General features: G+C 48.8%; 4 protein-coding genes across 8 annotated transcripts in view; 3 read left to right on the plus strand and 1 right to left on the minus strand.

Annotated features, from left to right (window-relative positions):
• Window positions 1-15,324: 15,324 nt before the first annotated feature.
• On the plus strand, window positions 15,325-40,989 carry USP28 (ubiquitin specific peptidase 28). Of its 4 annotated transcripts, none has more exons than XM_058194414.1 (26): window positions 15,325-15,454; window positions 18,541-18,618; window positions 19,285-19,399; window positions 19,873-19,978; window positions 20,380-20,542; window positions 20,965-21,051; window positions 21,686-21,823; window positions 22,149-22,222; window positions 23,324-23,400; window positions 23,560-23,708; window positions 26,046-26,173; window positions 26,300-26,395; window positions 27,154-27,315; window positions 27,581-27,699; window positions 28,292-28,362; window positions 29,394-29,622; window positions 30,308-30,499; window positions 31,829-31,968; window positions 32,130-32,315; window positions 33,627-33,722; window positions 35,117-35,295; window positions 35,581-35,659; window positions 35,992-36,071; window positions 36,974-37,097; window positions 38,029-38,224; window positions 39,725-40,989. In XM_058194414.1, exons 1-26 carry the CDS (start codon window positions 15,392-15,394, stop codon window positions 39,898-39,900), a joined length of 3,303 nt encoding a protein of 1,100 aa, XP_058050397.1. In that variant the 5' UTR covers window positions 15,325-15,391; the 3' UTR covers window positions 39,901-40,989. The 4 variants fall into 4 exon arrangements, with proteins under 4 accessions (XP_058050397.1, XP_058050400.1, XP_058050398.1 ...); XM_058194415.1 differs by lacking the exon at window positions 15,325-15,454 and adding an exon at window positions 15,475-15,497; XM_058194416.1 differs by lacking the exon at window positions 15,325-15,454 and having other exon boundaries at window positions 18,535-18,618; window positions 20,355-20,542.
• Window positions 40,990-41,098: 109 nt separating this feature from the next.
• CLDN25 (claudin 25) lies at window positions 41,099-43,879 on the minus strand. The gene has a single exon (XM_058194418.1). The coding sequence runs from the start codon at window positions 42,625-42,627 to the stop codon at window positions 41,959-41,961; it is 669 nt and encodes a 222-aa protein (XP_058050401.1). The 5' UTR covers window positions 42,628-43,879; the 3' UTR covers window positions 41,099-41,958.
• A 7,148-nt stretch (window positions 43,880-51,027) lies between these two features.
• LOC131204043 (G protein-activated inward rectifier potassium channel 4-like) lies at window positions 51,028-59,526 on the plus strand. Of its 2 annotated transcripts, XM_058194849.1 has the most exons (4): window positions 51,028-51,542; window positions 54,037-54,313; window positions 55,795-57,046; window positions 58,382-59,526. In XM_058194849.1, exons 2-4 carry the CDS (start codon window positions 54,098-54,100, stop codon window positions 58,738-58,740), a joined length of 1,827 nt encoding a protein of 608 aa, XP_058050832.1. In that variant the 5' UTR covers window positions 51,028-51,542; window positions 54,037-54,097; the 3' UTR covers window positions 58,741-59,526. The 2 variants fall into 2 exon arrangements, with proteins under 2 accessions (XP_058050832.1, XP_058050833.1); XM_058194850.1 differs by lacking the exon at window positions 51,028-51,542 and having other exon boundaries at window positions 53,723-54,313.
• Window positions 59,527-61,854: 2,328 nt separating this feature from the next.
• Window positions 61,855-68,676, plus strand: part of ZW10 (zw10 kinetochore protein) — a 15,303-nt gene continuing 8,481 nt past the window's right edge. Inside the window, exons 1-9 of the mRNA XM_058194566.1 lie at window positions 61,855-62,046; window positions 63,534-63,668; window positions 64,064-64,165; window positions 64,273-64,350; window positions 64,866-65,025; window positions 65,557-65,700; window positions 66,721-66,912; window positions 67,515-67,687; window positions 68,399-68,581. Of these exons, the coding sequence (XP_058050549.1) occupies window positions 61,930-62,046; window positions 63,534-63,668; window positions 64,064-64,165; window positions 64,273-64,350; window positions 64,866-65,025; window positions 65,557-65,700; window positions 66,721-66,912; window positions 67,515-67,687; window positions 68,399-68,581 (1,284 nt within the window). The 5' untranslated portion in view covers window positions 61,855-61,929. The remainder of the gene's footprint in view (window positions 62,047-63,533; window positions 63,669-64,063; window positions 64,166-64,272; window positions 64,351-64,865; window positions 65,026-65,556; window positions 65,701-66,720; window positions 66,913-67,514; window positions 67,688-68,398; window positions 68,582-68,676) is intronic.

Genomic DNA, 68,676 nt, shown 5'->3' on the forward strand with positions numbered 1-68,676 from the left:
AAAATTTCCAAGCCAAGAGAGGCATTTTGGGGAGTGGGAGGTGCTTGGCCAGGGGTTTCCTTTCCTGGTTACCACTTAGGAGATCCCTGTTCTTGGGTGCGGCTTGGTCAAGGACAGAAGGTGAACCTATGACTTGCTTTGAATTTCATTCCAAGAATCACCTTTCTGAATTTCCCTGCTTTCGAAACTGCTAGGTTGGTAGAAGCTGGGACAAGTAATGGGAGCTCACCCCGTTACACGGCAGTACTGGGGATTCGAACCGCTGAGCTGCCTACCTTTCGATAGACAAACTCAACGTCCTAGCCCCTGAGCCCCATACTATCACCAACCTTGGTCCAATTCGGCAAACTGCCAAAGGCCTTTCTTGGCAAATGTTCAGAAGACACTGATACAAATGCAACAAGACAAAGATATCAACGTTGTTTTCCAGCAAAGAGCCCAAGCGCCGTTGCTGGTCTTTTAAGCCTTATTGGAGGGGCCAATCATCTCTTGGCCCTACTCCCAAGTTGTCCTCTTTGCTTGAGCTGCTCTTGCCTTCTGGCAGCTCTTCTCATGTGTGTATTAGGAACAGGCTCCTCCTGTTCCTCTGCCTCACTACTGTCAGCCTCTGGAATCTCCGGAGTCCGCACCTCACTCCCCGATGGTCCTGGCCTCACCTCTGCCTCCAATGCAGAGCCCTCATCTGGGCCTTCCCCAGCCTCCAGGACTGGCCCATGTTCTTCCTCAGCTTCATTGCTGTCCGACTTCATTGCCAGCTCTGCAGGCTGCTGGTGGACCACAACTTGAGCTGACCTTCTTACCTTCTTTGGAGTTGCTAATAAATTTAATAAAACAAAATAAACGGAACGGCTCGTCAAATTATTCATTATTCTAAGCTGGGACACAGAGAAACTTTCAAGACCGAGTTTCTGTGTCCCATCTAATTAGCTTGCTAGCCTGGCATTTGGTATTCCTCTCCCACCTCCCTGCCTTTGCCCCATCCATCTCCAACGGCTCACAGGATGCCAGGCACGAAGGGAGGGCTGCATTGTGAGCCATCAAAGATAAACTGGCAGCATCCGATCAGATTTATTTTCTGAAAATGGTATAATGGGACTTTATTAGTGCTCTAATCTGCTGTTCAGTAATTGGTTTTCCAGGAAATCAAAGACTCTCAGCGTCTAGAGACTGCCAAGTGGAGGGGAGAAGGAAGGAGCTCTCCTTGGGCCGTAACAAACTTTGCGGTCTCCGAACAAATCAGTCCGTGGCTGAACCTGATGGGCCAGCCGAGGCCTTCACCCTTCAGTGGCTCAGGCTGTGTAAGCCGAGGAGCAGTTTTGCTTTCCGCCCACTTTGGCCACCAAACCGGGGAGAGTGGATCAAAAGTGGGTAGGAAGATAGTTATGGAGAAAAGTGATCAAGACACAATGGCATCCTTCCTCCTAAGTTATGTTGAACTCCTCTTTCTCTTGTTACTCTTAGGAGAAGCAAGTCAAGGTGACTTCAGGGCCTGGTTAACCATCTGGGAGAGGACTAAGCAACTGACACTCACTCCAGGAACAACTCAGCCAAGGGATCCATGTGCTGCTTGTGTTTGTCACATACAAGAAGACGTTGGAAGAACAGAGCCTTCTACCTTTGCCTCAAGAGGCACCATTTACCAGCCTAGAATGGTGACCCAATGCATTCCTTCCAGAAGTCGGGTCATTCGGCTTCAATCCAGGGGTGAAATGCTCCTGGTTCGGGCCAGATCGCCCAATCCAGTAGCGATGGTGGTGGGTGGTTCAGAGAACCGGTAGCAAAAATCCCATCCCCTCCCCATGCCCAGCTGAGCCGTGCGATCTTCAGAGGTTTTTTTCTTTTCTTTTAAAAGCATTTTTTCTTTGGCCGAAAAAATGCTTTTAAAAGTTAAAAAAAAAAGCCTCTGATGATAGCGTGGCTCAGCTATCACAGGCTTTTAAAAAAAAATTCCCAAGCCAAGAGAGGCATTTTGGGGAGTGGGAGGTGCTTGGCCAGGGGTTTCCTTTCCTGGTTACCACTTAGGAGGTCCCTGTTCTTGGGTGCGGCTTGGTCAAGGACAGAAGGTGAACCTATGACTTGCTTTGAATTTCATTCCAAGAATCACCTTTCTGAATTTCCCCTGCTTTTTGAAATTCACAGTCCCATTAGATTGGGGGGGGGGAGGGAGAGAGGGAGGGGGTGGTGGTAATGGGGATAAGAAAGTCTTCATAAATGCTTGTCTCATTCGGCTGACTTCATCCCATTCCACTCACTGAATTTCTTTCCAATTACTTTCTGAGAAAGGGGGAGGGGGGAAGGAATAGAACTGGACCCCGGTTTCTTTCTCCTCCCCCTCCTCCCCTCCCAGCCCCCGTTTCCCCACAGTTAACAAAGATCCTTGAAGCTGCGGTGAAGAGACCCCTCCCCAAGGCAGAGCCCCTGCCCCCTGCCTGAGATGGAGAGCATGGTGAGCCATCCCTTTCCTTGATGGAGACAAGCTCCCCATAAAAGCTAATGGGTTTTTGAAGGATATCGGGCAGGTGACGATATGTTGAGCTGCGCGGGCCTTCCATTTTGTAGAAATTGACACAGCCTTGGGGCGCCATGCCACCAGCCGCGCCGATTCAGCCAGGTCTGCGCACGCCACCTGAGATGGAGAAATGGGAAGGGGGCTAGCACGGACCAAACACACTGAGGCACTGGATGTCTCCTTGCAAATGAAAAAATACCCAGGCTAGGCAGGAACCGAAGGCCATTAAGCACTCAAGAGGTCTGCAGAGGGAGCCCAGCTGGCCAAAACCAGGTAGACTTCGGTTAAGGTGTGCTTCTTCCTTGTTCTCACAAGCTGCAGATGTCCCCACCTTCTCCTGCAGGGCCTCCACGGCCAGTAGCAGTGCCATAAATTCTCCATCACTCCAGGGGAAGCTTCCTAATGGGGAAGAGCTGAAGAAGCTTCTTGGATGAGGAGAGAAACCTCTTCAAAGAAAAACCTGAAAGTCCAAATGCGTCTTTAAAAAGCACCTTTGGGACTTCCTAACGGTGAGGACAATGGACCAGTGGAACGGAAGTTGCCTTCAGAAGCTGGGGGCGCTCCACCCCTGGAGGTTTTTAAGAAGAGACTGGATAGCCACCTGTCTGAAATGCCATATAGGCAGGGGTCCTCCATATCCAGCAGGTCCTGGAGAACCGGTAGTGGAAATTTTGAGTAGTTTGGAGAACCGGCAAATGCCACATCTGGTTGGCCCCAGAATGGGGAGGGAATGGGGATTTTGCAGTATTCTTCCCCTGCCACACCCACCAAGCCAAACCACACCCACCGAGCCACACCCATAGAATGGAATATCACTGTTTTTCCTTGGCAGCCCTGAGAAAGCAACTTTTTGCTGGGTTACTTATCAGCTTGGGATCCCCACACGGGTTTAGCAACTCAGGGACCCCTTGAGGAGTGAGTAACCCCCCTCGTCATTGTAAGGGGAGGTTCCGCCATCAACTCCACCAAGATTCCTGGAAAGGAAGCCCTCGGCAGGCCTTTTCCATGCTCCTTAATTCTTTCCGGCTTTTTTCCCCACTGCGGCCTCTGCTATAACATCTCCCATTTGGGAGGGGGAGCCAATTCTCAGTGTGCTGGAAATGTGGCCCCCACATCACTTCAAACGCTGTAGACTCTCGCTTGTCCCGAAGGCTGAGTAGGGGGTGGTTGTAATTCAGTTCAGCGAAACCAAAGCTGAAATGTAAGTACTACGGGACCTTCCCCTGCAGCTCCGGGATCTATCTGCTCCGTTGGAAAGCTTGGAGTATTTTGTGAGGAGCGAGGTGGCGGCGCTACACCCCCGTGCTAATTTAATCGCTGTCATGGGTCATTTCCGACACTGATGGGTTTTGCTCCCATAGGAAGAAGCTGCTCATCACCAGCATTTGGGGGAGGGGGTGGTGGAAACGGGGTCTGTGTGCTGTCTTGCTAATTACGAAGTCGTAAATGTCTCTTTAGGTAAATAACTCAACCTAAAAAGAGGCGGCCTGGGACCCGAAGGTGGCCGTGGCCGACCGCTGAGCAGTTGAAGACACTCGCGCTAAGAATTTTCAGGTGTTGCAAAGAATTGGGTGGGGTTGGTTTAAGGAGGGGGAAGAACTTTATCCTCACTGGCAATTTGTCTAGCCACAGATCCTCTTGGGGACAAAATACCCCCATGGACCCCCAAATAGGATCCCTCAGATTTCATCCCAAACTTGAATCTTTGGAATGAAAGGATTGTTGGATGGAACCAGTGGTGGAATTCAAATTTTTTTACCACTGATTTTGTGGGTGTGGCTTGCTGGACGTGGTGTGGCTTGGTGGGCATGGCAGGGGGAGGATACTGCAAAATACCCATTCCCACCCCACTCTGGGGCCAGCCAGAGATGGTATTTGCCAGTTCTCCAAACTGCTCAAAATTTCCACTACCGGTTCTCCAGAACCTGTCAGAACCTGCTGGATTTCACCCCTGGATGTAACCATGATGGGACCACCAGAAGGCTGGAAGCAGGCATGATCTGAGGAGAGGAACAGCCAAGGCCCCTTGGTGAAGATTGTCATGCTGTCAAAATAGTGACATTGAGGTCATTGTTCTCCTTTTATTTTTTACTTGCAGGACTAAACCAATGCAACCTCTGAGTCTGATCAGCCACAGTCTGTTGTAGTCCGTCAGCAGCCTGCGGAGCTGGCAACGGAGTCGGACAGTGATGAGGCTGAGGAAGAGCATGGGCCAGTCCTGGAGGCTGGGGAAGGCCCGGATGAGGGCTCTGTGTCAGAGGCAGAGGTGGGGCCAGGGCCATCTGGGAGTGATGTGCAGAGTCCAGAGCCTCCAGAGGCTGACAGTAGTGAGTCAGAGGAACAGGAGGAGCCTGTTCCTAATGCACGCATGAGAAGAGCTGCCCGAAGACAAGAGCAGCTCAAGCAAAGAGGACAACTCGGGAGTAGGGCTAAGAGATGATTGGCCCCTCCAATAAGGCTTAAAAGACCAGCAATGGCATTTGTGCTCTTTGCCAGAAAACAACCTTGATAGCTTCATCTTGTTGCATTTATTTTTGTATCAGTGTCTTCTGAACTGATTGCCAAGAAAGGCCTTTGGCAGTTTGCCTAACTGGACCAAGGTTGGTGATAGGACTGAAGAATTGTGTTGGGAGGAATTTACTTTAATTTAGTTTGGACTACGCTGAGAATGAGTTAATCTCAGCTGTTCAAATAAAGTTAGTTTGTTTTTACACTGACTGAATTTCCTACTACCTACTTGGGCCTGGGTCACAACACAGTCTGGCCTGTGTCTTCGTTCTCTCTTTCTCTTAGAATCGCCCTCGAGATACTTTTGGGGCGATGAAAAGGCCCCCTCAACACTTCTTGGTCCCTTTATGTTTTCTCTGTGGCTGCAGAAATGGTGACGGACTCTTGGACTTGCATTTTCCAGCAGACGCGGAAGGGCGGGAGTCAAGCATTAAGGAGGCAGGTAACTTTTTAAATCTAATTACCTGAAAGGGATGGAATGGCTGGATCCAAATCAATGGTATTTCGTTGCTCGTCAGCTGCCTTGCTGATTTCAAGGGGTTGTTAGCACTTAGTTGCCGGGGGTGGGTGGGGAGGGGAGAGCAGGGGGGGTGGAATATAAGGGGGAGAAGAAGGTTAGGAAGGAAATTAGAGCCTTTGGCTGGGACTTTTTCCGAAACCACTTAAAACATTTTTATTTCACTCTGCTGCCCTTAATTGCTGTCGGTGTATCAGCTGCTGTGCTCAGACCATAATATGATCTTAATACGAATGCGCCTTTATTAAATTTTATGACAATCAGGATGGTATTTTTGGAAATCTTCTGAAGCATCTTGAAGGGGGCGGTTGGAGCGCTAAAAGGTGCAGCTGTGTTTGTGTGTGTGTGTGTGTGTTTGTGTGTGTGTGTGCAAGAGTGTAAAGAGGATTGCTAATTATCAAGGTACTCGACTTACAGCAGTTTGTGTAGCCACCATTCCAAGTTACAACGGCACTGAAAAAGTGACTTACGACCGTGTTTCACACTTATGACCGTTGCAACATCCCTATGGTCACGTGATCAAAATTCTGATGGTTGGCCGCTGATTGTATTTGTGACCGTCAGTGTCTCGGGGTCACGTGATCCCCCCCGCAGCTGTAACTTTCTGGCAAGCAAAGTCAATGGGGAAACCTGTTTCACTTAACAACCAAGTTGCTAACTTAACAACTGCAGTATTTCACTTAACAACTGTGGCAAGAGAGGTCATAAAATGAGGCTGCCTCAGACTAGTTCCCATGAGAGTTTATGAAGAGACCAATGCAGGGGTGAAATCTACATTTCTTTCCTACCGGTTCTGTGGGCGTAGCTTGGTGGGGTCATGTGACTGGGTGGGCGTGGCTATGTAACCATGTGACTGGGGGATCAAAAGACAGAAACTCACTAACAATGTCCTGCCGGAGCAGGGTTGGGCTAGATGACCTCCAGGTGCCTTCCAGCCCTGGATTATCCTCTGAAGCTGCGTTTAGTGCCAGGTTTGTAGTCCTTCCTTCCTCTCCTTTTTCCTTCCTTCCTTCCTTCCTTCCTTCCTTCCTTCCTTCCTTCCTTCCTTCCTTCCTTCCTTCCTTCCCTCCCTCCCTCCCTCCCTCCCTCCCTCCCTCTTTCTTTCTTTCTTTCTTTCTTTCTTTCTTTCTTTCTCTTTCTCTCTCTCTCTCTCTTCTCTCTTTCTCAAAAACAACCCCCCACTCCCCACCCCTTCAAGGAAGCCTGCTGGGAACAAAAAGGGACTTCCCCCCACCCCCATAAAAAAGGCTCTGATGATCGCATGCCACAGCTGTGGTCGTTGGAGCCTTTTTTTACCTTTTAAAAGCATTTTCTCTACAACCTATTCAGGCAATAAAAAGCCACTTTTAGGGAATATGGGAAAGTCCTTCTCAATCCACCGATCCATGCAGAGGCATTGGATCCCCCCAGTTTGATTAGACTTTTTGATTCAACAGGAAAGTTGGATTCGGTTCACAGAGTTGATCTGATGGATTTGATGGACAGTTGGATCCGCCTGGCCCACTTCCCTGCGAACTGTCCATGGTCCTGAGCTTCCTGCTCCTCAGCTCAGCTTTCCTGTCCCTCTTCTTCCAAGTCAGCCCTTTCATTGCCTTCAAATTCCCCAGCAAAGGAACGGAAGCAAAAGAAGAAGTCGTGGCTTCGATTTAGCCACATCGACCATTAGACACCCTTCAGGTGTTAGCGATATTATGCCATTTCATTATCCATTACCGCCCGGTAATAATAAGTACACAAAAGGTATTTGCAGCCCATTGGCGCTAATGAATGGAATCAATCTCATTCCATGCCCGTTCAACACTTCCATGCATGAACTAGAATCTTACTCAAGGTTAGATGCCAACTGTCTCATCGACAGAGGCCCCCACTGGCATTCAGTCTTGCATAGCTGCCTTGTGACCCCAACAGAGGCTGACTTTCAGCTACGAGACTGTAGATTGGAAAGTCCTGTCCCACCCTTTTCATTTCTCCAGCAAAAAAGCCTCAGAGAATGTGGAACCTATACAGAAAAAAGAGGAGGAGGAGGAGGAGGAGGAGGAGGAGGAGGAGGAGGAGGAGGAGGAGGAGGAGGAAGAAAAAGAAGAGGAGGTGGGAGGAAGCCTGACATCCAACCCCTCTGCTCCCAGTTATTTGAATATGTGAGCAATATTTCTGCAGCCTCAATCAATGTGAATATGTACAAATGCAAAAAATGTCATCTTTCAGTACGAGGTAGCTGAAGTTTACCCTTCCTCCTCCCCACCCCCATTTTACAGTCTGTCTGCATCTGTGTCTGAAGCACAGGTTTCTACAGGAAATCATCTTACACAGGGTTGGGTTCCGCTTAACCTTTACTACGGATTCACAACGGGAGCGCATGCGCAGATCGTCAGTGATGATGTCAGGGCGGGTGGGCGGAGCCTCCCACTGCCAATTACTACCGGTTCACAAGAACCGGATGGAACTGGGAGCAACCCGCCACTGATCCTACATGTCCAAGGGAAATTTTGGAGAGAAACGAGAGCTGTCCTGCTGGATTCACCATCTGTGCCGAGCACGTGAAGGGCCTGGTGAACGCAACTCACGAGTTCTCAGAGATTCCTAACCTATGAGTCCACTAGACACCTGCTCGCCATCCTTCCATGCTTCCCACTTTGTATGGTCGGAAATCCTGAGATACGGTTCCTTGGGCTTGTTTGCCGGACAATCGTTCCATCCTTGCAAACGGGGGAAGGAAGCAACCGCCGGGAAACCTTGTCCTTGTCCAGCTGCCCAAAGAAGCAGTCCGAAATGCTCAGAATCGGCCACGTGGACATCTGGGGGTTGTTTTCTCCAGAGAGAGAGAGAGCACGTATCTGCTTCCTCTGCCACCTTCCTATGGAGGATTCTTGGGGCGTGATTCTATTTAAACCCTTTCCTTTATTCGCTCCCACATTAATAATAATTGCAGGCTGCTCCCTTTAAAATTAATGAAGTGTTTGCTCCCAGTTGAGAAGCTCATCTAAACGAAGAGGATATTTCCTTTTCCCCTCATCCCTGCTCCTGGGAACGGCAAGAAAAAACCGGCTCCCTCCTTCCTTGCAGAGCTCAAGGAGAGCCTGCGAAAGCTCCGAGGCAGGGATCTTTTGCAACTTTTAAGACTTGCGGACTTCAACTCCCAGAATTCCCCAGCCAGCTTTGGCCACCTTTGAGGAAGCTCCCCTCCCGTGAACTCGTCCTCCAACACGCAAAGAGGGAGAAAGTTAGGAAGAAGGCAGAAGTGAAACTTGACTCCTTTCTGATGTTCTCGCCGGATAATTGCTTCTTTGTGCTGCGTTGTTCCCAACTCTTCTCACAACAGCCCTTCCCTGCCTGGGCCTGCACAGCGCCTTTCCATCTTGCTTGTTAAAAGCAAACGGTATTTGAGAGGATTGGAATTCATTAGTCTTCCTATCACAGGGAGCTTACTTAGCCTTAAATGGGTGGTTAGCAAGCATCCCCGGTAATTCCTCCATCTTCTGATTCGTCTTCCGCCGGTTTGCCATCCTGCTGGAACAGATGTTTGGCGTCTGTGTGGGAGGCTCTACTCGTTGGAGTGGAATGGGAAGGTACCCAGAATTCGGCATCGAAGACGAAACTCAATCTAAACAAATTGGGCCTTTTTCTTTGTCGACTAGATTGTCTGTCTAATCAGATTTCCCCAAGGCCCTCCTAGGAACGGGGGAGCGTCAGATGGATCCCCCCTTTTATGGGTACGAAACAGGAGGCGAAAGATCAGCCAAGAAAGCCGCCGAGAGGCAGCGCGAGAGCTCCAACAATGGCTGCCCAAGGCTGCCTCGATTAGCGGCTGCACCTGCTGTGTCCTCGGCTGCCTCGTCTTCGGAGGCTTCTCAAGGAAAACACCGGGAATACTTACGAAGAAAGAGGAGCAAAGCCCGTCCCTCCTGCCTGTGATAGTCCCACATTGCAACTGTTGCACATGGGCGTTGAGCGATTGGGGGCAAAGGATCAGGACCATGAGTTGCAGTTCTTCTGGATATTTTGCGCAAGCTTCTGTTCAAGAATCTAGTCAAGTAAACCTCAGTATTAAATCGGTGCCTGGTAAGGATCAACAGAATTCAACAGGGTTCGACTTAAACCCTTTGTGGGAACGTAATGACTCTAAGCCAGTGACGGCTAATCTTTTTGCCATCGTGTGCCAGGAGCGGGGGTGGGTGGGCAGGCGGGGGGTAACGCGCACGTGGTCCCCTCACCCATAATTCTATGTGCCCTGCCCCCATGAAGGCGCATGCAACCCCCTCCCCCCTCTTGGCACGCGATGGCCAGCTGATTTTTGGGCCTTCTGGGCCCACCGGAAGTTGGCAAATGGGTCATTTCCGGCCTCTGTTTTTGCCCTCCCCAAACTCCTAGAAAGGCTCTGGAACCTGGGGAGAGAGAAAAAATGGCCTTCCCCACCACCACCCCGAGGCCCTCCAGAGGCAGGAAACAGCGTGTTTCCCTACTTCTGGTGGGCCCAGAAGGCCTGAAAATCAGCTGGTGGAGCCGAGCTCGCGTGCCCACCGATATGGCTACATGTGCCACCTGGTGGACCCTTAGTGGCTCTCTAGATCTTAGCATATATATAGTAACGGAGGCTGCAATCTCCTTCACCCTCACTTGGAAGCAAACCGGAGCCCCTGGACTCCTGCAGGGCTCAGGATGATCCAGCTTTCTTAAGGAGGGGGCCGCTGTGAGCTCAGGTGGGCAGTGGGGCAGAATTGGCATCAGTTCATGGCCCTGGTGGGCAGGTGAGCCAGGTGTGGTCCTACTTAACCTGGGCTGAGCCTCCTCCTCCTCCTCCTCCTCCTCCTCGGACAGGTCTCACCCGCCTCTCTCACCAAGATCATTTTAATTTGGGAGATCTTGGTGGCGATAATAGACTTGACTTCCTGCTAATTGGCCTTTCATTCTGCAGCACTTGGCCACGGAAATGAACGTGAAACAGGAATTAGTGAACCCAGAAACCCCGATGGGTTGAGAGCTAATGAGATTTCTGGCTGAATCCTGCAGGCAGGCACTTCCCTCCTTCCCTTCTTCTCCTTTTCCAGGCAAGCCGGCTTACCTACCGCTGCAGTTCCCAAAATGGGTTTTTTCGCAGGTGGAGAAAAATATCTGAGCAAACTACGGGAGGGGGAGAAGGTGACACCGAGGCCCCAAATTACAAGTGACACTTTCCCTCGGAACCGCAAAAAAAGATTCCCTTTGTTTTTGGTGCCCGTGCCGGCAAAGCCCTGGGGAGCCCTGGGGAGCCAGCATCGCCGCAGCAAATTGCCAACATGTGTGAGCAAAATCTCTTCTGGGGGGGTCCACGCTGGCGCTGGCTGGCTCTCGCTCGCTCGCTGCGCTTCTGATGGCTCTTTTGATGAGCTGCTGAAGCACAAGAGTCCCAGCAGGAAACGGTAAATGAGAGGTTGTCTGGCGTCACGTGTTCTCGCCACTTTTTATGAAGGATGCTGTTTCAATGGCAGTGCCTGGAGGCTGGGCCTCTATGGGGCCCATCCCAGCAGCTCAGATGCTGGCCGCCAGGAACTGGTGGAAGGAAGTCGGAGATGGGTAGGTTTGCAGGGCCCACAACAAACGGTGCCGCAAGGAATGTGTGTAAGGAGATGCCCTGTTGCCCAAGCTTCCCCCATCGGGCAGGGAGACAAACCTGGGATTTAGAAGCCCAAGGGAGTTATTTCCTAACAGCCGGTCCCATTCACCTCCAGCTGCATTGTGAAACAAGTCATGAGATTCCTGAGCATGTCCAAATAGCCCCAAAGGGGCTTTTTCAAAAGACAACCGGACTTCCTTTCTTTGTTTTCTCTCTTGAAGACGTTTCACTTCTCACCCAAGAAGCTTCTTCAGTTCTGACTGAATGGTGGGGAAATGGGAGGATTTATATCCCAGCAGGTCCTAAATCTCTCCATTTCCTACCATTCTGTCAGACCTGAAGAAGCTTCTTGGATGAGAAGCAAAAACGTCTTCAAGAGAAAACAAACAAAGGAAGGAAGGAAGGAAGTTCCCCTTTGAAAAGCATCTTTGAGACCACCCTGGCCTGGATGACTGAGAAACTCCAGAGACATGTCCAGATAGCCCATTCCATCGCTCTGTTGGGTGCATAGAGCTCAAGACAGCGGTGAAATCCAATTTTTTTTACTACTGGTTCTGTGGACGTGGCTTAGTGGGCGTGGTGTGGCTTGCTGGGCATGGCTTGGTGGGCATGGCAGGGGAAGTTCACTGCAAAATCTCCATTCCCTCCCCACTCCTGGGGGAAGGATATTGCAAAATCTCCATTCCCACCCCACTCTGGGAGCAGCCAGAGGTGGTATTTGCCGGTTCTCCGAACTGCTCAAAATTTCTGCTACCGGTTCTCCAGAACCTGTCAGAACCTGCTGGATTTCACCCCTGGCTCAAGACTCCACCAGTGGATGGACAGATACCTGAGTCTGGCAGAAGCAGATCACTTTGGGTGTGAGAATCTCCACAAAACCCAGACTAACAGTCAGCAGACGCAACAGACAACCCCCCCACCCCCCCCAAATGCATCTGTATGGCTCAGCCGCCACCTCCCGGAGAGACCCCCGAGATTGCTGGCTGAACTGGGCAGGCAGGCACTACTACAATCCAGGGAGGTTCAGTTCCAGGCTCAATTCTTGCAAAGCATGGGTGAGGGGGGGGGCTGATGATCTCCCCCTCCCTCCTCCTAGCAAGGACATGATGGCACCAAGTGTGAACTTGGGCATTTTTTTCCTCATTTCGCTGTGCCCCAGTTCTGCTTGCTCGCAAAGCCGCCAATCTAGGCACGGCCTCTCCGGGAATGGCCCTCTGAATTATCGAGATGTGAAAGGTTTATTATGCAAACATAATAAACGTAATAAGGGATGTGTTTATTATGCAAACAGCAACTGAGTTATGTGTCCTTTAAGACTACTAAATAGTTTTTAATTACTGCTATATCAGTAAATCCCATAAATATGCAAATGCAATTAGTTCGCAAAATAGGCCCTAAATATCTTTATTCCTCTCCAACAAAGTTCTTTGAAGTTAATCACCAGCTTGCTTTGTTCCTTCCCCTGGCAGTGGAGCCGAAAATGACGGGAATTATGACAGATGTACAAATTTACGGGAGGGGGGGAGGAAGGCAAGCTAGCCACCCGCTTTCTCTCCGTGCCACATCTGGACAGGCGAGGAAGGGGGGGAGTGGGCGGGGGGGGGAAGAGGAAGTGGTGGGTGACAAGGCCTCCCCCTCCCCAAGTGAGAATTAGGTTGGGTATTTGCTAGCAGAAGTGGCATCAACAGCTCCCCAAGTGGGGCATCGCAAACACGCAGAGCGGGACCTGCTAGGAGGTATTTACTGATTTACATGGCTTGTAGCTTGCCCCCCAGCTCAGAAGACAACCAGGTAAACACACAAGCCCCCCAGGAAAAAAGCCAGTGTATTAGCATATTTTTCTTTTTAATGGGCATGTATGGAAGGCTGCTGTACTGATTCTCCCATTTGTCTTGTTTTGCACGTGTGTGAAAGTGCACACAAATCTTCCTCCCAAACTTTCCACTTCATGAAGCCTCTTGCCTTTGGGGAGGGGGGGGTGTTTCTCAAGATATTTTAACTCTTTGGCCAACTTGGAGAGGGGAGGGGAGGGGCTCCAGCCTGCTGTTCTCTGCTTGGGGGTAGAAATCGGGCGTGTCCGAGACCCTGAATCTGAGCGTGAGAAAGGAGGATCTGGATTGATTTGGGTTTCCTTTTGAACCTCATTCCAAGGCAGGGCCTGAATTTTATACTTGCAATTTTTTTAAAAAAATGGGTTGGGGTCTGAATAATGCAAAATGCCAGGGCATTTCCCCCGAGTCAGTGGCTGAAGATGCACCATTCGAGAGAGGGAAGGCCATTGGAGAATTGAGGCAGGGGTCCTGTGCCATGCTTCTCTAATTCGGGAGTAAATTTCCATGAGATTTTGGCCCGGAGACTAAAACATAGGAAGAGAGGCTGCAGGATTTCCATTTAGGCTAGTCTAAAGAGAAGAAGAATTAGGGGTGACATGATAGCAGCATTCCAGTATTTGAGGGGCTGCCAAAAAGAAGGAGAAGAAGGGGTCAAATTATTCCCCAAAGCACTGGAGAGCAGAACAAGAAACAACGGTTGGAAACCAATCAAGAGAGAGAAGCAACCTGGAATTAATTAAGGAGAAACAGTGAGGACAATGAACCAGTGGAACAGCTTGCCACCAGAAGTCGTGGGCTGTCCATCACTGGAGGCTTTTAAGAAGAGACTGGACAGCCACTTATCTGAAGTGGTCTAGGGTCTCCTGCTTGAGCAGGGGGCTGGACTAGAAGACCTCCAAGGTCCCTTCCAGCTCTATTCTATTCCAAGATCTGCATGACTGTTCTCTCCTAGGTTGCAGCATCGCGCCAGTGAAGTTCTCTAGGAGACGGGCGATGGGCTAAGAGTTGTGTCTTCCTCCGCCCTTCACCCCCTCATTGCTTTTTGGGCTGGAAACTCGTTGGATGAGTGACCCCATTATCAATTCTGTCTGGCCCGCAAGACGGGAGAGAACCCCGGGAGACGGAAAGGGCGCTCTCCGCGGCTGTCCGGCGATCCCCGAATCCAGACACGCTCGAGCGCGGGGCAGTCTACCGGGCAAGAGGGTGGACTGGATGACCTCGGAGGCCCCTTCCCACCCGCCTGCAAAAGAGGACGCCCTAAGATCTCCCACGGGCAGCCCGGCGGCCTTTCCTTTTTAAGGGAGAGGCGGGCAAAGTTCAGGTTCCCGTCGAACAGGTGCAGCGGCCCTTCGGGTTCCGGGAGCGCTCGGAGTCGCTTCTTCGGGCGGGGCAGCGGGCTTCGCAGCGGCGGCGAGATTCCAGCTCTGCCCGGCACCGGCACCGGCTCCAGGGCAGCTTTCCATCCCGCTCCCGGCACGGTCGGCCCTGATCGGAGGGCAGGCGGGCTCTGCAGTCTCGCTCAGCCGTACCCGTGAAGCACAAAGCCAAGGCCAAAAGCTGAGGGGCGCACGGAGGTCATCCATCCCACCCCTGCAAAAAAAACACCTCTGGCCACGCCGGCCGGAGCCCAAAAGGGCCGGCAAGAGGCGCCTCGAGCCCGGTCCATGGCTCGGCCGCCCCTCGGGGCTCCTCCAGCCCACCAGTCATGAGAGATCCTCGGTGGGAAGCACAGGTGGGATCACCCCGTGGTGCCTTTTCCCTCCACCTGCATCCCTTAACTCTGAGCCCGGTTGGGCTTTTCTCTCTGCGGTGCCCCAGGCTGGGGAGTGGAGAATGGGACCTGGAGCCCAGGGCCGCTTTGGAGGGGATAAAAGTTGAAAAAGGTAAAAGAGAGAGAAGAAAAAACAAAAACACAAAAATCCAAGTTGCGCTCTCGACCGGTTGGACTTCGGCCTGCTTCGGAGTTCAAAGGAGGAGGAGCGCGCGCGCGTGTGTGTGTCTGCCAACGGGACACGCCCCTCCTCGCTCCTGATTGGCTGTCAGAGCCCCCAGTTTTCCCGCGCTACGGAGGGCCCCCGCCCACCGCGGTCACCTGACCTCCCCTCGACCCCCTAAGACTGGAAGGACCTGCCTGGCGCCTTTCGGGGGGCGGCAGCACCGTCTTCAAGAACGGCGGTGGGCGGGGCCCTGAAATCCCTCCCGGGGGGCGGCGACGAGAAGAGCCCCCGGCGGGGCGGGGCCGGCGGAGGGGGCGCGGCCGGCGCGAGCCAATCGGCGCGGGCGCCTTCTCCGCTCGCGGGAGGGTGGGCGGGGCCGGTGGGCGTCCGTTAAAGGGGCGGAGCCGCACCCTTCACCCCCCCTCCGACCCTCCTGTCGGGTCTCCTCGGGTCCGGCGGACTGTCCGGTGGGCGAAGGGCCGGAGGAGGAGGAGGAAGATGACGGCCGAGCTGCAGCAGCAGGGCCAGGACGAGCGGGCCGCGGCCGGCGGGGCAGCGCAGGTGAGGCAGCGACCCCCGGCCTTTCCCACAACAACCCTGCGAGGTGGGCCGGGAGCACGACTCCCCTCCTCCAGGGCCTTTCCCCCAGGGGGAGGGGGGTGGGAGGGGTCCCTCTGCGGGGCCAGGCGCGCCCCCTCCCCTAAAGCAGCCCCGGACCCCTCCCCGCTCTGGTGGGGGGGGAAGAAGCGCCTGAAGGCTGGGGAGGGAGGGGGGCTCTCCTTCAGGACCCCTGGGGGGACCCCCCCCCGGCTCAAACAGGCTGGAGACCCTTCCTCTTAAAATAAGTCAATCCCCCCTCCCCTTCCACACACTTTCACTCTTGCCCCCATCACACCCCCATCATCAACCCCTCATCACCCCCCCACCCCCAGGATCTGCCCAGCCTGGTTGTGGATCCCTGGATCCCTCTCGAAAGGAATCCCTGGGGGTCTTTTGAGAAGGATGGATTGGCTCTTTCTTTGGTGTGTGTGTTGTTTTTTTTTCATTTTGTATTTTGTATTTTTGTGTGCATTTCTTTTGTGGGTTGTTTTTTGTGTGTGTGTATTTCTTTTGTGGGTTGTTTTTTTGTGTATTTTGTGGAGTTTTTTTGTGTATTTCTTTTGTGGGGTCTTTTTGTGTATTTCTTTTGTGGGGGTTTTTTTGTGTGTGTGCATTTCTTTTGTGGCTTCTTTGGTGTTTCGAAGCATTGACAATGCTTTTTAAGTTCCAGCTTTGGCAGCTGAAGACAAACAAGAACCCCCCCCCCTCATCCTGCTGGAGAAAGTCACAATTGCCCCATTGGAGTTGGGATGAGGGAGCTGCTGCCTGCGACCTATCCGGGAATCCAATTTTATTCGTTTATTATTTAGTCGCACGGTTCCAGAAATGGGAGTAGCGGTTTAAATGGGGATTGGACACTTTGTTTACCAACTGGGACCCAATACAAGTTTAATCGAGTCTCGTTACAATTTATTTAAGGTGTATGCAGCTCATCTCACCTAGAGATAACTCTAGGCGGATTACAACAAGTAAAAAACCACAAGATGAAACCTTGAAATATTAAAATAATAACTTTTAACGTTTAAATTGACTTAAAATTGACAAAGATGACAAAGCAAGGAGCAAGATACCCACAGTGTGGAGATCACGTCTTCTAACAATAAATGATTATTTCCAAAGGGCCAGACAGCACTCTGAATTTTAACAGATTAACAGAGTTGGAAGGGGCCACCTAGATCATCTAGTCCAACCCCCCAACCCCTGCCCAAGCAGGAGACCCTACACCCATTTCTGACAAATCGCAGGTCCTTGGTACCTCTGTAGGATGATGGTTTTCCTAGTCTTATAGAAATGGTTCTCCAAACAATATCAAAGCCAGCGATTTATATTGCACCCCTATTGTGTTTTGTAACATTCAACATGACTAAAGCTGATGGGGTGTTAATATTGGGGCAGGGTAACAAAACAATCTTGCTTGGGGCTCCTTAACCAGATTCTTCCTGGAATTCCAGAGCCAGCTAAAAACTGCAAATTTTATTTCGAGCTCCCAGGATAAGTACAATTTAGCTGAACTTGCATCACGCACTCTCTCCAATTGTCATCTTATCAAAGAATTGCTGTGTATAGTTAGCTGTTTTTGCTTGTAGATTTTATTTGAGTCGTCTAATTGTATACTTCCAAGGAATTCTTGGGATAATCATTATTCTCTGAAAATAATATACAACACTCTGAATCTTCAGTGTTCTTCAGATATCGAAGAAATGAAAATTGCACTTCAGATAATTAGTTACAAAATTTCTTAATAGCACAAGCAGCTGTTAGAATCTCACTGTTGTTAGGATTCTTTTTGCTTTTTGAGCCTTTGTTTTTTTGAATATCCGTGTTCTCTAAAGATAGGGGTTTTTTGCAACTGTATAGGCATAATGTTGATGGTAGGCCGAGAATCAATAAGAATTTTCTCTGAATTTTTTCTCTAATGACACCTTGGAAAGTAACGGAATGTGATTGCTCATTTCTTTTTTAAGAAAAGCTTCGGCACAAGCCGAACAAGAATTTAGGGCCTGTTTGAAATGTAATTTGGAATTTGGCCCATTTGAACCTAACTTAGATACTGCTCTGCCATTACTCCCTAAAACCCTGGTCTCTTTCCCGGTACGTCTTCCCATTTTCTTTTAAACTGGTTCGTGCAAATGCCAGTTTGCTGATTGGAGCGCCCTTTTCAGTGGGCTGCGTATCTCTGACACCTTGTTGTAAACGAGAAGTGACCAGCCGCGATGGCATGCGCAGCCGGCTTAAAATAGCTTCTCCCCAAAGCTCTGTGCATTCTTTGGGCTCCTTGTATGTCTGTCTATGGAGCATCTGCCGGGGCTGCGTGGTAGAATAAATACTCGGCTCCCAGATTTGGGGAGAAAGGGGCCTTTGGGGCTGGTGTTTCGTTCCCATTCTTTTTCCTTCCAAATAATAAAGTTCTAACTTGCCTTGAAAAAGAAAACGGAAGAAGTGGCACTTTGTTTTAGGAACACTCGTTGGCCTTGAAAAGATGCTCAGGTTGGGCGTTTGGTTTTCTGAAGATAAGTAACCGTCTCAATTGAGATGTTTGGATTTCCCTGTAAAGGAGAGTCAAAAATTCTATTCAACATACAATTATTTTTAGGCAAGCCAAGTGTGTCAGGCTAGGAAGATCTCACTAAAACAAGAGGCAGGGTTTTCTTCAAAGTATTTTAGAGGTTTATTTAACCCATGTATAGGCGGGGATTTTGGCTATGTGCTGGTGGTGTCACAAGAATAGAGACACCTGCTAATCAAAAGTAATCACATTCCTGACAACACAAGTAGCATTGATGCAGAGTATTGATAGGGCCGAAAGTCTGGTGTCTTCTCCTGTATAAAGTGGGACAGTTTTATTTGGTTTTATTGGCTGCTGTTGTGAGGGGCCTGGAATTAATAAAAGCCTTTGTTCGACCATTGGCATTTGGAAAGGTCTACCAACCTTTTTTTTTTTAAAGTGCTTTCATGTTTTCTTGGCTTTGTTACAGGCCTTGCCGTGCTGTCTGCCCCCCTGTCTATTCCCTTACTGATACCAGCCTCTCTGTTCCACTTTAACCCAGGCCTGCAGTTTGCTCCTAAGCCAGCTGAAAGAGATCACGGGCATCCACAATCCGCAGTTCCTCCAGGCGGCACTGAAGGTTAGTCCCCTTGGCTGAAATGGGTTCCTGCTCTCCGTTAAGAGGGTGTCGGCCTCGAAATTAGGGCTGTGGCACAGGTCTTTAAAGTAGGTTCTAGAAGGCAGCCCCTCCCTGCCACCATGGAGGGCATTGCCATCCACTCTGGTTCCAGCTGCTTCTCTGCTTGTTTTGGCCCTTGAAATCCAAAACGGGCAGCCCCGCTGTCCCAGAGCGGTTGTTCCCAGCCTGGACAAACCGTGGCATTCGGACAGCTGTCCACATTCCCTGGCCAATATGCAGCTCTGATCTGCTCCCGTTCTTCCTCCCGTGATTCGCAGCCAGTGCCATCTGGTCTGGGGGTGCATGGGCTGCTCCAGCCTGGGATATGAAGTCGAGTGTCCAATTTTAAATGGACTTTTTGTTCTTCCTTAAAGATGTCCTGCCCTTGCCATTAACCAGGACAAGATTCCTCTAGATCAGTGTTCCCCAACTGAGGCAACTTAATATATGTGCACTTCAACTTTTAAGAGGCGTGGACTTCAACTCCCAGAATTCCCAGCAAAGCTGGCTGGGGAATTCTGGGAGTTAAAGTCCACGCCTCTTAAAAGTTGCCAAGTTTGAGAAACACTGCTGTAGAGGAGGAGCAGCAGAATGTCATCATCTCCTGCCTCCTTTGTTTCTCCTCAGGCTGCCGATGGAAACCTAATGCAGGCGGTTGGCTTCCTCACCAAAGTCAGCGATGGAGAGTCTGAGGGAGACCCCACTGCTTCCGACTCTGAGGGAAGGGAAAGACAGGCCGCCAGTAAGCCCTTGCTGTCTCCTTCCTAGGCTTTCCTCGTCCATCCAGCATGAAGTTTCCAAGGAAGGCCGTGTGCAGACTCTGAAAACCTACCCAACCAATTGTGTCCCTCTGGGACGGAGTCTTTATAAATAGAAGCAGAGACCAGGAAGGGCCCTTCAGCTCTCTTGCTAAGCCCCAGCGAGCGCCTTTGGGATAGAGTGGAAGAGCAGTTCTCAGAAACCTCAGTCATCAAGGGGGGGGGGTGTCAGCTGCGTTGAGTCACTTTTGTTCTTGGGGGGGGGTCGGGGAGGATGACATGAAGAGCCAAGCAAGCTGGCAAGATGTCAACAGATCACAAAGGCCCCATGATGCAGTCTGATCTTTATGTGCCGCTTTGGATGAGAATATTGCTGTGAATTGGGCTTCTATGGGTGGGGAGACGGAGCATTTTAACTGCACTAATCACTAACATTGGCTGCTCTCTTAACTTCCAGCTCAGAATGAAGCTCCCCAAGATCATGGCGATATTCAGGAATCCGTTCCTTCTGGCGGCCAAGATTTCTCAACCGGGAAGAAGGATTTTGCTGCAACCACGAATGCGTATGTCATTGTTGCATTTATTCTGCATTGTCGCCGTTGGGAAAACTCCGAGGCTCCTTTCTCTCCAGCAGCCATGCATGTCCCACTCTGCCCCTTTCCAGGTCCCTGCTGTGTTTGCATGGTCCCGATCCTCCCCGGAGAAACATGTGGCCAAATATATTCCGATCAGAGTTTTCCATTTTCAGGAAATGTCCAGCTGACCAGCATAATCTGCGTTCCTAGCAGGATAGGCTTTCCTTGAGGGCCAAAGTCTACTGAAAGAGGGATGACAATTATCCTCTTGGGGATTGTCTGTTCTGTAGAACCTCCTCAAGAGCCTAAGAGATGAGTAGTGAACAGGACTAATTGCTTCTAGCCCAAAAAGACATCCTTGCAGTGGCTGCTGTTTGTGTTTCTGGCAGAGCCCACGAGCCCAGTGCAGTCGAAAACAAAAACCGTTCCAAAAGGAAACGCTGTGAAGTTTGGGGAGAGAGCACCACTCAGCGGGACTGGAGGAGGGTCAGCGGATGGCCGGTTGGGATGAAGAACATTGGAAACACCTGCTGGTTCAGTGCAGTCATACAGGTAATTTGGGGTGCTGGCGCTTCTCTGGGTCTCTGCTGACATTGGGGCTCCATCAAACTCTCGTTCGGCCACTTTAAGACTTCAATTGGCTGTGGAATACTGGGAGTCGAAGTCCACCCTTGTTAAAAGTGGCTGAGATTAAGCACCACTTCTCTAATTAACCACTGTTTTTCTTCAGTTGATGTAAGAGCTAATTAGTTCAGGCTTCCCTGGCTGCTTTCTCTTCCTGGGCTGGGCTTTAATTTACCTAATGGGAGGATTAGGTAATGTGGGAGGATGCAGAAGATGGCCCTTACCTGTTGGGAGGCAGCTGTGGCCACCCCAAGCCTCTCCTTTGGCTGAAGTCCTCTTTGATGAGTATTATATAGACTTGACATACAATCACCGATGGAGCGGGAGGTTAATTTCAGGGGTGCTGTCAGTCTCTTTTTCAGCTGCCAGAATTCCGGCACCTGGTCCTGAACTATTCCCTGCCCGAAGCCGTCCTGGACAACTGCCGCAGCCGAAGTGTAAGTGATTTCCCCAATTTTAGTTTTCTCGAGCAAGTTTGGAACCGTTTCAGTCTTCTTGACTGTCACCCTAATCAGAGTCTGGGCCTCTTAAAGGTCCCATTTGTTAGAATGCTGATGCTATTTGTTTGGGCTCCCCCCCCATAGTTTACCTTTTGATTGAATGACCCCAAAGAGCTAAAAACAGACAGATGGCAACATGATGTGTGATCATGAACTCTGACCTAGAGAGACGATGCTGGGGTTGCTGGCCACTTTCTCTGGAATTTTTGTTGGTGGTGAATTTGGAGGAAGTGAACGGGTTGGGGTGCTCTTGAATAGTCCAGGTTGTAACTAGAAGGCAGCACCCCTAGTGATGCAAGCCCCTTTCCCCCTCTTGGCTGCAAAGCCAGCCATTTATTGGGGGAATCCTGTCTGGAATGAATCAAGACAACGTTCCAAGCCACAATGTGCCCTGGTTAGTTTTGGCTTTAGATGGTTTGTAAATGGAGTCCAGGTTGTATGAATTGTGCGCCACCCATCACTCCAGCAAATGTAACTTCTGAATGTGAACTGACCCCACTTTGCTGATCAAGGTCCCTTTCTCGGCCAGTTGTTGAATTGCTTTTTTATGGCACCTCTTGTTGTTTTGCAGGAAAAGAGGAACATCGCATTCATGCAGGAACTCCAATATCTCTTCGCTTTAATGCTGGGAACATGCCGCAAATTTGTCGACCCGACAACGGCCCTTGAACTTCTCAAAGGGGCATTCAGATCTCCCGAGGAGCAACAGGTGAAGGCACCCTCGGGGTCTTCCCAGATCCAGGCTGCCCCTTGACCCAGGATCACACTGGCGAGGGTGGTCTTTAACTTGGGCTAGGCTGTATGGGAGGATTTCTCAGCCTGGCTGGCTTTAAGATGTGTGGACGTCAACTCCCAAAATTCCCCAGCCAGCAGAGGGATTTTAATTTAAAGGCAGTTCACGACTCTAAAATACAGAAACGTTGAAAATGTAAAGCCATTTTAAAATGAAAAATGAAAGACATCATATAAAACACTGTTCAGGGTAAATGTCTCCAGAAACTAACCTTTGCTGCTCCCTCTGTCTCCTTTTTTAGCAAGATGTGAGCGAGTTCACCCACAAACTCCTAGACTGGCTGGAAGATGCTTTCCAACTGACAGTGGAAGCCGGGTGAGTCTAAAGGAGCTAAAGCGATTTAGTTTTGTGAAGCTGCCGCCCAGTTGCCAGAATTTGCCGCGAAGATGATTTTTTTTAAATAAAACAAAACCCAATGCCTGTTGTTTTCCACTGTGTAGGATGGTGTGGTTTTCTCTGTGTGCTACAGCCAGGTGTCAGGGGGCTGAGTGGGAGATCCTGAATGAAGTAAAAGTATATTTCTGACTTCGAGTAACTTGACCTGTTCCGAGCACCTGAATTAAATGATCACGAAGTCCAATACAGTTGGCTTGTAACCTAATGAGCTCTTAAAATTCCAGAGGTTTCAGGTTTCCCACCCGGACTCACTATGACCAAGCACTGTACACGTGAGGAATCGACACACAACATCCCATCTCATGTGGCTGTTCAGGAACGGTTGAGTTCTGGGCTGAATTCCTGCTTGTAGCTGGCGGCTCTCTGCCTATAGGAAGCCCATGTGTTCTAGTCTGCTCCTCTCTGAGGGCTATTGGTAGGAATGGGGGACGCCTAAAAGGGAGGGGCATTGCATTCTGATCTCCCATCTGCCCTCCCAAGCTTGGTGAAAAGGCCAAACATGGAAAAAGTGCATTGCTTGGCTTCTAGACCAGTCGCCTTGGTGATTAGTCTTACCAACCTGTTTTTTAAGAAAAATGGTGGTTTGCTTTCAGAATAACAGAGTTGGAAGGGACCTTGGAGATCTTCTAGTCCAGGGGTCTCCAACCTTTAAGACTTGTGGACTTCAACTCCACAATTCCTGCTGAGGAATTCTCATTCCAGACAAGTGGCTGTCCAGTCTCTTCTTGAAAGCCTCCAACTTCTGTGGGCGCTCCATCACTGGAGGCTTTCACGAAGAGAGAGCAGTCATTCCACTGGTTAATTGTCCTCGCTATTAGGGAGTTTCTCTCCTTGATCAGTTCCCACCCACTGCTTCTTGTCCTGCCTTCAGGTGCTTTGGAGAAGAGGCTCTTCCTTACGGCAGCCCCTAAGAGATTGGAACCCTGCTCTCATGTCGCCTGGGGTCCTTCTTTTCATTTGACTAGGCAAACCCAATTCCGTATCCGGTTCACGTTCCCTTGCTTTCTCCTTCCGCGACAGGAACTCCCAGGACAAATCGGAGAACCCCATGGTCCAGCTCTTTTACGGGACTTTCCTAACTGAAGGGGTTCACGAAGGTAAGTTGGAAGGCCTTAGCGCTATTGGCAGGGAAGGCTTCTTCTCAGCACTGTTGCTGCCTTCTCTGAGTTTTCTTTCTACCACATTCAAAGGACGATCTGTTTGGGATTTGGTTTTGTTCTCCTTCAATTGATGGGCGTCTCCCCTCCCCTATTTAGGGAAGCAGTTTTCCAAAATCGAGACCTTTGGCCAGTACCCCCTGCAGGTCAACGGCTACAAGAACTTGCACGAATGCTTGGAAGGAGCCATGGTGGAGAAGGAGAGCGAGCCAGATCCTTCCAAGCAGGCGGTGGCCTATACGCAAGAGGTGAGTGTTGTGGCATTTACACAACTCACACGGAGCCAGGACAAACTTGTCAGTCACCAACTTGAAAACATAGAATATGATGTACGAGAGCATGCTGGAGTTAAGGGAATGCTGTGGAACGATTAACAGCATGCAGTGTGTGACCTTTGTATTTCACATGTTGTGTCTGGGGTGCGAGTGATAAAAATATTTTTCTTTCTGTTGAAGCCTGCCCATGGGAAAGAGCCAGGGCCTCCATATTTTCGGGGGATAAAACTACAGTTTTTGATTTAATGGTATGCTTTTCTTGTTTGTAACTCTGTCTTTGTATCTGAGTATATGTTGCGCACTCTCTTTTTTTTTCCCACTCTGCAAAAATCTGATTTTAACTTAATAAGTCCTAAAGTAATCCTGTTGCTTGCATCTGATATCCTGCAAATCTGTTCAGGACTATCCTAGTTTGCTTCCTGTAGTTCCTACGGCTGACAGGAATTCTGGGAATTGAAGTCTGGGCTTTTTTGAGTCCCCAAGGTTGAGAAACACTGGAACAGAGAAAAAAAGAAGCATTCAGGATTTGCACACTTTCTACATCTGCCTAGAAGATGTTAACCAAAGCTTTGTAGTTCAGTTTGTGGTCCAAAGACCGAATTCGTGGAAAACATTTAAAGCACCTAAGACACTCCAAAGGTACTTTTCCAAAAGGCAATTGGACTATGTTTGTTCCCTTGAGGAAGGAAAAAGACATTTCGCTTCTCATCCAAGAAGCGTCGTCAGTTCTGGTTGGATGATGGTGGGGAATGGAAGGATTAATTCTGACAGGATCCTCCCATCCCCCCTCCCTCCCTCCTACCATCCAGTCAGAACTGATGACGCTGCTTGGATGAGAAGCGAAACATTTTCAAAGAAAAAACCAAGCCAGTCCAGTTTTTCTGTTTGTTTGTTTTTTGGAAAAAGCATCTTTGAGGCAACCATGACTTGGATGACTGAGAATCTGTGTAGACGTTTGCCTAAGAAACCCTTCAACCCTTGTGGGAAGAATTGGATTATTCAGTTTTCACATTTGTATCCAGGGAAATCTGAATGGCTCCGGCCGCTCTGCCTTTGGCCCAGAACAAAATGTCCAGTTGGGAAAACTTTTTTTTGACTGGTTTAGTGAAAGGCATTCCTTTCATTTCTTCTTCAGTGAGACAAACAAAGAACCGGGGGAGGCGAAGGGGTTCTCCCAAATACAGTGGAAAGAGTAAACCTTGTAGCCCCTTCTCATCTATTCCAGTAGAACAGACCAGCCACAAATAGCTTCCAAGGGGAGGTGCCGTTTTGATCACCAGGGGCCCGTCTGGCAGGAGTTGAGAGGAGTCTATTAAAAGCCGGAGTGCTTGGCAGGAATTTTTCCAATAGGGCTTGTAGAATTGCAGTGACGACGTTTTCATCCCATGTTCAGTTTGAAACGGTTTTGTGAAAATTAGGAAATGGCATTTGAGGCAGGAGTCGTCTCTGGAGCGCAGCACCTGTGGAGCAGGTTGCAAAAGTGCCTCTCCACTTTTGCAATCCTCCAGACTGGATGAGCCTGGGGACCTTCACCTTTTTAAATACGTTGATTGGTGTGGAAAGGAAGTGGGAATGGGAGGCACCAATTTTGCCCTTAAAATTCCCGATCCCCTGCTCTCCCTAAAGTAAAGTCTTGGCCCATCCATTTGCAGTATGTGGTTCTAATTCAGTGTTTCTCATCCTAAAATGTGTGGACTTCAACTCATACATGCTGTGCTGCAGTGGTGGGTTTCAATTTTTTTTACTAACGGTTCTGTGGGCGTGGCTTAGTGGGTGTGGCATGGCTTGGTGGGCGTGGCAGGGGAAGGTTACTGCAAAATCTCCATTTTCTCCCAATCAGCTGGGACTCGGGAGGCAGAGAATAGATGGGAATGCAGTCAGTCAGAATTTTTACTACCAGTTCTCTGAACTACTCAAAATTTCTGCTACCGGTTCTCCAGAACTGGGCAGAACCTGCTGAAACCCACCTCTGCTGTGCTGGCTGGTGAATTCTGGGAGTTGAAGTCCATATATGTCTTAAAGTGATCAGTGTTGTGAAACACGGCTGCAAACCAATTGAAGTTGTGAACATCTGCTTTGGGGCACTTAGCAAGCGATTCGTGGGAGGCCTTCCTATCTCTAGAAATGCTGATATTTTTTTCCCCACCAAAATCATACAATCAAATTTGCTGAACTCAAAATAGTGATTTCACTTTTTCTGGGTATGACTTGAAGTGGGATCTGAGTAATGTTTCTCCTGCTTTTGTATGGAGAATACTGTGAATGAAAAAAATCCCCCGTCCACCTGAACCTGTTGTGTGTCTATTTCAGCGCTGGTTTACGAAGCTCCCCCCAGTCCTGACCTTTGAACTTTCCCGGTTTGAGTTCAATCAATCCCTTGGGCAACCGGAGAAGATTCACAACAAGCTAGAATTTCCGCCAGTCATTTACATGGATAGGTAAGAAAGGGGGGCTGGGTGGTGGGTGGGAAGCTTTATGGATTGAGACTTCCAAACCTGCAAAAAAGATTCTGTGGGGTTGCGATAAGGGATAGCCCGCAGCTGTCAAAACGATGTTTCCTTTAGGTTTATGTACAGCAATAAAGAAATTATTCAAGCGAAAAGAGAAGAGATTGGGAAACTGAAAGACCAGATGACCGCTCTACAGCAGCAGTTGGAAAAGTAGGCAGTTCTTTCTCAAACTCTGAATTTTCCCTTGCAGAATACCTGAGCTGAAGCTCAACCACCTGGCATCTCTTTCCCACTTTCTTGTCATGAAAAAAAGCCCAGTTCAGCTTGTCTGTCTGTCTGTCTGTCTTTGGATAGGGGGTTATGGTGATGAAGCTTTTTAGAAGCTTCTACAGACCCATCTAGTTTTATTTCAGATTTTCTGGAGAGCTGCACAAGGTGGTTCTTCAGACACGACCGCCAACCTGCCAGCTCATTCTCTATTCGACTTCTGTAATGCAGCCTCGGAAGGAGAGGCTTCTGTCCCTTGTAACATTTGAAGAATCTGTTCGAAGAGGTCCAGGAGCAGGACAGGAAAATGGGACTCCTACTCCAAAAATATCAGTAGTCAACCATGGTTTAATATTTGCCCCATGTTCAAGGAGTTAAGGAAAATAAACTTTTTATCACTGATGTGATAGTTTTGAGCCGTGGTGGCGCAGTGATTAGAATGCAATAGTGCCAGGAGTTCAATCCTAACCAGCTCAAGGTTGACTCAGCCTTCCATCCTTCTGAGGTTGGTAAAATGAGGATCCAGATTGTTGGGGGCAAGAGGCTGACTCTGTAAACCGCTTAGAGAAGGCTATAAAAGCAGTAGATATGTCTAGGTGCTATTGCTACGTGATCCCCTTGAAAGGGAAGGTCTTGCTAAACCGAGTTAGGGAAGACCAATGATTTTGAAGTGGGGCTGATGATGGTTTCCTCCTAATTAGGTACCTAAGATATGGCTCTGGCTCCGACCGCTTCCCCTTGCCGGATATGCTGCAGTCCGTTCTTGAATTTGCAAGGACCAAGCTGTCCGGCGCAGCGACTAGGGCAACAGCAGAAACTGAGGCAGAAAAAGAACCCTCGGAAACCCAGACCAAGCCGAGCAGGTAAAACCTGGGCCAGGCTTTCCATCATGGCTGTATCCAGATTGAAACAATCAGGTGATACATCTGATTATTTTGCCTGTATCCATACGAATGAGGCCGGTTTAGAAACTCTAAAAGAAAAATGCACGTTGGTCAGCTGCATTTTTAAAGCAGTCCTCCTGGTTTCCACCCAGTCGTCATCTCTGGCCTTTGAGGAGCGCTAGCAGCCCCGGCCAAGAGCCCCAGTTCCCATCAGCTGATTGAGCCCATCCTTCCCTCCACCCAGGTGTCCGCGGGAGACGTCAGAAGAGCCCGTTCCTCCTCGGGCCACCTCCGAAGATGAGATGAGCCTGGTCATCTCCTGCCTACAGAAGTGGAGGGAAGAAGTCGAGCAAGATATAGAAGGTCTCTGCCCAGATCATTTCACATTTCACTCCAGAGTTGCTGTTTAGCAGTTGAGGTTTCCCCATTTGCATTCCGTTCCTTCCCAGAACTGGAGAAGGTGGCGAGGTGCGATATACCGTGTACCTTTCACAGTGTTCAGTCCCTTCTTTCTGTTTGTGGGATGTGATCAGGAAGTCATAACTGATCTCTCTCGGAGCATTTTGCAGTTTTCCTGGTTGGGCCGAGGACTGAAGTTTCCTTGGTGAAGGACAATGTTTTGTTGGGCCAAGGAGGACACCTTCAAGCTCTTGAATCATCCAGGTCACCTCCATAGATCCAGCCGTCATTCAGGGTCACCCTTTCCCCTGAACATGAGCATTGCCCCAGGTTGTCTCCAGGGAGGAGAAGGAGCCCTTCCCCTTGCTTTCCACAAAATGCCCTGACAGGCAACTTTGAGGGACACCTGTGATCACTCACAATCAGCCTCTTATTGTTGGCCTGATTGCGCAACAAGTTGAGAAGCGTCTTTAGGGATTGGTAAGGCCAATGTTTCCTTTTCTTGAAGAAAACTTAACCGTTGCTCGCTCCTTTAGTCTTTTGCTTTGATTGACAGACTTGAAAACTTCCATGCTGATGCTTTCTGAGTCCATGGATCATGTCTATGCTGACCCTCAACTCTGCCAGGTAGGGTGTCTGCCTTTCTTCCTGGTTGTGTGAGTGCTTCTGACCTCGTATTGGCCCCAGTTCCCCCAGAACAAAACCTTGTTGTCGTATAAGAGAAAGGGAGGGATTCCTGGTTCAATTAGTTAATACTATCTATTTTTCTTCTATATAAAATTAGCCTGGAGGTCTCACACTAAATTTCTGGGATTTAATTTGGGAATTCAGACATCATATTCTCCTACAAACTATGATTTTACCTTGTTTTTAAAAATGGTTTCATGTCAGTCATAGCTAAAGCACAGGCACTTGTACCTGCCTGCTGTTTTTTTGCCACGTGTTGAAATGCAAGTTGGAACTTCGGAGCATCGTAACTGGCCTGATTGGTTCCCTGCTGTCTCTCTAAAGAGACTGTAGAGGCTGGGCATTTTAATGGAAGAGCTGGAACATCCTGGTTTTGGTTTTTGAGAGCTCCTGCCTTTTCTCTCTAGTCCAGAGGTCTCCAAACTTGGCAACTTTAAGACTTGTGGACTTCACCGGCCAGAATTCCTCAGCCGGTCAAGCTGTCAGAATTCCTCAGTCAGTCAGTCAGGTTGAGGAATTCTGGGAATTGAAATCCACAGGTCTTAAAGCTGCCAAGTTTGGAGACCTCTGGTTTAGTAGATGGCAAACAGGAGCTTGGATTATACAGCATTGAGCTCTTCCATCCCCAACAGGATCACCCGTCAAGGCCTTGTTAGTTGCAAGAGTTCTCTCTGGCAAACGGCTTCCGTTGAATGTCGGTCGGTTGGGCGTGTTGTTGATGGCTGGCTCTGGACCTGACTGGTCTGGTCACAGTGGTCTCTGCAGCCCTGCTTACCAACATGGAAAGTTCCCCCAGGAAAGGAATCTGTGCTAAGCCTTGATTATTATTATTATATGAATGGATCGTTCTTACAGGCACGACAGCTGAGAATTTGCCTCATCGAATCTTCCCGTGGTCATGTTACTTCACCTCTCTAAAAATAAATCCCGAGAACCGATGGCGTCTGCGTTTGTGTGTGTGTTTTTTCCAGGTCCCTTATCACTTGCATGCTGTGTTGGTCCATGAAGGCCAGGCCAACGCCGGCCATTACTGGACTTACATCTACAGCCTGCCTCAAAAGACCTGGCTTAAATACAACGACATCGCCGTGGCCGAATCCTCCTGGGAAGAACTCGAAAGGGATTCTTTTGGCGGCTTAAAAAATGTCAGCGCCTACTGCCTCATTTACGTTAGTAAAAAGCTGCCACACTTCGCAGCAGGTGAGGATCTGAACTCAGTTCTTTGTGAGGCCTCTTCCCTCTTGGGGGCCGGATGCCTCTGGATAAGTTGAGATGGGCTGTTTAAGAAAAGTTGTCTTGTTGGTTGAGAGTGGACCATGGTCTCTTCTTTTACGCCTCCTGCCTTTGTGGGGATATGCATTGAAATGAGTGTAGGTTAAGGAGAATCCCTCTCCATCCTGGTCTCATACATTTGGGGTGGAAGCAGTTCAGTTCCAAGAGGAATAAATGTAGGAATTGGTAAGCAGTCTGGGGTCAGTTGAAGAGGGCAAGGGCAAACCCCATCCAAAAACGTTGCCTAGAAAACTGGGTGGATCTGTCTATGCAATTGCCAGGAGTCAAGAGTGACATGAAGGTCACAAATGTACATAAAGTTCATAAATTATTGGGTCTCAAAGGCAGGAAAGAGATGGGAGTCTTTGTCCCCTTCATCTTTTTGATCCTGTACGTGCACACAAGGCACCACAAATCCCATCAAAGACAACTGGTCTTTGATGCTGGAGACAATATATAACCATCCTGACTGCTAGTAGCAACTTGTGGCCACAGCATCCTACTAAGAGGAAAAGGGCAATTCCCAACCTGAACCACCTGCCTTGCTTTTGTTGTCCAAGAGCTGTTCAGACATGGGCCAACAAGGACCCCTCTGTTTATCTCTCTTTGGCAGTTTATGACGATGGACAACCAGAGAGAGAAGTAGAAGTGCTGCCCCTGGAACTTCAGCGCTACATCGAAGAAGACAACTGGCGGGTAGAACAGGAGATGGCCGAACTGGAAGAGCAGTCCAGCAAAATGGCCCAGAGGGAGCAATCCTCTGAACACCTGGAGCCCCAAAACTCACCTTCTGACTCAAGTCAAGGTGAGGAAAGGGAAAGGCGTTCTGCCTTCGTCTTCTGACACCAGCAAGCAGGGAGTTGAAATTGCAGGCCGGGAAAGGGTTAATCATGGGAAAAAAGCGTCAAAAAAGTTTGACCGGGCTAAGAGAAACACATTTGTGGGCCCATTCCATCTGTTTTGGGTTCTCTGTTGTGGTCCCCTCAAATGTCCTAGGGCAGGGGTCTCCAACCTTGGCAACTTTAAGCCTGGCGGACTTCAATTCCCAGAATGTTATGTGACTGCAGGGGGTGTGCAGCTGTCCAAAACTCTTAAAATCGGGTCATAAGTAACCTTTGGGAGGGTCCAATACAACTTCAAACAGTCGCTAAACAACGGGTCATTAAAAGAGGACTACCTCTATTGCGTTCTCCTTTTAAATTTGTGGAGTTACCGTATATACTCGAATATAAGCCGATCCGAGTATAAGCCGAGGTCCCCAATTTTACCCCAAAAACTGGGGTAAACTGGGACTCAGTATAAGCCGAGGTGGAAATGAGGCACCTACGGTTGGAAACCCTCCTCCCTCAGCTGAGAAGGCTGGCGGCTCCCCGCCCGCCCTCTCACTGCACCGGCAGGGCTTCAGTCCGGTAAAATGTGAAAAAGAAAAACAAAACTTGAGTATAAGCCGTATAGACCCGAGTATAAGCCGAGGGCGTTTTCAGCACAAAAATGTGCTGAAAACTACCTCTATTGCGTTCTCCTTTTAAATTTGTGGAGTTACATTAAAGCACTAAGAACTTTCTAACCCTTTAAAGCAGGGGTCTCCAACCTTGGCAACTTTAAGCCTGGCGGACTTCGACTCCCAAGCTGGCTGGGGAATTCTGGGAATTGAAGTCCGCCAAGCTTAAAGTGGCCCAGGTTGGAGGCCCCTGTCCTAGAGCGGCCTTCTGGTGTGGCAAGCTTGCCTACATCTGGGGTTGCAGCAAGAGACTAAGCACTGCAAGGGTTCTAAACTCCACAGAGGTTGTGGCCTTGGTTCCAGTAGGAGAAGCCCCACATATCGGAAGGTCCTCATCGACTCTATATGGGTAAAATGGAGGCGACCCTAATGGTCCTTGTAGTGGGTCCTAGCTGGGGTGGGCTCCTAAATTTAGATTTTTCTCTGATATCCCCTGAATCTTCCCTGAGCTAAATGTGGGTGCTGTTTAGTAGCTCCTTTTTTTTTTCTCCTGCCAGTCTTCTGGAAGCTCCCCCATTCAGCTTTTAGAAATGCCAGCATCCTTTAGCTGCAGATTTGGGTCCTGCCAACCTCAACAGCTCCCCGTAATCCCTTTGGGAAAGCGTAATCCCCCCGGGCCCTTTCTCCTTCTAGAACACTCCTTCCCCCGCGAGTGTGGGCCGCATTCCCTCTCCTCCGAGCACGCCGTCATGGCCAAGGAGCAGACTGCCCAAGCCATCGCCAAGACGGCCGACGTCTACGAGAAGGATGGCATCACGGCTGCTCTTGACCAGGTGAGGGTCATTGTTGGCGGTCCTCTTTCCACCTGTCCTGCTGAGCCTTTTGCCCTCCTTGGGCCTCTCTTGCTGCGCCTCTTGCCTTCCTCTTACTCCCTTCTCCTCCTCCTCCTCCTCCCTCTCCTCCTCTCTCCCCCCCCCCACCGGTGCTGCCACAGCCCAAGGAGGCAGATGCAGAGAAGGCCCCCTCAGAGGAAGCCGGCTCCACACCGCAGGCAGAAGAGCCCCAGGAAGCGGAGCGGAGGGAACCTTCTGCCCCGCCCAGCTCGCAAGTCTCGGAAGTGGAGATTCCCAGTGTGGGGAAGATCCTAGTTAGATCGGATGCGGATGGCTATAACGAGGAGGTACCATCTCTGGGAGGAGAGGGACTGGTCACAATGCCCGTTCGGTTTTTGACGGCCTGCTTCTCAAAGCGGGGAAACCCCAGCCGCCCTTCGAAACGTCCTCTCCTTTCCCATGGAGCACTATTGGTGGTTGGTTATCAACACACAACGGACACACAAACAGGCAGCACAGCCGGGTCTGCCTGTAAAATGTGTGTCAGTGCTCCAAGTCATGCCACCCCTAGAAAGCCGAACTCTTGAGAGGCAGGTAGATTCCTCAAAGAACAATTTATGGGATGCATCATATTGGCGCAAGTGGCGAAAGCTGACTCTGAAAGTTCACGCGGCTTTCACCTGATTAAAAAGTAAAAGTTTCCCCCAAAGTCACTGGTTACGCTGTCCAATCAGGGTGCTGGCCGGTTGCTTGGTTTTATTTTTTTATTATTTGCATTTATATCCCGCCCTTCTCCGAAGACTCAGGGCGGCTTACACTGTGTCAAGCAATAGTCTTCATCCATTTGTATATTATATACAAAGTCAACTTATTGCCCCCAACAATCTGGGTCCTCATTTTACCTACCTTATAAAGGATGGAAGGCTGAGTCAACCTTGGACCTGGTGGGGCTTGAACTTGCAGTAATTGCAAGCAGCTGTGTTAATAACAGACTGACTTACCAGTCTGAGCTACCAAAGGCCCTTCGATTGGTTACTTCGTTCCTCCCCTGGTCAGCTACCTGTCGGAGTGTCCTTGGTTCCCACAGGAAAACTTTCTTGTTTTGGGCTACAAAACCCCATCTAGCTATTTCCCTGCCCTTCCCTGCCCCTTCTTCAGCTTCGTGGCAACCCTGAAGCCTCCACCATGGCCTCAGCCAGGTTCCCTGCAGGGTTGACGGTGTGGTTGTGCTGTATGGAGAGGCTATGTGGCTCCTTATTTATTGCTTTTGGTTATCTGTGTGGTCCATGGTGCTCTCTGAACTTGGTTGTTTTCTTGCAGACATTTCATGACCCAGCTAGGTGATATCATCAGTAGCAGAAGTCCAATCCCCCACTCCCTTGTAGCACTGATGATGTTACCTAGTTGGGTCATGAAATGTCTGCAAGGTTACAACCAAGCTCAGAGAGTACCAAGGACCCCCACATTTGAACCCTGAGCTATAGAGTCTCTTCTGTCAGTTACTTTCTAAGGGTCTGGAAATGGGGACCCACCCAAACAATATCCTCCCTAAGCTGAATTTGGTTCTTTTGCCCGGGGGATGACGGAGCGCTTGTTTCAATCCAGCCTTTGCCTTTCCTCCCTCTCTCTTCTTTCCTCTTTCCTCTTCTCTGTGGCAGGTGATGCTAAGCCCCGCCATGCAAGGGGTGATCCTGGCCATTGCTAAAGCTCGCCAGACCTTTGATCGCGATGGGTCTGAAGCAGGGCTAGTCAAGGTAGTACTTTACACCTAAGCGCACGGGTCTTGTTTTCTCTTTCCACAAGGGATGAGGTCTCTTCTCTGGGTCAGGGGCCTGTCTCCTTGTTTCCTCTTTTCCTGTCTTGGAATGGGATGGAAGGCAGAAGCAGGGGGTGGCCAGGGGCCCAGCTGGATCCAGATTCTGCAGGAGGGGTACTTTTCTCCCCCGTGCAGAACTGTCCTGTAGGGAGAGAGTTTTAGACCAATAACGTGGATCCAAGACAGGACTTCCCTCAAGAGGCGATTACTTGCTCTGCCGGCTAATGCAGTGATTCTGTTTGGTATCCGAGCCCATTTCATATTTATTGAGAATTCTAACTAGGAAAAGTTCATCCTCCCAGCTGAAGTGCCAGCACGCTGGAAGTCTTCTTGAGTCAAAGCAGGAAGCGGGAGCTACCCAACTCCTTTGTGGGAATCCTTTCCACGGCTAGAAATGTCATGTATTGTTTATTCCTTCGTCCCAGATCACATACACCTTCAGGTGAAATGACCGTGAACTGTAGGAATTCTAGACCCTTAGAATCAGTGGTGGGATTCAGCCGGTTCGCACCACTTCGGGAGAACCGGTTGTTAACTTTCTGAGCCGTTTGGTGAACTGGTGGTTGGAAGAAATCATTAGGGCAGAGAACCGGGTGTTAAATTATTGGAATCCCACCACTGCTTAGAATCCATCTATGCTTCTCTGATCAACACGGAAGAGCAATAAAATAGGAAAACACCCCCAAAAAACAAACAGTGAGCTAAAAAGAGCTATTGTAGATCAACTGAAGCAGTAATCACTTTATGACTGGAACTGATTTAATATTTAGGATGTTTGTTCATTCTACGGTCTTGCTTCCTCTGGCACATCCAGCAGGTTCCTTTGAGCAGGGGTGTCAAACTCAATTTCACTGAGGGCCTCATCAGGGCTCAATGCGGGGATAGGTGGGGGGGGGGGCGGCTGAGCATGGCCAGCTGGACGGGCGCAGCCAACTTGACGCAACTCCACAAACTGCTGGCATGTTTCCTCTTTGCATTGGGTAGACCGGGCCGAAGCAACACGGGGCCAACCCCTTACTTTTCCCAGGACGGCCCTGTGGGCCAATCCGACCCCATTGTGGGCCTTGTGTTCGACACCCCTGCTCTACAGTCTTAGCACGTCAGGGGCAAAGAAGCCTCCATCCCCTTGAAATCGGCTGCAAAACAAAGGGAGAATCTGTATCATGGATTCATAACAAGCTAGAACAGAGGTCTCCAACCTTGGCAACTTTAAGCCTGGTGGACTTCAACTCCCAGAAGATTCTGGGAGTTGAAGTTCACCAGGCTTAAAGTTACCAAGGTTGGAGACCCCTGAGCTCAAATGCTAAGCGTTTCAACCACCGGCTTCCCCAGGCATTCCGTGAAGAATATTCCAGGCTGTACTCCTTGTCTCGAGAGAGCCCAACACCCCAGAATGACCCCCGCCTTCAACACGTCTTGGTTTACTTGCTGCAGAACAATGCCCCCAAGCAGGTGGTGGAACGGACCCTCCTGGAGCAGTTCGCAGACAAGAACCTCAGCTACGATGAAAGGTTGGTTCAGAGCAGGTGGAGAGGGACGCGAGGAGACAATACGTTGCTCGTGGTTGAACTCTGTGGCGTCCTTGGTGCTCCCTGAGCTTGGCGGTTTGCTTGCAGATGTTTCCTCAGGGTTAGGACGCCCCTGAGAGAGCTAAAGGAACCATCTTCGGGTTCCAGGTATTGGGGGAGTTGCTGGGAAACCTCAGTTTTGATGGAAGCAAATTAAATTGAAAATGTCTGTCTAGATGCCTCACCACCTGGATTCACAGTGTTCTTTCTCTCGGTTCTGGGAAACAGGTCGATTAGCATTATGAAGGTGGCACGAGAAAAGCTGAAAGGAATTGGCCCAGATGAGGTAGACATGGAAGAGTACAAGGTGAGAAGGCCTGACTTTCAACACACACACACGGGCACACACGCACAGCTTTTGTGAAAAACAGACCAGCTCCTGATTCTCTGGTCCCCAGCCTGCTCTGTTGAAATAACAGAGCATTTGAGGTGCTCTTTACGCATATCCATTAGCTTACCTTTAGCCCCAGGACGCATCTAAATCGAATCATCGACCTCTCCTGTTGCTTGGCTTGACTCGGGGACACCACACGGGAGGCTGCGGCAGGGCAGAAGCACCAGGAGGCGGGGGTGGGGAGGGGGAGGGGTGGGGAGTCGAACATAACAACAACCAAACTTGTATTTACTGTTTCTGGACAGAAATGGCACGAAGACTACAGCTTGTTCCGCAAGGTGTCCATTTATCTCTTGACGGGGTTGGAGCTCTATCAGAAAAACCAGTAAGTTCACCCGCGGGGATTTTAGGACGGAATCGGTCAAGGCTTCAGGCCTCTTGAGTTGATGTTTCGACAGACAAGAGTGTTGTGAACATGTCCCGACACGTCTTGAGTCATCTACAAATCGGGAATGTTGGATTTGGGCCACTCTGCCTCTGTTTTGGGCACTTAAGCCGAATCATGATACAATTTTGTACCATCCGAGGAGAAACGACTCGGTTTCAATAGGCAAGAATAAAGTTCTGTTTTGTCCAGAAAGCTGAATCTGTGTGATTCAAAACACCCTGAGTGTTCTCACCAGGGAATTGAGGCAGGTTGTTCAAATCCCTCCTGCGCTTCTGAAGGGCTCCCTGAAGTTGCTGCTGTTAATTTTAAGTTTCCGCTACTCGTCACCGGATCAAAACAGGGCTACATTTCTGGCGATTTTAAGTACAGGAAGACATTCCAAAGCATCTTGACTTCAGTTAAACACCCCTTGATGAAGCCTTTTGCCTCTAGAACAGGGGTCTCCAACTTTGGCAACTTTAAGCCTGGCAGACTTCAACTTCCAGAACCCCCCAGCCAGCAAAGCTGGCTGGGGAATTCTGGGAGTTGAAGTCCTCCAGGCTTAAAGTTGCCAAGGTTGGAGACCCCTGCTCTAAAACTTTCCCTATCACTTCTTCATCTGTTGGTATCTTTTCCTGTTTCCAGTTTTGTGCCTATGTTATTTGTGCTCCCCATCATTTCTGGGGAAATGTCTTAAAGTTGCCAAGGTTGGAGACCCCTGCTCTAGAATAAACCAAATTAAAAGGATGGCCTGAAGGAGGAGCAGTTGTGGGCCACCCGAGACTGGATATGTGTGTATCCGTCCATTACAATGACTGGATGATACGACACACCTGCACCCTTTTCTTGCCCTCTTAAAGATACTGTGAGGCCCTGACCTACCTGGTGTACGCTTACGAGACCAACACCGTCCTGCAGGCCAAAGGAACCAGCCGGGGTGCGGACTCCTCTCTGATTGCTCTTTACAGGAGGAAGTGCCTCTTGGTGGGTATTCACGGGACCCTTCCCCTTCTTCCCCCTCCTTCAAGCGGGTGGGTGGGTGGGTGGGGGCCCCCAGGGTTTTCTCATCATTCTGCTCGCTGTCATTCAGGCTTATGTTGAAAATGGGATACTGCTGAATGCTCCTTCCATCGCTGTAGGTACGGCAGTCCCAGACTTATAACAGTTCATTTACTGACCGTTCAAAGTTACGACGGCACTGACAAAAGTGACTTACGGCCACTTTTCATGCTTACAACTCTTGCAGCATCCCCAGGGTCACGTGATTTACAGTTGGAAATCTGACAGCTGACTCACGTTTATGACGGTTGCCGTGTCCCGGGGTCACGTGATCCCCTTTTGCGACCTTCTGACAAGCAGAGTCGGTCAGTGGGGAAAACCAGATTCCCCCCTTAACCACCCTGGGACTAACGCACCTGACAAATTTCTCACTTAGCAACATAAATTGTGGTAAGTTGAGGACTACCCTGTATTTTTTTTAAAAATTCACACCAAGTGCCTGCAAATAGTTATCCTCCCAGCCTGCCCCTCTGAATTTAGAAGTTGTTGAAAATTTAGGACTTTAGAACACCCGTTTAACTTTGGGGTCATTCTTTCGGCTATTTCCTTTTTTGTTTTTTAGCCCTCCCCAACAGATTCTGCATGTAACCGGTTCTCTTGATGGCTGGACTTCAACTCCCAGAATCCTCCAGCCGCCTTACCAATGCCGCACGAACCGTACTGTGTTTCTCAGCCTTCCAGGCCTTCAGAGGCATGGCTGGCTGGGGAATTCTGGGAGTCCAGCCGTCTCCCGAGTGGCCGAGGTCGAGAAATACGCTTTATAGTAAAGGAATAGCTGGGCCAAAGAGCCAGGCATCGGTTGTTTTGAAACGTCCCATCTGAATGCTGGGACGGGCCTCTCTGGTGTTTTCTGCAGAGGCTGAATGACGCTGCAGCCGCCCTCTTCGAAAGCAACGACGGGAAGGAAGTGGACGAAGGGGTGAGCGTCTTGAACGAGCTGATCATCCCCTGCATGCACCTGATCATGAACAACCACGTCTCCAAAGACGACCTGGACGCCATCGAAGTCATGAGGAACCGCTGGTGCGCCTACCTGGGAAAGGACGTGGGTGGTAAGACAGGTGTCCTGGGCACCACACCAACTTTCTTCTGCCTGCTCTGGTTGCCTCTGTTTGTTGGTACTTGTAAGAAAACATCCGCTTTGACTTTGATCTACTGGTCTCTCCACTCATTCCTCCACATTGCAATGGTGGGTTTGTTTTTTTTAGTGTATATAGAATTTTATTAAAGTTATCAAAATGCAAGTAAAAATAACGATAGTAGGATAATGGGAAAGGGGGGGACCAGGAGAGTGCAAAGTGTAAATAGGAAACAACAGAAAGAAAAGCATTAACCTCCAATTCTTTTTAGCGCAGTAGAATAAAGGTAAATGATATTTCAGCTTCCGTTTTTTAGTTTTGCATGCTTGGACTACACTAGCCGTTTCTATCGCAACAAACCTATCAGCAAATCAGGTTTTCATATTTTTTTCCTGTCTCGAGCACAACGTCTAGAAGCAGTTTCCAAGCAGCAATAAAACTGGGTGTATTTTCTTTGATAAAAGCAGCTCGTTTAGAAGATGATGGAAGATTATACCGCCCTGAGTCCTTCGGGAGAAGGGCGGTATAAAAATTTAAATAAATAAAATAAATAAAATAAAGATTGAATTTCCCTCTGGAGGACCAGGTTATATCCTGGATAGATTCAAATCACGAGTTCTCTGGAGTTCTCTGTGACTTTAAGAGGAGAAGCTTGTCAACTGATAGTTACTCCAGTGCAAGCAAGTTTCAACACCTTCCTCGGTTGAGGGAAGGGGCATGCCTGAGCTTGCTTCTTGGTGAGGAGTTGCAGCAAGCATTCTCTGTGGCCTGAAGTGGTTAAGGCGCTACCTTTGCGCATCCTGGAGACTACCGTTTACTCCATTTGCGTGGCAGCAAGCTGACCCTGGCGATCCAGAGCCATCAAAAATGCAGCAGCCCATCCAGTATTCTCAAGAGAAGCCTGAGAGAAGAAATCCCAGAGCTGGGAGGCCAGGTGGTTCTGCCCGAGGGAAAGGCTTATTCTTGGGAACAAAAAAGAGCTAAAGAAAAGAAGGTCACCTGGAACCTTAAGCTGCTGTATTTTTTATTTATTTATTTAGGTAGAAATTTATGTGAGCTGCCCAACATGCCAAACACAACTCTGGGTAACATACAACCGCCCCTGCTAAAACAATACGACAACCATTAAAAGAATTAATCATAAAGAAAGCCAAGATTGTGGGAGAATAAAAACCACCCAAAGACAAAATGGTTACCTCACAAGCTCCCCAGGGGATCTCCGAGGTTGCTGCCTGGGCTGGGGCTGACGGGAGGAGGGCAGGAGCCACGGCTGAAAAGACCCTCCTTCCAGGTTCCTCTAGGCCTAGGGGAAGCTCTTTGGCAGAGGGGCCTGCAGCAGACCCTCCCTCTCCTGCCAAACCTGAGGGACAGACCTGAGATATCTCCTCCATCTTACAATGGAGCTACTGAGAAGCTGCTCGGAAGGGAACAAGCTTGCCGGTGGTCCATAATTTTCTCTTTCTTCTCCTGCAGAGAAGTTGCAGATGAAGCTGGGTGAGTTCCTGCCCCGCCTGCTGGATTGTTCCCCAGAAGGGGTCGTTCTCAAGGAGCCCCCCAAGATCCGCCCCAACTCTCCCTACGACCTCTGCAGCCGATTCGCAGCTGTGATGGAGTCCATTCACAGGGCCTCAGTGGTGGCTGTGAAATAAGAGCGGCCAGCTCTCTCGGCTCAAGCCCTGCAGACCCCCTGAGCCCCCCCCACCCTCCCACCAGGAGTGGAATCCGGTTGCCAGACGACTCTGGGGAAGGATCCTCAAGGGAGTGGGGGGGGGCTGTGCCGAAAGACTCCACCTTCCGCCCAAAAAGCTGTGCGTGTCTAGGAAAGAGGTGGCAGGGGTGGGGGTCTCGGAGGACATGCCCTAGTTGCATGCAGGTATGGATTTTGGAACACCCACTTGTTAATTATTGACTTTAGTTCCTGCAAGGAGCTTGTGGGGAGCATTTTTAGGAGAAATCTGCCATTTTACACTAAGCGTTGTATATAGACAATTCCATTTTGCCAAGTTGGCGCTTTACCTGGCCAGTGGTTTCAGGGGCTTCTTGAGCGCATTCTGTGTGGACCCCGTGAACTTTTTAAAGGCACCTGCCACAGGTGCTGATCTCCCGATGTGTTAATACGGCACCGCTGGACTCCATGAATGGTGCAATTAATTGGGAGGAGGACTGCATGGAAAATACCGGCCAGGGGCATTTGACCCTTGCTGACCGTCAAGTACAGCAAGTTCGGGCATCGGCAGGGGGTTAAATAACACGTAAGATAGATCTGGGTGAAGGAACCTTAATTGTAAACAAGGTTTACTCGCAGTGAGACAATGCGCATGTTAGCAGTCCCTCTGCTCTCTTAGTGGCTCACCCATTCTTAGGGGTGATCCACCTGGCATGCAGCTGTAGCCCTGGCTGTTGGTTTGAGCACTGGCATTTGTGCCAGGGGAGCAGGACAGGACTGCAGAACCAGCAGAAGGCCGAGATTGGAAGCCGCTTCCTTGTTCCTTCCCCCAAATAATTTTTTGAACGTCAATCACTGAAGTTTAATTACCAGGGTAGTATTGGCAAAGTATGCACTGAAGTCAGGACAAAACCAAGTTGAATAAGTCAAATTTTTAATGGTTATATTTTTCCCTCAAGATCTTTTAAAGCAATCTGTTTTTATTAGAATGCTAACAAATTGAGATGGGAAATACAAATCTAATCAAATTTCTGGTTTCGAAGTGCAATAAATATTACCCTATTTAAAGATATTTGTGGTTTTGTTTGTATCCCTGAAAACTACAGACAACTTCTCCTAATTTTCAGCAGTAATTCTGAAGCCTCAAGGTATGCCACCCGTGGCAGTTATTTCACACACACAAAAACCAACAACCCCTTTAATTTCCTTAGATTCGGGGAATAAATAAATTGCTCCATCACCTCTGGCTGCGATCCCCAAAGAAGCTGGCGGTCTGCCAGCGCATGCCTCCGATTGCAGAAGGTTGACTCTAGAACTGTTTTGAAGTTGGAAACTCTTCCGACGTGACCTTTCTATCAAAAATGGTGGCGCAACAATCCAGCTGTTGTGTCCCCTGCTGAGGAGATGTTGCCTTAAGAAGGCCTCAAATGCTAAAGCTATTCGAAAGGACAGTTGGCTGAACAAAACAAGGCTGGCTCCTGAATTCCTCCGTGGAAGCCCACCTAGTGGCTTGGCTTGCGGATTACTTTCTTCTACCCCCTTCTGAAACGATTATCCGAGTATCCCAGAGTCTCTGCCCAAGATTCCTGATCTGTCTCTTATGCCAAGTAAGAGAGTTCCAATTTCTTGTAAGCGCTTAATTGCTTTTTAAAGCCTAACAATGCTTCTTGAACGGACCTTTATTTTGCAGACATTCTATCCTCCTTGACTGACATTCCTTCCATCATTCAGCCGGGGTCTTTTTTACGTCATGCTTCTCCAAAAGATTAAAGGTGGGGGCAGGGAGGGGAGAAAGCATCGTCTTCTGCATAAGAGTAGATTCAGGACCCTCATGGACCCTTGAATAGGACATACTCAATAATACATTTCTAATTTGCACTTAATGGAGAACAAGCTACACAACAGGATGCTGGGTTGTCCCTTGTCAGTGTTATTTCCCAAGCCATCCTTTGCAGAAATCTAAACTCTAACTCTTTAAATGTTCCACACGTCAAACCATTGTCCCATTCCAGGCGGGATCCAGGTGCTCGGGGGAAGTGCGTCAGATGACAAGGTCTGCATTTTTAGGGGACGGATGTGGATGCTGGATGGCGAGCGTGGCTATCTCCGCTTTGTGGTGGATTGCCAGCCTCTTGGGTGCCTTCGGGGCCTTTAGGAAACAGGCAGCACCGATTACAAGGCAGCCACCCAACAGGAGGAAAAATGCAGCAAACCAGCCCAGGAAAAGGGCTTCACCAAATTCCCACCTTGGGACGACATCTGGTAGGGTTGGATCCCAAAAGTCTTGCACCGTGTTGTAGGCGACCCAGGAGATGGGAACAAGAGTTGTCATTCCAGAAATACAGAAGAGAATGCCGCCTGTAATCCCCAAGTATCTCTTCTGTCTTGGGTCACCTGTCTTCAGGCAGTTTGATCCCAGAAGAGCCAAAGAGAAGGCCAGGAAGCCCAGTCCGTTGGAAGTGACCATCAGAACCCTGGAAACCTTGATCTCCAAAGGCAGGGCCAGGAGGGACGCGTAGTTTTCACACTGCAGGACCACTTGACTGATACAGGTCTGCCAAAGCCCCATGTTCCAGATCTCAAGGTCGTTTAACTCCAAGTTGAGGCTCTTCCAGAGAGGCACGTAAGTCGTAACGCATGACAAGACCCAACCGAAGAGGGAGACGATCAGCCCGCTCAGTTGAACGGTGGTGCTCTGGTGCCAATTCATACCTGGACTGTTGGATGGCCTCTTCTTAAGATGACCTTTGAGCTTTTTGTCCAAAGCGTGGATGAAAATGTTCCTGCCGCATTTTATGCTGTCAGGAACCTGCTATAATTGGCTGCAAGGACAGAATAGATCTGATGCGTTGCCAATTCTTTTCTTTCTTAAGAACAGTATAGGTGGAGAAACTGATTCTGATAGCATTAATTCTTGGGTGTGGCCACAAGTCTTTTTTCATAGCTGGTTGGCCTTATTTCTTTCTTTAAAAAAAAAACACAACACCCAACCCTCTGCTTCCTGGTTTAAAAAAAACCTTCCAGGTCCAGAAAGCAGAAATCTCACTGTTTGCTGAACTCCAGAAACACACCTTGCAAAGACACAAAGACGCGTTGCATTCAGCAATCCACACAAACAAAGCCATCCACGGATGATACCAAAGGACTAAAACCCTGCATCTCACTTCCTGGATGGTGTAACAAATAATGAGTTTCATTGGTTACGAGCTATGCCCTCGGTTCGTAAACGTTCATAAACATGCACTTCCAAAGTTGGCTGATAAAAGGAATGTAAGTTGTCCGTGTCGCAAAAAACGAAGTGGATTTCACACAAGCTGAAGTGTGTCATCTTCTATAAGCCAATATAGAAACGTCTATCTGCAAAAGGATTTTCCTTGTTATTGCAGGATTACTGTCTCTTTCCTACTCATCTTTCTTACGATACCAAATAAGATGTTGCTGCTAATGGTTTTCCTCTTCCAGGAGTTTGATCTTTAGACTGGAAGGAATATTGGGACTTGCTCTGCCTGTTTTAAGGATCAATTATAAATAAAGCAAGTAGAAAAGAAAACCTCACCTTTCAGGTTTCTTTAAAAAAAAAGAAGAAGAAGAAGAAGAATTCTAATGAGCTTTTCTGGAAAAACCAACCACCGTTATCTTCTCTTCTTTTAGGCCCAAAATAAAACCTGCACCATCCACAGCTGGTGTCTCTTGAAAGGTGATTCAGGGAGAAACTCCATGCTTTTCTGGCAGGGCAAAGCCATCCGAGAAGTTCTTTTTCCGGTTATTAGAAGCTAAAACATTGGGATTGACGACGGTGCTGCCAGTAAATTATCTTGACTCTGTATCGCTGAAAGGCAGAGTTGCCACCTAAGGGATTTCTGGCTGCTTGTGTTGAGGAAAAAAGCTCCCTGGTCCAATTTATAATGTAAGCTGGTTGCTTATTTGAGCTTTTGAGCAAGGAGCTAGTCCCTGTTTCTCTCTCTCTCTCTCTCTCTCTCTCTGGGTGTGCCTGCCCTGGTCTTTCCATATTCAACACAGGTAACAATTAGGATCCATTCAGCAGGAGAACAAGCATAACCTTCATTATCTGCTTCCTCTTAACCAAACCAGTTTACACCTCGTTGTTAACCTTTTGAAGTTGTCAAGGCTAAATCCCACATACATTTCCCCCCCCCCCAAGAAAAATGTAGAAGGTCAGAGCTGCAGTTTCCTTACAATTGCTTCTCAAAGGGGGAGAAAGTTTTCAGATCAAAGGACCAGCGATAGGAACAAAGGATGTACAGATAGTCCTTGACTAACAACAGATCATCTAGTGACCGTTCAAAGTTACAACAGCACTGAAAAACTGACTTACGACCGTTTTTCATACTTATGACCGTTGCAGCATCCCCACGATTCTGTGATCAAAATTCAGGCACTTGGCAACTGACTCCGATTTCTGACGGTCGCAACGCCCCCGGGTCATGTGATCACCTTTTGTGAAATGCTGAGAAGCAAAGCCAATGTGAGGAAGGCAGATTCACTTAGTGACTGTGGCAGGAAAGATTGTAAGATGGGGCAAAATTCGCTTAAATGTTTCGCTTAGCAATAGACGTTTTGGGCTCAATTGTGGTCGTAAGTCAAGGACTTCCTGAACAGCACAGTCGACGTATGTCTTTTCTCATTGCTTCTTTTTTTTTCTCGTTTCTTTTTGTGCCGTGATTTCATCTTTCAACGTTTTAAAACAAAACAAAACCCAACTCCTATCCAGGTACCCTTTGCCTACTGGTTAGTTGCTTGAAAACCACAATAAAAACAGCAACAGGGCAACTGATGTTACTTCAACGGTTCTGAATCTCAGTCAGACCCCAGGCCGTGAAATGCAAAGCTGACCTGGGCAGGTGAGGCCAGGCCAGCACATCTCACGGGCTCACCTGAGCTGGAGGCAGCTCAGACACGAGGGCAGAAACCGGAATGCTATCAAAGTTCACGGAACCAAAGGGAGAGGCATCTTTCAGGATGTATTGTGACAATGCAAAAAGAAAAATACATTTCAGGTCAACTCGACCAGTTTGTCCCAAAACTCAGGCCCAAAATTCAGGAGTGGCAGTACAAGTGAATGACGAAATCTTACACAGGGCGCAAAAGGATGACTTGTGCAAAGAAGAAAACCCAGCATGGTTAGTAGCAGCACTAGATCTTGAGGGATAAACAGCAGACAGCTTGAATCATACCCGAAGCAGAGCCAGATATAAATCAAGTAGAATTGAATTAACACTTGAATCCCACTGACTTCTCTGGATCTACTCCAAGAAAAGCCAGGAGTGGATCAAATCCATTCATCCCAGCCTGTCTTGAGAGTGTTGTGGTCCGCCAGCAGCCTGCGGAGCTGGCAACGGACTTGGACAGCGATGAGGTTGAGGAAGAGCATGGGCCAGTCCTGGAGGCTGGGGAAGGCCCGGATGAGGGCTCTGCGTCAGAGACTGAGGTGGGGCCAGGGCCATTGGGGAGTGATGAGTGGACTCCGGAGCCTCCAGAGGCTGACAGTAGTGAGGCAGAGGAACAGGAGAAGCCTGTTCCTAATGAGAATGAGAAGAGCTGCCAGAAGGCAAGAGCAGCTCAAGCAAAGAGGACAACTCAGGTATAGGGCCAAGAGGTGATTGGCCCCTCCCATAAGGCTTAAAAGACCAGCAACAGCGTTTGGGCTCTTTGCTGGAAAACAACGTTGATAGCTTCATCTTCTTGCATTTATTTTCTATCGGTGTCTTCTGAACTTTTGCCAAGAAAGGTCTTTGGCAATTTGCTGAATTGGACCAAGGTTGGTGATTGGACTGAGGAATTTATGTTGGGAGGAATTTGCTTTAGTTTAGTTGAACTACGCTGAGAATGAAGTAATTCTCAGCTGTTCGAATTAAGTTTGTTTGTTTTTACACTGACTGAGTTTCCTACTACCTACCTGGGCCTGGGTAACAACAGAGAGTTCCTGGATCAAAAATACTGCCTCTCACGGTAGCCTGACAGGAAACCACAACCATCCCTACCTCCAAGAATTAGCAATGAAGTCGTGAGGAAGCAAACTCAGCTTAATGATCCAAACTGGAGCTCTGTCCGTGTAGGGCTGACTTGACCATGTTAAAATGCCTGGACTTCAGTTCCTAGCATACTGGCTGAGGAATCCTCTGAGTTGAAATCCAGGCATTGGAAAGCTCTTAAGGTTGAGAAACACTGGTAACTGAATTTACAAGAGCCCTTTCTCAGGAATCAAGGTATGTTGCACATTGGAGAAGACCCTTGGAGTGTCTCGAATGAACTTTAAGTTAAGTTTATGGAGATTCTCAGCCCTCCAGGTCCTGGTTGTCCCAAAGGTGCTTTTTTCAAGAGGCAACTGGACTTTCTGTTTTTTCTTTGAAGATGTTTCGCTTCTCATCCAAGAAGCTTCTTCAAGTCACTGAAGAAGCTTCTTGGATGAGCTGAAGAAGCTTCTTGGATGACAAGCGAAACGTCTTCAAAGGAAAAGCCAGAAAGTCCAGTTGCCTCTTGGAAGAAAAGCACCTTTGGTACAATGAAGTTTTAAGGTTGCAGCAAATGCCACTTGCCGCTTGTTCCCGGAGAGCACCGTCAAAGTAATTAAGATTTCCTGTGTGTATTAATAAACCTTGAGCTATTTACAACAGGGGCTCAAGAGCTATATATAACCACTGCTATTTGCAGGCTTCCCCGGGAAGGTTTGACTACAGCTTGGTGGCTTCCTCTTCTCTGGCACCTGGATTTAGAACAGTGCTTGGCCGTGACTTCATAAAGTCTTTAGCTTTACCTTCTCCCCCCTCCCTCCCGCACCAGATGCAAAGTGGTTTCTGATATCCCCTGAACGCAGCTCCCACGTAGCAGCAAACGTCTTCGTTTCTCGCAGTTTGAAGCTCTGGCTGGTGTTTATTTCAGGAGTTAGAATTTTGGTTTGGTAGCAACCAGAAATGAGGTGGAAACAAAAGAGGCAGGACAGCAGTCCTGGAGAAGGAAATCCCAAGTGAAGCGGGGAAATCCCTTCAGGAGGGATTGTAAAGCTGCACCTTTGGACTGATTCCTGTTTTAAAGAGGAAGGCCAGGATTCAGGGTATGGCTTAGGTCAGGAGGGGCTGCTGAGGACCTCCATGGGTCTTGGAAGACTTCCAACTCCAAGGGTTGAGCAGTCTCTATTTCCTCGTAATATGATATGATATGATATAATATGATATAATATATACAAGACAAGACAATATCAGAGTTGGAAGGGACCTTGGAGGTCTTCTAGTCCAACCCCCTGCTCAGGCAGGAAACCCTACACCACTTCAGACAAAGGGTTATCCAACTACTTGTTAAAAACTTCCAATGTTGGAGAATTCACAACTGCAGGAAAGTCGTTCCACTTATTGATTGTTCTAACTGTCAGGAAATTTCTCCTTAGTTCTAAGTTGCTTCTCCCCTTGATTAGTTTCCACCCATTGCTTCTTGTTCTACCCTCAGGTGCTTTGGAGAATAGCTTGACTCCCTCTTCTTTGGGACAGCCTCTGAGAGATTGGAAGACTGCTATCATGTCACCCCTAATCCTTCTTTTCATTAAACTAGACATCCCCAGTTTCTGCAACCGTTCTTCATTGTGCAGGTTCCTTCAATCAGACATTAGTAGGGCATCCAAGCTCAGCATTCTGCCTCGTCCAGACCTCTCTTCGTCTTTTATCAACATGTTTCGTTACAAAAATGGACCAAGTCACATCAGCGAGGTCTTGCTGCAATACTTTTGGCTTACTATCTTACTAGATGGACAGGATTAAATATTAAAACCATTAGCAGCACCATCTCTATTCTCAAGAATGCTCCAGGGCAAAATACTGGTCCTTGGAGACTGAATATGCATACAGCAGAAGGCATCTGTCCCGTTCCACCCACTTTGCCGACTCCCTGCCCTGACCCATAAATTGCTCAAATGTGTTTGCCTAAGTCCTTCCCGTTGGACTGGGCTGAGGTGGGGCAATAGGGCGCCCCAACCATCCCAGTCTAAGGGCCCAGAGGCTCCTGCTGAAGGGCTACCAGGTGGGAAGAGAAAAGGAAAATGGGACCCTACGAGGCTCACAAAATGGCGGTCTCGCCTGGCATGGTGGCTTCTTAGGAAAATTACTGCTCCATCTTTTTTTTTTTTTAGGCCAAAGAATTGGAAAGAATACAATACATTTAGAACAGAACATAATTTTTTATTGGTCAAGTGTGATTGGACACACAAGGAATTTGTTCTCAGTGTATATAAAAGAAAAGATCATCAAGAATCATAAGGTACAACACTTAATGATAGTCAGAGGGTACAAATAAGCGATCAGGAAATAATATCAATATCAATATAAACCATAAGGATACCAGCAACAAGGTTACAGTCATACAGTCATAAGTGGGAGGAGATGGGTGATGGGAACGATGAGAAGATTAATAGTAGTGCAGATTTAGTAAATAGTTTGACAGTGTTGAGGGAATTATTTGTTTAGCAGAGTGATGGCCTTCGGGAAAAAACTGTTCTTGTGTCTAGTTGTTCTGGTGTGCAGTGCTCTATAGCGTCGTTTTGAGGGTAGGAGTTGAAACAGTTTATGTCCAGGATGCGAGGGGTCTGTAAATATTTTCACAGCCCTCTTTTTGACTCGTGCAGTATACAAGTCCTCAATGGAAGGCAGGTTGGTAGCCATTATTTTTTCTGCAATTCTAACGATCTTCTGAAGTCTGTGTCTGTCTTGTTGGGTTGCAGAACCAAACCAGATAGTTATAGAGGTGCAGGTGACAGATTCAATAATTCTATTTTGTAAATAAAAATGGTGGACAGTTCATAAAGATTATTAGGGGCAAATAGAAATACACGCTATTTCCATAGCAAGGAAGATAAAGCAGGAATGGTTATCTTGCTCACTCGATTTAAAGAGGAAAATGTGTTCTTATTTGGATATCCCTTCTGGAATTGGTGCTTGTGAAGGAAAAAAAAAGATTTGGTCTTATAGAAATTGCTAGTTATATATTAATGTGTAAAAGCAAAAAGTTGAGGCTGGAGTGTGTTTATCTTGTACTTTGCTAGGAAGAGTTGGAAGTCAATGTCCCCTTTTCTTTCTTTTTAGGGTTCTGAATTTTGTATTTCACACACCCCCTTTCCCTGTTCCCTTTCCCTCCCTTAATTTCCTATTTTCTTTTCTTCTTTTTTTGTATTTTATATAATAAAAATAAAAATGTAAAAAGAAAAACACTGCTCCATTTCATCTGAGATGTGTAGACTTCAGCTCCTACCATCCCAGTGTCTTTCCCCCTCCCCAAATATTAATTTTGACAGAATTGAAACTTCGCTTTCTTTCTTTCTTTTTTAAAATATTTTTTATTAAACATTTTTCAAGAAAACAAAAAAAGAATCTTTAAAAAATAGTTTCTTTCCAACAATTTCACAACAGTTAATCATTTCTTGTCCATTTTTTCTCCCTTATTTCAATGTATCCTTTATACATACAAGTCTAATATTAATTTATTTACATATATACATATAAATAACAGTGTATCCAATTTCATTTCTATACACTACATTTTTTCTGCTTCCCCTTATTTGTTGTTACATTTCTTCTCCTATATCTTCCTTATTTGATCTTTTCTTGCCTTTTATCTCTCTCCTCTAGCCATTCATACCATTTCTCCCACACTATATAATAGTCTGTTTCTTCTTTTTCTTGTGTCTCCTTTGTAAGTTTATCTATTTCTGCACATTCCAAGACTTCTCTAATCAAATTATCTTCGGTCGGTATGTTATTGTTTTTCCAATTCTGTGTGCATATTATTCTTGCTGCTGTGATAAAATGGATGATTAAATATTGTGGGGTTTTTTTCATAAGACCCTGGGAGTATTCCTAATAGTTTCCGGTTTCATCTCAATAGGTTGTTTGGTTATTTCTTCCAATTGTAATTTAATCTTACTCCAATACTGTTTTGTTTTGGGGCCGATCCACCACATGTGAAACTTTGCTTTCTTTCTGATGGAGCCTCTCAAGCTCCCCCGAGGACAGGTTCTTTCCTGTGGAGTATCCTTGTAGGACCAGGGAATATCCCTTGAAGGTTGAGGATATGAAGCTGGTGACCTTGGGGAGGAAGATGTTCAGAGATGGGTTTGATTTGTTTGTTTTAAAGAGTTTAACGGGAAAAATTGGCTGAGCGAGGACAACGGGGCCTTCGCAAATCGCAACCGTGGTCATACCTGGATGCTGGCTTGGGATGTGGGCAGGTTGCCTTTTCAACTCACTTGACTTAAAGCCTGCAAGAAGTTGTGAAACGGTCCTGGGTGAGAAACGAAAGTCACGGGGAGCCCCACGGGGCTCCTCAGCCTGCTGTGCCTTTCACCCAAGTTTTCACCACTTAAGGGTTTTGTTCTCCCTGGAACTCCTTCTGGGGATTAGGCGCAAGCGTTTCGGTTAACTGGTTTTTCTTCTGCCTAGCCTTGCCTGGGTGTGCGTCTCCTTAAATGCCTTTACAGGTAGGTGGAGGTGTAAAATTACTCTTTTAATCTCTCCATAGGAGTTTTTCAGGAATTTTCCAGGTGGAGAAGATGAAACTCAGGGTGAAATCCAGTTTTCCTCTTGAGCTTTCTTTGTGTGTGTGTGTGCATGTGTGTGTATGTATGTATGTATGTATGTATATATATATTTGTTTTCTGAGGTTTTCGCGGGTGTTTGTATGTAGGTCTTGTTCGAATTTTCTCCCACTTAAAATTGGAAGTGTCTTGGCGACGTTTCCATGAAGTCTCATTCGTCATTACAGCACGAAGCTGTAAACACCAGCCTGAAGATGACGAATGAGACTTCGACGAAACATCGCCAAGATACTTCCAATTTTACGTGGGAGAAAACCTGAATTACCAAAGACCTACATATATATATATATATATATATATATATATATATATATATATATATATATATATATATATATATATATGTATACATACACAGTATTTTTATTATCATCATCATCATCATCATCATCATCATCATCATCATCATCATTATTATTATCATTATTATTCCCGGTGTTTCCTTTCCAGTAGGCAGTCATTCTTATGGAGTCTTAGCATTTTTCTGTGTCCCACAGACATCATCATCTCTTGCAAAACCTGGGCAGAAGTGGGATCGTCTCCCCATGGACGTCTCTCGCCAGGACAGAGGTGTTGGCACATTAACCCTATCGGCACTCGAGTCTCCCACCCAGCGTTATTCCTCCTCTTCCTCCTCCACTTCCTCCTCCTCCTCCTCACCCCGTCCCTCTGATTAAATCATCTTGAGATAATTCTGCCTGTCATTGGAGCAGATTAACTGATGACCTTCTCCTTGCAAGGCTGAATTGCAAGGCGGTTTTCTGGCTCTCTTCCTCACTTCTGTGAATGTTGAGGGCTGCGGGTGGGAGACACAGATGGCTTACTTGCCCTTCCAGGATGGATGGAAACCGTTCCAGAAGAAGGATGCATCTTTAAGTTGAACCTCTGCTCTCGAGCCCAGCTGGAGGGCTCACGAGTCTCCCAAGAAAGACCAACTGGGCAGATTTCTGCAGAACCGGAGGCCTCCCTGTAACTTTGGAGCCCCCAAGTTTCGACCTGGCCCTCAGATCACATCCTGCAGCAAATATGAGGTACGTGCACCATTCAACACCAGCCGTGTCTGGAGTAGAGATTATGGACCGAAGTGGCCGGTTCTACAGCATGTTTATTTATATATTTATTTATTTTGTCAAGCATGTATTTTATGACCCATACAAGCGTAAACATAACATTATAAATACATGCAAAGGATGCAAATAAAAGAAAACATTAGGACAGGGGAGGGTGCGCTTATGCACGCCCCTTAAATTAGAGCAAATTAATATATGTGCTCTTGCTTCCTGATTCCTTTCAATTTAGAAGCTGTTTGGGCTAAAGAGATCTCTTTGGGTCTTTCTTCCAAACACAGATTCTTCCAGTCTAGGGTTCCCCTGGCAATTCCTTGTATTTGTGGTAGTGGGTCCTTTAGTTGCTTTAGTCAGGAAGGAGGGTTGAGGGTCTCCACCTCTCCCCCATTTACCCCTCTCCCAGGATCTCCCTTTACTCCCCTGAGTAAAGAAAGTTACTTGTTGGTTGGGGATACCTCTGGAAGCCGAGCTTTGACTCCTCCGAGGTTGCCTTCTCCTCACTCAGCCCAAAATGGCCGTTCCTGCCATTTGCCCTCCACCTTCATCCATGATGCCCTTGAGGAATCTCCCAAAACCTCAGCTGCTGCGAAATGCAGAGCTCCCTTGGGGAGGGTTTGTGTCGGCTCTGCCCCATCTGAAGCCCCCTGACTCTATTGGCACAATCATTTCCCAGAATTATCCCGTGTCAGAAGTTCTGACGGTCGCCGTCCCAATACAGTGGAGGCAACACGACGGGGAAGTCTAGACTGGACATCGTCCCAGAACCTTCCAAACTCCAGGCCCTCGGGATGATACAGGACGATCCCTGCGTGTAGGCAAAGCAGCCGTATCGTTCCAGCTCCTGCAGGCGGATTTCAATCTGTTATTTCCGATTCTCAAGTTGTTTTGCTTTGGGGTTTTGGGGGGGGGATGAGGGGGGGGCTTCCTCACCCAGAAGCTAAGCCCAAGAAAGCTCTCGCCCCAAACAAATCCAGGGAAAGGATGGAAAGAAAAAAGGTACAAAAAAAAGAGAGAGAGGCATTTGCGTGTCTGCTTGACTGCTGGATGACTCCATTCCCCCATGAAGAGAGATCCTGGTCCCTCTTCTTCACCTGGCACATGCCCAGGAGGATCTAAATCCCGAGGAAGAGAGCCGAGAATCTCTTGCCTTCGCCATCTGTGAATTGCTCTTCCGGGCTGAAATTGGTTTTGCCATCTGCTCTTCACTGTCACTCACTGTCCTTGGTCTGAGATGGGCGGCTGGACAAACGGAGTACACAACTCAATAAAATGCAAGGGGAGGTTATATAAAATCAGCCTTCTCGTGCTCTCACCCAGTGGGACCAAAGGGCCAGATTTTATGCCCGTTCTTTTAACCCGTCGACAGTCCAACACAACTTTGAACACACGCATCCACGCACAGCCACACTGTAACCAAAATAAAAAATAAAAAATCAGTTAAAACTAGGGAGGGAAACCTCACGTTCTTCCCAGATTTTGGACTGCTTAGGATCCAGTCTCTTTCGGTCTGGGAGGATCCCTGCTACCCCAGCGAGGTAGGCCCAGAAATAAGGAGGCTACATTACAGCTCTGTGCTTCTCTACGGCTAACTTCTTGTTCTGTAGGTGAGTGGACAGTTATCCGGATTGATGGCCTAATCTGCCTCAAAAGACGAGCATTTAACACTCTTGTTTTGGATGGCGTTTCTGGGATAAAATTGGGGTGTCAGGCTTGCCAAAGCTCTTGGCTTACAAGGGTGCGTTTGAACGTTGATCTCCAGGTCATTCAACTTGAACTTTCTTCTCTATCTTCTGTAGCAGAAGGACAACATTACTTTATTATTTGTTCATCAGTATTGGTGCGCTTGATAGTTCAACAGGTCAGGCCTGAGGAACCAGTATTCCTTGAGATGTTGATGCACTACTTAATTATTGTACGCAGTGGCTGAGGCCGTACAAATCCATCAGTCCACAATAGTTGTCAAGATGGGACAAACGAAGGATAGAAACATCCTAATTACCAGGAAGGTTTCAAAACTCTGTATGGCTTTTGCAGATGTGGATGTTTGATGCAGATGTGGAAAGTTTCACATCCCTCAGCTACCATCTGGGGGATTGATAAGAGAGTTAGAACTGATTTTTTTTTTTAAAAAAAGTTCAAATTTATTCTGCCCCATTTTAATGCTTTATTTACAGTACTTAGGTTCTTCATTCACCCATCTCTAACTTGTTTTATATCCTTCCCACGTTCTTTAGATCAACGTATATAATCACTAAAACCGAACCGTGAAATGTTTGAATGGTTTTAAGTCTGATATCTGAGTAAAGAATCATAAATCTTGATTCAAAAACTGAATCAACACAACTTGATGGTGCCTGAAAAATAGAATGAACTTGACTCTCCTACATATTCAAACGACCATTTGCTCTTCCTTGCTACGCAAATCATGGCTTATTCTTTTTCCCATCTTCTCTGAAAGGTTGCCTCCTTGGAGGAAACACGATGTTTGGGATTAGACCACCTTTCGGTCTCAAGTAGCCATGGTGCTTCCTAATTCTAGGAGCAACATAGAATTGCAACTCGAGAATAGCCCCTACATTTACAATGATGTCGGAGATGAGCCGCTGAAGTATGATGAATCCAGGGTCCGTAGGAATTCCATCCCTCCAGCTAAGATCCCCACCGCAAAGTACATGTTGGCTTATCTTCCACGGCCTCCCACAGAAACAGACAGCCATGGGATCTCTTCTCCAAAGGTAGGTGTGCTGAATAATGTTGCTAGGCGCCTCTAGGTGCCATTCTCTTTAACCAAAGAAGTCTCCAGGGTGACCCTAGATCAGGAATTTCCAACCATGGTGACTTTAAGACTTGTGGACTTCTAACTCCCAGAATTCCCCAGCCAGCAATGCTGGCTGGGGAATTCTGGGAGTTGGAAGTCCACCAGTTTAGGAGTCACCAAGGTTGGGAGACCCGACCTCCAGATCTTTCCCCGATTTATACATTCATGGAGAGTTTTTCAACCTTGGCAACTTTTAACCTGTGTAGACTTCACAGCTCTCATACTGGCACGGGAATTCTGGGAGTTGAAATCTACACGTCTTAAAGTTGCTGAAGTTAAGGCATAACTGCAGGAAAGTTCAGATATCTGACCAACACCTAGTCGGCAAGAAGGAATGGATCGTTTTTTTTAAACTGAAAAGAACGAGGAAATTTCAGGGCAGTTCTATCATTAGTTTGGAGGAGGAAGTCAAGTCACCTGGGGGCAGTGGTGAAATCCAATTTTTTTTTACTATCGGTTCTGTGGGCGCGGCTCGGTGGGCGTGGTGTGGCTTGGTGGGCGTGGCTTGGTGGGCATGGCAGGGGAAGGATACTTCAAAATCTCCATTCCCTCCCCACTCCTGGGGGAAGGATATTGCAAAATCTCCATTCCCACCCCACTCCAGGGGAAGGTTACTGCAAAATCACCATTTCCTCCCAATCAGCTGGGACTCTGGAGGCAGTGAATAGATGGCGGGCGGGGCCAGGCAGAATTTTTACTACTGGTTCTCTGAACTACCCACAATTTCTGCTACCGGTTCTCCGGAACTGGTCAGAACCTGCTGAAACCCACCTCTGCATCCATCCATTCCCCACATCTCCTATCTACCTGTCTACCTACCTGTTTTAAAGCAGGGAACACAAGCAAGTTTTTAACCACACAACTTCCTTGCAAGAAAACTATAGCAGCGGAGGTTGCGACTTTTAATATATTGAATTCTATCAAAGCAACAATCTCTGGGACCAGCCAGAGATGGTATTTGCCAGTTCTCCAAACTACTCAGGTATTCCTTGACTTACAACAGTTCATTTAGTGACCATTCAAAGTTTCAAAGGAACTAGAAAAAGTAACTTGTGACCATTTTTCACACTTATGACTGTTTCGGCATCCCCAGGGTCATGTGATTTACATGCGGATGCTGGACAGCTGATTCACAGGGTCCTGGGGTCATGTGATCCCCTTTTGCTATCTTCTGACCAGCAAGTCAAGTGGGGTGGAAGACAAATTCACTTAATAACCGTGTTGCTAACTTAGCCACCACGTGATTCACTTAACAGTTGTGGCAAGAAAGGCCGTAAAAGGAGGGGGGGAAATTCCACCAATGTCTTGCTTAGCAAGAGAAAATTCTGGGCACAGTTGTGGTTGTAACTGGAGGACTACCTCTCCTTTGTTTCTCCCCCTCCCTCCCTCCCTCCCCAGGCTGAAATGACGACCCCTTCAGACAAGGGCCATCCGCCAGCCGCGACCATGAGCGCAAACCGAAGCGCCGTGTCTTGCAACAACCACCCGGTACCTTGCAGCGCGCATGTCCCCAATGTCAGGTCGGTCCTTCTGCAGAAGAGACTCAGCCTGGTGGAGCAGCCCAGCTTCAGTGCGGTCGGGCCTCCCAAACACCAGCCTCCTCTCTCCAACAGCACAGACAAGTTGCCTAAATATTGCTGGCCCTCCAGGACCGACCCCCTGCCGCCTTCTCTCCTGCGGGAGTTCAATGCCCAACTCTACCCCCAGCATGCTTTCAGCGTGCCCAACATCATCAACTCCTCCCGGAACAAAACCCTCACCCGCAGCGTCATCTCGGTGCCCAGCTCGGAGAAAGGGCAGAGCAAACTCTGCAAACTCATCGAAGACGACCCGCAGTTTATCGGGAGGAATAAGCACCAGAGGCAACGTTACGTGACCAAAGTCGGGAAATGTAAGGTCAGCCTAGGCAACATCCAGGAGAAGAAGAGGTTCCTCTCGGACATTTTCACCACCATCGTGGATCTCAAGTATCGCTGGTTCCTCTTCATCTTCAGCATGTGTTACATCATCACCTGGGTCGTCTTTGGCATCATGTATTACATGGACGCCTGGATACGAGACGATATCAACCACATCGGAGACGTCGAGTGGAAGTCTTGCATTGAGAACATCGACAACTTCATCTCCGCCTTGCTCTTCTCGGTGGAAAGTCAACGGACCATCGGCTACGGCTCCCGCATTGTGACCGCCAACTGCTCTGAGGGAGTCCTCTTGCTGATGGCCCAGTCCATCATCGGCTCCATGATCGACGCCCTCATGGTGGGATGCATGTTCGTCAAGATCTCCAGACCCAAGAAGCGTGCCCAGACCTTAATCTTCAGCAAGAAGTGCGTGATCTCCAGCCGGGACGAGAAGCTTTGTCTCATGTTCCGCATCGGGGACCTTCGAGACAGCCACATGGTGGACGCAAAAATAAGGGCCAAACTCATTAAATCCAGGCAAACGAAGGAAGGGGAGTTCATCCCGCTCGACCAATCCGAACTGAATCTGGGCTACGGCACGGGGGAGGACCGTCTGTTCCTGGTGGAGCCGCAGATCATCTGTCACATCATCAATGAGGTCAGCCCTTTCTGGGAGATGTCTGCCGAGGCGCTGAAGAGGGATCAGTTTGAAATCATCATAATCCTGGAAGGCATTGTGGAAGCCACAGGTGAGTGCCTCGCACAGCAGCCTCCTGTAGGGAAGGCTTCGTAGGCTGTCGTCTCAGGCGTGGCGTGTGATTTGGGAGCCTAGCGTGCCTGTCACGTTTCTAAAGCTTCAGAGCCGCCTTTGTACTACATGGAATCCGGATGTTGAATAACAGAACGGAGTAACAGAATAAGGGAGTTGGAAGGAACCTTGGAGGTCTTCTACTCCAACCCCCTGCTCAGGCAGGAAAAGCTATACCATTTGGGCACAAATGGTTGTTCAGTCTCCAGTGATAGAACACCCAGAACTTGGGTGGCAAGTTGTTCCACTGGTTAATTGTTCTGATTGCCAGGAAATTTCTCCATAGTTCCAGGTTTCTTCTCTCCTTGATTAGTTTCCATCCGTCACTTCTTGTCCTGCCCTTAGGTGCTTTGGAGAGTAGCTTGACTCCCTCCTCTTCTTTGTGGCAGCCGCTCCAATATTGGAAGACTGCTACCGTGTCACCCTTAGTCCTTCTGTTCATTAAACTAAACATCCCCAATTCCAGCAACTGTTCTTCATATTTTAGCCTCCAGCCCCCTAATCATTTTTGTTGCTCTTCTCTGCACTCTTTCCAGAGCCTATGTTGATTTTAGGTGCAACTCTGGTGTCGTTTCTTTAATTCTCCATTTTATCCAGTGTTGCACCCAATCCATGTGTAATACAGTTGCCGCCACACACACCCAATCTTTACGCTGTTGTTACATATTGTACTAAGACAAGATTTCTTTACCTAGAGGGCATTGCATAACCCACAAGTACCTGGGTTTTTTCTAACATGTCGAGTGCAGACCAAACCAAGCACCTTTTGGGTACTGGGGATTTTCCCCATCATGGCATTCTTTAGCCAGGATGAGAGGAGGGAAAATACGTCACGTAAGACTCCAAATATAAGCAGCCTTGAATTGTGTTTGGAAACTCATCAGGAGGGGAGGGGCCGTAGCGCTGGACTGGATTCATTAAAATTTCTGAGCAGAATGTGAGTTATTAGATCACAAAAGGAAACCTGTTACTGTTAATACTATGCCAAGCCCCAAAGAAATCAGAATATCCAGGCAGTTCAAATGCATATAAAGGTTTGTTTGCAAGCCTAAGTTCCCTACAAGAATCTGAACTATTAACGTTCAGAGCCAATTGGCAGTAAATCAGAATCAATGGAATTCAAGGTGGGCTGGATTTATGATGTTTTGTGAGTGCGAAGAGATGCCAGACTGATAACACGTTTGTCTCCTCCTCCCACGGCTTCCTACACTACGAATGTTAAATTTGTTCGATACCTCCCAGCTGTGTCTTGCCTTTTCACATTCTCTTCTTTTAGGAATGACGTGTCAAGCCAGGACATCATACATCGAGAACGAAATCCTCTGGGGCCATCGTTTTGAGCCCTGCATGACCCTGGAGAAAGGTGCCTTCCACGTAGATTACACCAAATTCGAGAGGACTTTTGAGGTGCAGACGCCGCTGCTGAGCGCCCGCGAGATCTACGACCTGAAGGAGATGGAAAATCAGGAGCAATCGATGCTAAACTTCTACTGGGATCATCTGGCCCAGCCTTGCTGTTCGGTAGAGCCCAACCACGAAGCCCAACGAGGGGGCTGCAACAACGAGAAAAGCTCCTCCAACTTCACGGAGGAGACGAGGAACAATGAATACCACAACCACAGTACCAGACTCTAAGCATTTCGAACCAGCTTTCTGAGCATCTGTCAACCCACAAGGAGGAAAAGGAACATCCGCACACCGCTGCCTCATAGTGCGGCTGCGTTGCAATCCATGGTGGAATTGAATGGAAAGCAGAGCACCGTCTTGTCTGGGCGCCATTTGGGAATCAGGATCACAAATTCCCGACTAAACCGGTCATGATTTTGGATTAGTCCTCCAATTGCCTCCCTTCCCACTCGGAGCTGGAACCATGCCAGAGTCCATGTTGGACTCCCAAGGGATTGTCTAGGAATTCTGATTTCTGCAAGCAGAGATTACACAGGTGGAACCTGTTGCACTTTAAAAAAGAAAAGAAAAGGTTAAACTGCTTTTGTAGGCATGCCTGATCCCTGTCCAATGTGTGGAACTCGTCCACAGTTATTTGAAACGTGTTTGTTTGTTTGTTTTACCACCGGGAAAAATGGGACTTAACTTGCGCCTGTGTTCTGCAGCCCACTCGGTCCTCCTCCTCTTTGCTGTGCCCCACACATGGCACGTACCTGGCGCTGCAGCATGGCAAGCCACTGGCCTGGCTGCGGAAATGAATGTTTTTCATCTTTTATGGTGCCATAGGAACTCTCACGATGGATGTTGTCCCCATCCCCTTTCTCCACCGGCCCGCCTGGGCCTGCTACCTTTGTTTTATTTATTTATTTTTTGCCGAACTGATGCCTTTAGTTCCCGAACTCTCCTTCTGTACTTGTTTGCAGGGTCCGTGGTCCACAAGGCTATCTGGAAGGGGAAAGGACCCCCCGGGAAGCAATAAAGTTCCTTCTTGCACAGCACTTTGGAGCCACAGAGTATGTCCCTTGTGTTGTGTCTCTTATTCAATTGCTACCCATTGAGGCATGTCTTACTGGCTGTCCCTGCCTGCAGTGCTCCATGGCTCCATAGCTCAGCGATGAGCGGCCTGAGATGGCTGGAGACATCGCCTTGGTCAGCAAGGATACAGTAGAGTTGAGTTGAGTTGAATTGAGTAGAACAGTACAGAACAGGAATAAAAAATGCAGAATAGAATTAGAATGGAATGGAATCCGAATCGGAATCCGAATTCTTTATTGGCCAAGTGTGATTGGACACACAAGGAATTTGTCTTCGGTGCATAAGCTCTCAGTGTATATAAAAAATGCATTTATCGTAAATCATAAGATACAATACTTAGTAATAGTCATAGGACTATCATACTAGGAAACTAAATAAAATAAAATAAATCATAAAGACATAAGCAATGGGGTTACAGTCATTAGTGGGAGGATATAGATAATAGGAAGGATGAGAAAAATAATAGTAATATAGTCTTAGAAAATAGTCTGACAGTGTTGAGGGAATTATGTGTTTAGCAGAGTGATGGCCTTCGGGAAGAAACTATTCTTGTGTTTAGTTGTTCTGGTGTGCAGTGCTCTATAGCGTCGTTTTGAGGGTAGGAGTTGAAACAGTTTATGTCCAGGATGTGAGGGTGTACAGGTAGCCCTTGACTTGCAACGGTTCATTTAGTAACCGTCTAAACTTGCAACTGCATTTTTTAAAAAGTGACTTATGACCGTTTTTCACACTTAACGGCCATTGCAGCATCCCCCGTGATCAAAACTCAGACGCTTGGCAACTGACTCACATTTTTGACGGTTGCAGCGTCCGAGGGTCACGCAATCCCTTTTGGTGACCTTCAGGCAAGCAAAGCCAACGGAGAAGCCAGATTCACGCAAGAACTGCGGGACTAACTTAACCGCGGCAGCGGTTCACTGAACAAGCGCGGAGAGGAAGGTCGTAAAATGGGCCAAAAGTCACTTAACAAATGTCTCGCTTAACAACAGAAATCTTGGGCTCGGTTGTGGTCCCAAGTCGAGGGAAACACAAAGGCACCAGTTTAATGAAGCCAAAATTTGTGTGATCTTGTTCGGGCAAATCCATCGTGTTACATTACCCAAGGAATTCTTTGTTAATCCCCCCGGCTTTATTGATTGCAAGATTTTGTTTAAGCACACACACACACACACACTTCAACTTCACACGCTTTGTGCCGAGTGATTGATCGGGAAACTTGAGAGGAGTGGAGAAGATGGATCATTGGGTATAGAGCAGGGCTCTCCAACCTGGGCAACTTTCAAGCCTGGTGGACTTCAACTCCCAGAATTCCCCAGCCAACTCTGCAAAGGAATTCTGGGAGTTGAAGTCCACCAGGCTTGAAAGTTGCCAAGGTTGGAGACCCCTGGTGTAGAGGGTGAGTTTTCCAACCCAATCCCTCGTCCATCACACTTCTCATTGTGTGGTCTCACTGCTTGGGGCTCTCCTTGTTGTTGGCCTAGAACCGATGCTGCTCGGTGCAGAGTCTTTACCAGGGTCTCTTCTTTGCATGTCACATTTATTTCTCAGCTTCCTTTGCTCATCTTCTTTTCTCAGATTTGATCTCTGGCGCTACCCAAAAGATGCTTCAGTCCAGCAAAGGGTCTGATGATCAGAAACTGGGTCCTCCTGTTGTAAAAATCCATCCTTGAAACCGTAACTGAATTAAGTGCGCTAAGAGCAACGCCGGGCTATCGTTTTCTATTTTTTTTTTTAAGTCTCTTTTTTTAAAAAAAGTGCAAGGAGGAGCCTGATTCTTTTCCAGTGGGACTCGTTTTAATTCCACTCTCCAAAAACAAAACAAACAAACAAAAAGAAACCTTAAGGCTTTTGGGGCTCCAGATCTGCTGGACTGCAAAAACCATAATTCCCAAATGTTGTTGTAACTGTAGTCCAACACTATCCTGAAGCTTGAGGAAGGGGCCTCTGCACGTACAGATGTCTGTGCTTGTGCATCTGCGCGCGTCTGTGTGTATATACACACGCACAGTACGCACACATAATGTACCTGTATGTACAGATACACGGAGAATGAAGCGCTCTCTCTTCCCCTCCTCCACCTCCAGGGGAGCAACAACCCAAGATCTACCTCCGAAGCCCCTCTAGGCTTTCAACTTCGTGGTTCCAAAACCGGAGAGCCGGCGCCACGATGGGGCGGGGTCCAGAAACTGGCCTTCTCTATCCCAGCGCGGCTCTATGGTGACGAGGGAGAGGGAAAAAAAAAACGGCCGGCGAAAGGCACGCCGGGAACGGTAGTCGGCGGCGCTGGGCGGGAGAGGCGCGGCGCCTTCCCGTGAGGCCCCGCGCGGCGCGACGGTTGGCGGAATGGCGGCGCGCGGCTCCTCGCTGGTGGAGGCCGTGCTGGCCTGCTCGGGGCACCCGGAGAAGGAAGGCCTGGGCGGCCGCCTCGCCCGACTCTCCCGCCGGGCCGAGGAGCTCAAGGTGCGCGCGCGCGCGGGAGGGGGAGGGGCTTACCTGGGCCACGCCCCCTTGGGCGAAGGCGCCCCTGCAGGGGGAGGGGGGAGCGCGCCGGGCCTCTGAGCGTGTGCAGAGTTGAGGGCGGGTCCCGCCAGGAGGGGAGTGGCGTCTATGGGGTGACACGTGGCTCCCTCCCCGCCCAGAATCGGGGGGCCTTTTGCCCCGCCCCCACCCGGGGCAGCAACAGAAAAAGGGGGAGGGGGCTAGCACCCCCCTCCCCCCCCCTTTGGGCCCCAATAAAGGAGGGGGCCTCTGAGCCTGGCTGGGCTTCCTGGCAGACGTCTCATGGCCCAAGTAGGGAACATCTTCAGTGCTGGTGGGGAGGAGGACAGTGGGGCCCTTGTTGCTCTCTGAGCCTGGCTGGGTTTCCTCGCAGGGGGAGGGTGGATGAGAAAGGAGGAGGAGGAGGAGGAAGATGACTGGGGTCCTTATTGCTCTCTGAGCCTGGTTGGGTTTCCTTGGAGGCGTCTCATGACCCACCTAGGGAACATCTTCAGTGCTTAAAGGTGGGGGGGGGGTTGGAAAGGAGGAGTAGGAAGACTAAGGGGTCCTTGTTGCTCTCTGAGCCTGGTTGGTTTTTTTTTGCAGACGTTTCATTACCCAGACTAGGTATCATCAGCGCTGGAAGGGAGGGTGGAGTTTGGAGAGAGGGAGGAGGAGGAGGAGGAGGAGGAAGAGGACTGTGGGGTCCTTGATGCTCTCAAGCTGGGTGGTTTCTTGCAGACGTTTCATGACCCAAGTAGGGAGCATCATCAGGGCCAGAAGGCAGGCGGGGTTGCGGGTGGGAGAAGGAGGAGGAGGACTAAAGGGTCTTTGTTGCTCTCTGAGCCTGGTTGGGTTTTTTTGCAGACGTTTCATCACCCAGACTAGGTATCATCAGCGCTGAAAGGGAGGGGGGGTTGTGGGCGGGGCAGGAGGATGAGAAAGGAGAGGAAGAGGAAGAGGACTTATTGCTCTCCAAGCTGGGTGGTTTCCTTGGAGGCGTCTCATGACCCAAGTAGGGAACATCTTCAGTGCAGTGGGGGGTGGTTGTGGAAAGGAGGAGGACAGTGGGGTCCTTGTTGCTCTCTGAGCCTGCTTGGGTTTCCTTGCAGAAGTTTCATTACCCAGACTAGGTATCATCAGCGCCGGAAGGGAGGGTGGAGTTTGGAGAGAGGGAGGAGGACAACTATGGGATCTTCGATGCTCTCTGAGTTTGCTTGTTTGCTTGCAGACGTTTCATGACCCAAGTAGGGAACATCATCAGTGCTTGGAAGGAGTGAAGTTTGCTCTAAGTTTATATTCTAATAGTTTGCTCTGTCAGTGATGATTGGGTGGTCTTAGAGGTTCTTTGGTTGGGCTTGTTCGCCAGTTCCTTGATTGGGGGGGTGGGATTGTTTATTTGATGGTTAGTCTGATGTTAACCATGGTGTCCTCCTGGTTGCTTCCTTCTTTGCCCCCCCCCTTTCCAGGAGGAGGTTTGCAGCATGATCAACCAAAGGTATATGGAGTTCCTGCCCAGCGTGCAGAGCGCCAAGGACCTGGAGTGCCAAGTGGAGGAGCTCTCAGCCGGCATCGACCAGCTGAGATCCAGGATCGAGAACGAGGTGAGGACCGTGGAGGAACCTGCCTTGGTTAAAGAAGTCCCATAGAGGTTGGGGGGGGGGGGGCTGAACCCGTTCATGTGTTGTATTCATAGTTACTGAGAAAGGTATTTTTACCCCGGCTGCTGTGTTTGGTTTTCCTGCCGTTTATATTTTTTAAAACATAGATTCACCAGAGCCATTATTTTGAGATGACTGCCATATAAATCAAATGAATGAATGAATAAATAAATAGGTTATGAAAGTGCTCCTCCCTCCCTCCCTCCAGCCTTTCTGACTATCATGTTGTCTGTGCCTTTAAGCAGAAATCTCTCCTTGCCTACTAACGGGGGTCTTTTTTTTGGGGGGGGGAAACCAAAGAGATTAAACGGGGCTTTTCACCTCTGGCGTTTCCTCAGGTCCAGCAAGACCTCAACGTGGCCATCGCAGACTTCGCTGACCTGAAGCAGCAGCTGGAGAGGGAGATGCTTGTCCTGAGCGTGTTGAAGCAGCTCCAGGAGGTAAGACAGAGGGAGAAGCTCAGCTCCTCTGCCCATTTTGGCTCGTCTTGATTTGAGGCTGGCTCTGAGTTATCGGCCTTCCCCTTTTCTGCTTCCTCTGTCTTCAGTTTGACACCGCTCTCAAACAGTTCGGTACCTTGCTGCCTCTGAAGAAGTACACGTCAGCAGCCGGCCAACTGAACAAGGTAGTTCTTATGTCCCTCTTGGGTGTCAACCCTGAAGCAGACCTGGCTGAGATCGTTCTTTTGGTTTCAGGGTTGCCACAAGACAGAAGAGGGGACGGGGGGGGGGGAAGGAATAGTTAGCTGGGCTTTTGCAGTCAAAACAAAAAGTTTTTCCTGTGGGAACCAAGATCATTCCAACAGGTGGCCTGGAGAGGAGGAGCAAAGTAACCAAGCAACCGGCCAGCAACACTATTGGACAGTGTGACCAATGATGGTGAGGGGGGGAGGGACTTTCACTTTTTAATTAGATGAAAGCCACGGGAACTTTCAGAGTCGGCTTTCGCCACTTGTGCCAATATGATGCATCCCATAAATTGTCCTTTGAGGAATCTACCTGCCTCTAAAGAGTTCTGCTTTCAGTGGGCGCATGACTTGGAGCGCTGACATTGAGTAGCTTCCAGACTCCTTTAAAGTGGAACGGCTTAGTTCATGTCAGGTTTTGTGTGACTCCGCAACCTTTTCCCGTTTCCTGCCAGGCCCGGAGAAGCCTGAAAACTATGGAGTCCCGTCGGGGCTTTGAGCTGAAGATTCTGAAGGCTCTCGGCCAGGAGCTCACCATCCAGACCCAAAACATTCTGTATCTTTTGGATCAGGAGTGGCAGCGGATGGTGGTGTGGAAGCTTCCCCAGGCACAAGGTGAAGAGGCTGTTTGGTTGGGCCTGCTCTGCGTTCCTGCTGAGGGTTCAGGGGCTGCCTGGGGAATCCTGGGAGTTGAAGTCCACAAGTCTTAAAGCGGCCGAGGCTGGAGGCCCCTGGTCTAGATGACACCTAAAGTCATTTCCAACCCTGTCATTGAGCAATTCGGATTTGAGAGTTGCTGTTTCTAGGGTGGCCTAAAGACCGCTGGGGGCGGGAGGTGTAGGTGTATTATTTTATCATATTTTATCCTATTTTATTCCAATCTCATTTCAAATTGCTTTTATTGGATTTTAGTAATAATTTGTGTTTGGAACTCTGTACTTTGATATGCCCTATTGGCTAATCAATCAAGTAAAGGAATTGGAATTGGAGCTGATTGGGGGGGGGTGGAGTATGTGCCGCAGCCACTTGCTTGGGATGACTAGAGACTGGAGGGAGAGGCCAGCTTGCCATTTTTCCAGCCTCTTTGGCCGCTTTGGAACCATGGTTTGCTGTAACCCCGGTGCTGCTCTACCGCTCTTTCCCTAGAACTCAGCTGCCTAGAGGCAGCTACCCAAACGGAGTTGCACCTGTGCCTGTCGACAGAAGATGCGGCCACAGACCTAGCAGTTTCGAAAGTCCTGCAGGCTTTCGCTGTCCTGGGGGAACTGGAGATGAAGTTCAAGCATTTTGGTAAGTCCTTCCTCTTCCGGCAACAGCAGAGCAGCTTCCTGAGTGTGAAAGAGGTTCGGTTTCTGACTCCGCGTCCAGATGTTCTAAATTTGGCACCTGCACTGCAGCTTCCTCCTTCGGGGTCCTGTTCCTCTCAACGTTCAATAGAGAAATGTGTTAACTGAAGATAAAAGAGGAGGCAGAAATGTTTCGTGTGATATACAAATGAACAGAGTTGGAAGGGTCCTTTTAGGTCATCTAGTCCAACCCCCTCCCCAAGCAGGAGACCCTACACCATTCCTGACAAATGGCAGTCCAGTCTCTTCTTGAAAGCTTCAGTGATGAAGCTCCCACAACTTCCGAAGGCAACTTCTGTTCCATGGGTTGATTGTTCCCACTGTCAGAAAATTCCTCCTCATTTCCAGGTTGAATCTCTCCATTATTCCTTGTCTGGCCTTCAGGTGCTCTGGAGAATAGTTTGACCCCCTTCCTCCTCTCTATGGCAGCCCCTCAAATACTGGAAGACTGCTATCCTGTCTCCCCTGGTCCTTCTCTTCCCTAGACTAGCCAGGCCCAGTTCCCGCAACTGTTCATCGTATGTTTTAGTCTCCAGCCCCCTTGTCATCCTGGTTGCTCTTCTCTGCACTCTTTCCAGAGTCTCCACATCTGTGGGCCATCCAGGAGAGCTACGTAATTTTTCATGGCCTTATAAAGCAAAGTGGTCCGAAGGAGCATCTCGCTTAGGGCAGGAGATGAAGCAAATGCGTTTGATGCTGTCGCTCTCTTCTTTGGAGGGCAGCTCTTTAAAACCCCTTTTTGTCTGGTCCAAAGGGAAGCCTGTTTCTTCCCCCCACCCCGCCCTTCTTTGTCTTCCTCCAATCTATACAGGCTGCTCTTGTGGGAATTGCCCCCCTCCCTTGAGCAGAGCGAGGAGAGGCCAGAGAAGATGGCCATAGGCCATGCTGAGAAGTGCTGTGTCACACTGCATAGATCCTTCGAGCCCTTGATCAATGACCTTCCTTTCCCTCTCCCTCTCGCCAGGACAGCTACTTCTGAAGCACGTCCTCAGGCCTTTGATCTGTTGCCCCTCCTTGCGGCTCTCGATGGAAGACGCACCCGATGGCGTCACACTCAAATTTGAGTCTGTGGGCTCCAGCCTGGGCCACCCGTCCCCCTTGGAAGTGTTTGCGAAGCTCAAATCGGTGTTCAGCGTCCTCCACCAACACCTGCTGGGTAAGGACCTCCTCCCACATTGGCTTGGAAGAAACCTGTGAGCCAGGGACCGTGGGAAAAGGACCCCAAAGAGACCCCAGGGCCGTGATGGCGAACCTATAGCGCACGTCTCACAGGTGGCACGCGAAACCAGACTGGTGGGCACGCGAGCGTTGCCCTAGTTCAGCTCCGGTGTGCATGTGCGCGCCGGCTAGCTGATTTTGGGGCCTTCCGGGCCCACCGGGAATCAGGAAACAGCCTGATTGGTTGGGGTTGGGGAAGGTCATTTTCGCCCTCTCCAGGCTCCAAGAAAGCCTCTGGAGCCTGGGGAGAGCGAAAAACGGGACTACCGGGCTCACGGAGCCATCACGTGCCAAAAGCAGGGAGAGCCCCGGGGGGGCTATCACGCGTGAGGGGCAGGGCGCATTGAATTATGGGTGTGGACATGCATGCGTGAGAACCCCGCCCCCCACCGCACCGCCTTCCCCCTGCTTTTGGCAGACAAAAAGGTTTGCCCTCCGTGCCCCCAGGGGCTTCTGCTCCTGTAGTCTATGGGCTCCCAGGGGGTCCCCATCGGGTGAAGGTTGCGGAAGGAGCCACGGAGCTTTTTCTCCCCTCTCCAGACACACCGCTTGGCCGTTGCGAGGGAGAGGAGGGGGAGGAGACCGACCCCAGGCCCGTTTTGGCCGAGGTGCTGGGCAACGTGATTTGGAAGAAGATGTCCGACTGCCTCATTTGCGATTGCTTGGTGCACTCCATCCCCAGCAACAGCAGCCAGCTGGCAGAGTACACGGAGGTGGGTGTCGCGACCTTGGACCTCTGGGACCACCTTCCGTCTCTCTGGGCTGCTTCTTAAATTGAGGGGGAGGAGGTTTGCCCAGGAGACTGAAGTGAAATTCTGAAATTGTGCTTTTTAGCACATGCTTTTCTTAATACAGGTAGCCCCGACTTACCACAGTTCATTGGGTGACCGTTCAAAGTTACAATGGCATAGTTTTTCACAGTGACCACCTTTGCGGCTTCCCCACGGCCACGTGATCAGAATTCACAAGGCTTGGCAACGGACTCACGTTTATGACGGTCGCAGTGTCCCCAGGTCGCGTGATTCTTTTGCGACCTTCTGACAAGCCAAGTCCATGGCGAAGCCAGGTTCGCTTAACAAAACTGTGTGGCTAACTTACCAAACTGCGGTGATTCCTGTAACAGCTGTGGCTAGAAAGATCATAAAATGGGGGCAAAACCCACTTAACAATTGTCTCACTGAACAACAGACTCCATTGTGGTCATAAGTCGAGGACTAGCTGTAGCCTTTTCAAAGAGCGAGCTGGCTGAAGAATTCTCAGCAACACTGAAGGGCCTTGTGGGGCTGGATAGTTAAACATCGCTGCAACCTGCCTGTTTCAGTGGGGTGGGGGGGAACTGTAAATCCACCTATATCAGCTGATCTCAGGGGACAGACTGACCTCCTTCCTATGTCCGCCTGCCCCCCGCCCCCCACCCACCCCAGGTTATTAAAGCAACAGAAGACTTTGAAAACACCTTAAAAGACATGAAGTTCCTTCCGGAGGACTCCGTGGATTTGTTGACCTATGCCCGCAATGTTAACTGCCATTTTGCCAACAAGAAATGCCAAGATGTTATCGTGGCGGCCAGAAACCTGATGACCTCAGAAATACACAACACCGTGAAGGTAGTGGAGCATGGGTGGTGGTTCCCTTAAAGCAACCGGATACCCTTTTCTCTTGTTCGCGTCTGTCTTGGAAAAGGTGCTTGGTATGTAAGTCA

The sequence above is a fragment of the Ahaetulla prasina genome, chromosome 9 (assembly GCF_028640845.1).
Source record: "Ahaetulla prasina isolate Xishuangbanna chromosome 9, ASM2864084v1, whole genome shotgun sequence".
NCBI lineage: Eukaryota > Metazoa > Chordata > Lepidosauria > Squamata > Colubridae > Ahaetulla > Ahaetulla prasina.

What these genes read in the sequence shown, in the direction of transcription:
- USP28 (XM_058194414.1), top strand. Translation starts at nt 15,392, where the DNA reads ATGACGGCCGAGCTGCAGCAGCAGGGCCAGGACGAGCGGGCCGCGGCC. An exon ending in GATCTCCCGAGGAGCAACAG is followed by an intron (nt 21,824 to 22,148) that starts GTGAAGGCACCC and finishes CTCCTTTTTTAG; the next exon opens with CAAGATGTGAGCGAGTTCAC. An exon ending in ACCTTCTGACTCAAGTCAAG is followed by an intron (nt 30,500 to 31,828) that starts GTGAGGAAAGGG and finishes TTCTCCTTCTAG; the next exon opens with AACACTCCTTCCCCCGCGAG.
- CLDN25 (XM_058194418.1), bottom strand. Translation starts at nt 42,627, where the DNA reads ATGAATTGGCACCAGAGCACCACCGTTCAACTGAGCGGGCTGATCGTC.
- LOC131204043 (XM_058194849.1), top strand. Translation starts at nt 54,098, where the DNA reads ATGGTGCTTCCTAATTCTAGGAGCAACATAGAATTGCAACTCGAGAAT. An exon ending in ATGGGATCTCTTCTCCAAAG is followed by an intron (nt 54,314 to 55,794) that starts GTAGGTGTGCTG and finishes CTCCCTCCCCAG; the next exon opens with GCTGAAATGACGACCCCTTC. An exon ending in AGGCATTGTGGAAGCCACAG is followed by an intron (nt 57,047 to 58,381) that starts GTGAGTGCCTCG and finishes CTCTTCTTTTAG; the next exon opens with GAATGACGTGTCAAGCCAGG.